Genomic DNA, 71,586 nt, shown 5'->3' with positions numbered 1-71,586 from the left:
GCTATCCAGAAGTCATCACAGTCTCCCCTTAAGAGACTATTCACAAGGTACTATGGCATACTGGACAGTATGTTATCAGACTATAGTAAACCTGAGGCCAGGCCTAATCCAGAGAATGTGAGTTTGGATACCACCAAGACAATCTGAGAAATCAGTTAAGAAATCCGGACATAAAAAACTGGGTATCAGTAAAAGTGACTGAGTTGGTTCCTGAATGCCCTTCAGGGAAGGAAACCTGTCATCCTTACTCTGTCAAGGCCTTTGTGTATAACCCACGCTGACATTTTTTTTCTTCATTCTTTTGCGGGATGTGGGCTTCCCTGGCCAAGCCAGCATTTATTGCCCATCCCTAATTGCCCCTTGAGAAGATGGTGGTGAGCCGCCTTCATGAACTGCTGCAGTCCTGTGGTGTAGGTACACCCACAGTGCTGTTAGGGAGGGAGTTCCAAGATTTTGACCCAGCGACAGTGAAGGACAGCAAGCATTGTAGTTCCAAGTCAGGATGGTGTGTGGCTTGGAGGGGAATTTGCAGGTGATGGTGTTACCATGCGCCTGCTGCCCTTGTCCTTCTAGATGGTAGAGATCGTGGGTTTGGAAGGTGCTGCTGAAGGAGCCTTGGTGAGTTGCTGCTGTGCATCTTGTAGATGGTACACATTGTGCGTCTATGGTGAAGGGAGTGAATGTTTAACGTGGTGGATGTGGTGCTGATCAAGCGGGCTACTTTGTCCTGGATGATGTCGAGCTTCTTGAGTGTTTTGGAGCTGCAAGAAAAAGACAGTAACTAGGGCAATGCAGTGCGGTATTGTTGTTAGGAGAGTCAGCCTGGATTATTGGCTCAGCTCTCTGGAGTTTGAGACCTTTTTGTTTTTAAAATAAATGCTGGACAAAACATTCAAAAACAGATGTTTTCTGTAATGTTTGTTACAAGGCTATGCCCCTTTATTTTTGAAAATATGATTTTTCAACTTTCAACTGACTGGAATTTTTGAAATGAGACAGGACAAATTACTTAAAAATGCAAGGCCACATTCCAAAGCTCAAATTCCATGTCCTGAATACTCCAGGAAGTCATGGGTAATCTGGGCATGACCAAGCTGAAACCCTCAGTATTTTTTTTTATTCATTCATGGGATGTGGGCTTCGCTGGCTAGGCCAGCATTTATTGCCCAACCCTAATTGCCCTTGAGAACATGGTGGTGAGCTGCCTTCTTGAACTGCTGAAGTTCATGTGGTATAAGTACAACCACAGGGCTGTTAGGGAGGGAGTTCCAAGATTTTGACCCAGCAACAGTGAAGGAACGGCCGATATATTTCCAAGTCACTCACCATCCTGACTTGGAGGGGAACTTCCAGATGGTGGTGTTTCCATCTATCTGCTGCCCTTGTCCTTCCAGATGGTAGGGGTTGTGGCTTTGAAGGTGCTGTCTCAGGAACCTTGGTGAATCCTTGCAGTGCATCTTGTAGATGGTACACACTGCTGCTACTGTGCATCGGTGGTGGAGGGAGTGAATGTTTGTGGATGTGGTGCCAATCAAGCGGGCTGCTTTGTCCTGGACAGTGTCAAGCTTCTTGAGTGTTGTTGGAGCTGCCCTCATCCAGGCAAGTGGGGAGTATTCCAACACACTCCTGACTTGTGCCTTGTAGATGGTGGATATGCTTTGGGGAGTCAGGAGATGGGTTACTCGTTGCATGATTCCTAACCTCTGACCTGCTCTTGTAGACATTGTATTTATGTGGCTAGTCCAGTTCAAGTTCTGAAGCACAAGTCTTCAGTACTATTGCTGGAATATTGTCAGGCCTCATAGCCATTGCAGTATCCAGTGCCTTCAGCCATTTCTTGATACCATATGGAGTGAATAGAATTGGCTGAAGACTGGCATATGTGATGCTGGGGACCTCCAGAGGTGGATCATCCACTTGGCACTTCTGGTTGAAGATTGTAGCAAATGCTTCAGCCTTATCTTTTGCACTGATGTGCTGGGCTCCTCCATCATTGAGGATGGAGATAGTTGTGGAGCCTCCTCCTCCAATGAGTTGTTAATTGTCCACCATGACTCATGACTGGATATGGCAGGACTGCTGAGCTTAGACCTGATCCGTTGGTTGTGGGATCGCTTAGCTCTGTCTGTCACTTGCTGCATATGCTGTTTGGCATACAAGTAGTCCTGTGTTGTAGCTTCACTAGATTGAAATCTCATTTTTAGGTATGCCTGGTGCTGCTCCTGAAATGTCCTCCTTCACTCTTCATTGAACCAGGGTTGATCCCCTGGCTTGGTGGTAATGGTAGAGTGGGAGATATGCCAGCCCATGAGGTTACAGATTGTGTTTGAGTACAATTCTGCTGCTGCCGATGGCCCACAGCGCCTCATGGATGCCCAGTCTTGAGTTGCTAGATCTGTTCCAAATCTATCCCATTTAGCATGGAGGTAGTGCCACACAACAAGATTGAGGGTATCCTCAGTGTGAAGGCGGGACTTCGTCTCCACAGTGACTGTGCAGTGGTCGCTCCTACTGATACTGTCATGGACAGATGCATCTGCGGCAGGCAGGTTGGTGAGGATGAGGTCAAGTATGTTTTTCCCTCTTGTTGGTTCCCTCACCACCTGCCACAGACCCAGTATAGCAGCTATGTCATTTAGGACTTGGCCAGCTTGATCAGTAGTGGAGCTACTGAGCCACTCTTGGTGATGGACAATGAAGTTTCCCATCCAGACTACATTCTGCAGCCTTGCTACCCTCAGTGCTTCCTCCAAGTGGTGTTCAACATGGAGGAGTACTGATTCATCATTTGAGGGAGGACAGTACGTGTTAATCAGCAGGAGGTTTCCTTGCCCATGTTTGACCTGATGCCATGAGACTTCATGGGGTCCAGAGACAATGTTGAGGACTCCCAGGGCAACTCCCTCCCAACTGTATACCACTATGCCGCCATCTCTGCTGGGTCTGTGGGTCTCTCCTGCTGGTGGGACAGGACATACCCAGGGATGGTGATATGGTGATGGTGGTGTCTGGGACATTATCTGGAAGATATGATTCTGTGAGGATGACTATGTCAGGCTGTTGCTTGGCTAGTCTGTGAGACAGCTCTCCCAGGTTTGGCACTAGCCCCCAGATGTTAGTAAGGGGGACTTTGCAGGACTTTGCTAGTATCCTCGGGGTAGGGACTATCCCCCTCCAGGAGGACGAATCGACAATAGAGAGGCCAATCAGGTACTTCTCCAAAAAAACTGAACAAACATCAGGAACGCTATTTCACAATAGAAAAGGAAATCCTAGGTTTAAGAATGGCTCTCAAATACTTTGAGACATATGTCCGAAATGGATACAGAGAGACCACAGTCTATACTGGCCACAATCCTTTGGCCTTTGTAGAGAAATTTAAAACTCAGAACGCAAGTTTATTCCTTTGGAGTTTGTTTCTCCAACTATATCACTTAAAAATCACCCCTATTGCAGGAAATTGTATGTGATTGCATATACCCTGTCCAGAATTTCAAGAGGCCCAGCTAGAACTGATGGGATAATCCAGACCAAGGCTGAGAGAATGAATGGAAGTGAATGTGTTTGCCTTTTTGTTTTGTGTTTTTATATCCTATAATGAAATGAGAGTGAATCTCATTTCATTAGTTTTGTGGTGGGGAGGTGTCATGAGGTGATGCCTTTTTATTTTTGAAAATATTAATTTTCAACTTTCAACTGACTGGAAATTTTGCAATTTGGACTGAGACAGAGCAAACTGCTTAAAAATGCAAGGCCACATTCCAAGGTGAAAGAAATCACCCTCAGGGGAGTGTGAAGAGAGAGACATTTCCTATAATCCAGACACCCATTGAAATTCATAACTGTCTGAGGAAGGGACATCAAAAATGCAAACTACTGGATATTGAAACAATGGCTGCCTCAGACAGACACACCCAAAACCTCTTGGAAATACACAATGGATGAAGTATTTCAAAGCAAGGCTGCCCAGCCACTTGAGAGAAATTGCAGGTGGTGTCAAGAAAGTCTTTAGCAGAGGAAATAGGCTGCAGGCTGCTGTCTCTCCCTCTCTGACAAATTTGTCACCCAGTTCCGGAAGTCAACTCCACCAAAAACCTGCCAGCGAACCGAGGTCTTGTAACATCTTCTACATCTGACCACATCCAAGAAACCCAGTTAACCTAAAACGGCTCCAACATTGAAGAAATCTATGCCTCAAGGAAGACCAAAGGACACTTAACCGTATATTCTTTTACCTTTTTTTTATTGGACTCCCCTTATTCCTGATACCTGTGTGTGTCTGTGTGTTTGTGTGAGCCCAAATGACTGCATGAGGGCTGAATGCTTGATATCACATTTTTATTATTTTCATCAGGTTTAGGGGTTAATAAATTTTCTCTTTCCTTGACTCATGAAAACCAATTGTGATTGGTTCCTTATTGCTCACAGATTAAATAGTTAAATACATTATGATTTGGAAAAGGCATATCTTTTTTTTACTCATTCATGGGATGTGGGCTTCGCTGGTTGGACCAGCATTTATTACCCATCCCTAATTGCCCTTGAGAAGGCGGTGGTGAGCTGCCTTCTTGAACTGCTGCAGTCCATGTGGTATAGGTATACCCACAGTGCTGTTAGGAAGGGAGTTCTAGGATTTTGACCCACTGACAGTGAAGGAACGGCCGATATATTTCCAAGTCAGGATGGTGAGTGACTTGGAGGGGAACTTCTAGGTGGTGGTGTTCCCATCTATCTGCTGCCCTTGTCCTTCTAGATGGTAGTGGTCATGGGTTTGGAAGGTGCTGTGCATCTTGTAGATGGTACACACTGCTGCTACTGTGCGGCGGTGGTGGAGGGAGTGAATGTTTGTTTGTGGATGTGGTGCCAATCAAGCGGGGCTCCTTTGTCCTCATAAAAAAGAAAGTTAAACCTTTGCTGTGACCAACCGAAGAGGTTGAGTAGAGGGGAGCCAGTTCAACCCTTCTCACCTGCCTGTAACATGTTCCTTCCCTAATGAGGAGGCTGTACCTTTAAACCAGCGCGTGTCACACGACAATGAGAATTTCATCTAATTAATATCATACAGCATTCTCAAGCTGCAATGCTGAAGCAAGTGCTTCTGAACAAATTTTGCCCACCTCCCTCCTGTACATTCACATACCTTAAGCCTTCAAATTTCGACTCCCCCCATCCCCCAACACCTTTAGCTGCTTCTTAAATGTTGGAGATGGTCTCTGGTTGAAAACAAAATTGACTTTTCTTTTAAAAAGAGGATTTAGGAGCGAGGGCTCTGGTTTTGTTGGTTACTTAACACCCAGTTTGGCCAGTTACTAAGTTACACTTTAACAGTTTGCAAAGATTAGTACAGCTTGGATTGCTAGCACTAACCTAAATCGTAACTCATCACCGAATATTGCGCAACAGTCAAGCAGAGTATGTACAAAATCCTATCTCATTGAACGGATGTGTGAGAGAGAGAGAGAGATGGGAGGAGGAGAGAGAGGGGGGGAGAGAGAGAGAGAAAGAAAGAAAGTTCTTAGACAATGTTTTTTTTCCCAAGAAAGGTCTGGAGATAAGAATCCTTCTGAGTTGTCACAGATCATCGATTCGAATTTGGAGGTATGTCTATATTTCTAGTTGGAGGTTCATATCATGCAATCGGTGAATCATGAATTAAACAGCACAGAAGGAGGCCAATTGGCCCATTGTGTCTCTGCTAACTCTTTGAAAGAATTATCCACCCCCCACTCTCTTTTCCCAATTTTTCCTTTTCATGTATTTACCCAATTCTCTTTTGAAAGCTACTATTGAATCTTCTTCCACTGCACCATCAGGCAGCGCATTCCAGATCACAACAACTCACTGCATAAAAAAATTCTCCTCATCTCGCCCTCTGGTTCTTTTGCTGATTCTCTTCAGTCTGTGTCATTCCCATTATTGACCCTCCTGGCACACGGGAAACAGTTTTATTTACTCTATGAAAACCCTTCATGATTTTAAACACCTCTATTAAACCTCCCCTTAACCTTCTTTCCTCTAAGGAGGACAGTCCCAGTTTCTCCAGTCTCTCTACATAACTGAAGTCCCTCACTCCTGGTATCATTCCAGTAAGTCTTCTCCGCACCCTCTCCAAGGCTTTGACATCCTTCCTAAAGTCTGGTGCCCAGAATTGGACACAATACTCCAGCTGTGGCCTAACCAGTGTTTGATAAAGGTTTAAGTTAACACTCCTGCTTTTGTAGTCACTGTTGGAATATAGGAAACACAGCAGCTAATTTGCACACAGCAAGCTCCCACAAACAGCAATGTGATAAATGAGTGCACAATCTGTTCTAGTAATGTTGACTGAGGGATAATATTGGCCGGGACACAGGGGATACTCAGCTCTTCTTTGAAATAGTGGCTGTCCGATCTCTTATGTCCACCTGAGGTGGCAGACATCTCATCCAAAAGACAGTAGCCCTGACAATGCAGCTCTCCCACAGTACTGCACTGGGAGGGTCAGATTTTTTTGCTTTAAGCCTCTGGAGTGGGACTTGAACACACAACCTTCTGACTCGGAGGCAAGGGAGCTATCCATTGGGTCACAGCTGACACTAGATGCTGCCAAATCAAAATAGCATACATGATGAGATGAAGAGAAAATATGCTGGAATATCTCAGCAGGTCAGACAGCATGCGTAGTGGTCAAAAGGTAGAGTTAAGATTTTGGGGACGAGATCCTTCTGTCAGAGCCCTGCTGAGTGTCGGCAGTGTTTTCTGTTTGTACTGCTAATCCAGGCTATACCTTTGGTGCAATACTGAGGGAATGCTGCATTGTCAGGGGTGTACTCTGGGTGAGAGGTGGTAAAATTGAGCTCCCGTCTCCCTATTCATATAGATGGTAATGCTCCCAGGGCCTGTGTTGGAGGAACAGAAGAAACTTTACTCAGTTTCCTGCTTAACATTTATCCCTAACCAACATCACCAAACAAGAATCACATTGGTTCATCTTATTGCTGCTTGTGGGAACTTGGAGGCAGTGCAGAGAAGGTTCACTAGGTTGATCCTGGATATGGAGGGATTTTCTTATGAGGAGAGGTTGAGTCGATTGTGCCTGTACTCATTGCAGTTTAGGAGAATGAGAGGCGACCTTATTGAAACATATAAGATTCTTAGGGGCTTGACAGGGTAGATGCTGAGAGGTTGTTTCCCCTTGTGGGAGAGTCTAGGACCAGAGGGCATAATCTTAGAGTGAGGGGGTCACATATTTAAAACAGAGATGAGGAGGAATTTCTTCTCTCAGAGGGTAGTCAATCTGTGGAATTCTTTAGTGCAGAGGGCTGTAGAAGCTGCGTCATGAAGTATATTCAAGGCTGAGATAGACAGATTTTTAATCAGGGTTACGGGGAAAAGGCAGGAAAGTGGAGTTGAGGATTATCAGATCAGCCATGTCTCATTGAATGGCTGAGCAGATTTGGTGGGCCAAATGGCCTACTTCTGCTCCTACATCTTATGGTCTAACTTGTTGTGCACACAATGTTATCAATATGCACCCCCATATTATAAATATGTACTGCCCATGTTATCAACATGTACCACCCATATTATCAAGATGTACCACCCATGTTATTAATATGTACCACCCATATTATCAACATGTACTACCCATGTTATCAACATGTACCACCCATGTTAGCAATGTGTACCACCCATATTATCAATATGTACCACCCATATTATCAATATGTACTACCCATGTTATCAACATGTACCACCCATGTTAGCAACTTGTACCTGTCGCATTTAGCTTACACTACCAGGAAATCTGCTGTCATACTCTGTCACGCTCATCTGTCTTGCGCCATCCTCACATATCCACTGTAGCTCATCTGCAGCCACTCATGATGTCCATAGAAACATAGAAATAAAGATAGAAACTAGGAGCAGGAGTAGGCCATTCAGCCCTTCAAACCTGCTCTGCCATTCACTATGATCATGGCTGATCATCCATCTCAACGCCACATTCTTGCTTTCTCTCCATACCCTTTGATGCCCCTAATATCCAAAAATGTATCAATTTCTTACTTGAATATACTTAGTGATCCGGCCTCCATAGCCTTCTGTGGTAGAAAGTTCCACAGGTTGTCCACCCTCTGAGTGAAGAAATTTTCCCTCATCTCAGTCCTAAATGGCCTGCCCCGTATCCTGAGACTGTGGCCCCTGGTTCTAGACTCCCCAACCAGGGGAAATATCCTCCCTGCATCCAGTCTGTCTAGCCCTGTTAGAATTTTATACGTTCCAATCAGATCCCCTCTCATTCTTCGAAACTCCAGTCAATACAGGCCCAGTCAAACCAATCTCTCCTCATACAACAGTCCTGCCAACCCCAGTATCAGCCCAGTGAACATTCGGTGCACTCCCTCTATGGCAAGTATATATTAGGTAGGGAGACCAAAACTGCACGCAGTACTCTAGGTGTGGTCTCACCAAGGCCTTATACAGCTGCAGTAAGACAATCCCACTTCTGAATTCAAATCCTCTTGCAACGAAGTTCAACATACTATTTGCCTTCTTAATTGCTTGCTGTACCTGCCTGTTAACTTTCACTGACTGGTGTACAAAGACACCCAAATCCCTTTGTACATCCACATTTCCTAATATATCACCATTTAAATAATACTCTGCCTTTCTGTTTTTCACACCAAAGCGTACAACTTCACATTTATCCATGTTATACTGCATCTGCCATGTGTTTGCCCACACACACATCTTGTCTAAATCGCCCTGAAGCCTCCTTGCATCTTCCTCACAATCCACAGCCCCACCCAGTTTTGTGTTGTCAGCAAACTTGGAAATATTGCATTTGGTTCCCTCATCCAAGTAATTTATATATATCGTGAATAGTTGGGGCCCCAAGCACTGATCCCTGTGGTACACCACTAGTCACCGCCTGTCATCCCGAAAGAAGACCCATTTATTCCCACTCTCTGTTTCTGATCTGTCAACCAATTTTCAATCTATGCCAGTATATTACCCCCAATCCTATGTGCTTTAACTTTGCCCACTAGCTTCTTATGTGGGACCTTATCAAAAGCCTTCTTGAAATCCATATACACCACATCCGCTGGCTCTTCCTTATCTATTCTACTAGTTACATCCTCAAAAAACTCCAGTAGATTAGTTAAGCATGAATTTCCTTTCATAAACCCATGCTGACTTTGCCTAATCCCATCAATGCTTTCCAAGTGTTCTGTTATCATGTCTTTTATAATAGAATCTAGCATTTTCCCCGCTATGGATGTTAGTCTAACTGATCTGTAATTCTGTTTTTTCTCTCCCTCCTTTTTTAAATAGTGGGGTTACAGTTGCCACCCTCCAATCTGTAGGAACTGCTCCAGAGTCTCTCGAATTTTGGAAGATGCATCCAATATTTCCAGGGCCACTTCCTTTAATACTCTGGGATGTAGATTATCAGGCCCTAGGGATTTTTCAGCCTTTAACCCCATTAATTTCTCTAGCACATTTTTTTTTACTAGTACTGATTTTCTTTAATTCCTCCCTCTCACTAGACCCTTGGCTCCCTAACATTTCTGGGAAATTATCTGTGTCCTCTTTTGTGAAGACAGAGCCAAAATATGTGTTAAATTCTTCTGCCATTTCTTTCTTCCCCATTATAAGTTCCCCTGTTTCTGACTGTAAAGGACCTATACTTGTCTTCGCTAATCTTGCTCTCTTCACATATTTATAAAAGTTTTTACAGTCAGTTTTTATGTTCCCTGCAAGTTTACTCTCATACTCCATTTTCCACTTCATGATTAATCTTTTTGTCCACTTTTTCTAAATTCTAAACTGGTCCCAATCCTCAGGCTTGCTGCTTTTTCTGGCAATTTTATATGTTTCCTGTTTGGATCTAATATCATCCCTAATTTCTTTTACAAGCTATGGTTGAGCCATCTTTCCTGTTTTATTTTTGCGCCAGACAGGAATAAATAATTTTTGTAATCATGCATACGTTCCTTAAATATTAGCCATTGCCTATCCACTGTCAACCCTTTTAGTAAGGTTCCCCAATCCATCATTGTCAACTCGCGCCTCATACCTTCATAGTTCCCTTTATTTGGATTCAGGAACTAAGTTTCGGATTCAACTTCTTCACTCTCCATCCTAACGAGCAATTCTATCACTGTATGGTCGCTCTTCCCCAAGGAACCCTGCACAACAAGATTGTTAATTAATCCTTTCTCATTGCACAATGCCCAGTTTAGGATAACCTGCTCTCTGGTTGGTTCCTCAACGTAATGGTCTAAAAAAATCATCATTTTCACACTCCAGGAAATCTTCCTCCACAGTATTATTGCTAGTTTGGTTTGTCCAATCTATATGTAGATTAAAGTCACCCATGGATTACAGTTGTACCCTTATTGCATGTGTCTCTAATTTCCTGTTTAACGCCTTCCCTTACATCTCCATTACTGTTTGGGGGCCTATAGACAATCTCCACCAACATTTTCTGCCCCTTGGTGTTTCTTATCTCCACCCAAACAGATTCCACATCGTGATGTAGTCATCCAACTATACCTAAGCCGACCCATCTTTCTGCTGCCCTCCAACAGAGATTTCTGCAGCCTTTCACCTCCGATCATACCGACATTTGTGTTTCTGGTTGTCATTTTTTATACTCCTGCAATTTCAAACTAATGGTCTGCATATGGGTTTTTTAGCATACATCTTAGCATCCGCATTTCAAAGGCCTCAATTGTCTTCCACGGATCTTTATTTGTTGTCCCAGTTTCTGGGGCAGTGGATAGAATGTAGCACCTGTTATGACCATAGCCGATGTTAATTGCTGTGCAAACCAAATCCCAGAAGAAAACTTGGCTTACGGGCCATAGCCTTCCTTTTTGTATTCTGAAAATGAGAAGAAGATGTGCTGATCTCAGCAGTAAGAAGTCCAGTAACACTTTTGGGGTTTTAGAAAATTAAAAGTAAAAGTTTTATTAACAAGAATAAAAGAAAACTTAAGCACACCGGATTACAGTTACACAGTTAAAGTTAGTCCTACAACACTTTCCCCCAAAAGACTCCCGACTGGGTCAGACCCACAAGTAAACACCTTCCATGCAACACTCCCTTATAGATATATAACTATAAAAAATCCAGTAATATTACCCAAGGCAAACTGCTGTAGCTTTAATAAAGGCTTACCACATGACCTGTAATTCTCTTTCACTCTGCTGTGGAAAACCAAACTTCAGAATAAAACTAAGATAAAAGCAAAATACTGTGGATGCTGGAAATCTGAAACAACAACAAAAAATGCTGGAAAAACTCAGCAGGTCTAGCAGCATCTGTGGAGAGAGAAGCAGAGTTAATGTTTCAAGTCCATATGGCCCTTCTTCAGAGCTTCAGACCCTTCAAAGTCCAAGGACTTTGACTCCCACTGACCGACCCAGAAACCCATTCTAAGTGGGCCTGACACCAGACATAACTTGGCCTTTTGTTAACCTGTGCCCCCATTTCTCCCCCACGGCCTAACAATCCCCATGAAGGCAAATAGCATGTTGGCCTTTAAGGGGATTGGAGCACAAGAATAAGGAAGTCTTGCTGCAGTTATATGGGGCTTTGACAAGAGCACATCTGGAACATTGTGTGCAGTGTTGGTATCCATATTTAAGAAAGGATATACTTGCACTGGAGGTGACACAGCGAAGGTTCACTGGATTGGTCCCTGGGATAAGGTGAGTTGTTCTCTGATGAGAGGCTGAGTAAACTGGCTTATATTCTTTGGAGTTTAGGAGAATGAGAGGCAACCTCATTGAAAAATACAAAATTCTGAAGGGGTTTGACAGGGTGGACACTAAGAGATTGTTTCCGCTGGTCGGGCAGTCTAAAACACTGAGGCACAGCCTCAGGATAAGGGGGCCAATCATTTTGGACTGTGATGAGGAGAAATTACTTCACTCAAAGGATTGTGAATCTTTGGAGTTCTCTACCTAGAGGGTTGTGGATGCTCCATTGGTGAATATATTTAAGGCTGGGATAGGCAGATCTTTGGGGTCTCAGGAAATGAAGGGATATGGGGAGGGGGCAGGGAAGTAGAGTTGAAGCCCAAGGTCAGTCATGACCGTATTGAATGGCAGAGCAGGTTCGACAGGCAAATTGTCAACTCCTGCTCCTATTTCTAGTGTTCTTATAGGGGGAGGAGCAGCATCTGAAATAAAGAAAGAATTTGTGTTTCTACCATACTTTTCATGACCCCAGAATGTTTCAAGGCAATTTACAACAACAACTTACACTTATAAAGCACCTTTAACATAGTCAAACCACCCAAGGTGCTTCACCGAACCACATAAGGAGTTAGCAAGGCAGGTAAAAGAGGGATATTTTAAGGAGCATCTTAAAGGAGGAGGGAGAGGCAGAGAGGTTTAGGGAGGGAATTCCAGAGCTTAGGGCCCTGGCAGCTGAAGGCACGGCCGCCAATGGTGGAGCGATTAAAATTGGAGGTGTGTCAGGCGACAGAATTGGAGGAGCACAGAGATCTCGGAGAGTTGTAAGGCTGGAGATTAAATAGCAGTGGTGGGGAAATAGAAATTGGGCACTTGCAAGAGGCCAGATTTAAGCACTTTTGAAGCGAAGTCAATTGGTACAAAGTAAGGAAACACGGCAGTCAATTTGCACACAGCAAACTCCCACCAATCTCTCATCTCTGTTCTCTCCTTGTTCCCGTCTAGGTCTGAGAATTCACAACTGGTGGGCGATGCTTACCACAAACAGAAGAGCCTAGAAGATGAATGAAAATGTTACAAGCCCGATGGTTGACAATGGTTCGAGCGAGGAAATACCTCATGGCGCCTCAAACTCCTGTAACAAGGATGAATCGTACAAGTACGTCTTCCTGCCCGTGTGCTACACCTACACCTGCATCCTCAGCTTGGCACTCAACTCCATCATCCTCTGCAGCATTCTCAAACGGCGCAAGGAGTGGAATTGTTCCCTCATCTACATGTTCAACCTCGCCCTGACTGACTTCATGTATGGCCTGTCACTGCCGTTCCTCATTGCCAGCTACATCATGCATGACGCCTGGGTCTTTGGGGACTTTACTTGCCGCCTGGTCCGCTTCCTCTTCTACTTTAACCTTTACTGCAGCATCTTCTTCCTGACCTGCATCAGCTTCCATCGGTACCTGGGCATCTGCCACCCCATGAAGACTATCACCATGGAGACCAAGAAAACCGCCAGGGTGGTCTGCGTGCTGGTGTGGCTGGTGGTCCTGGCCCTCACCTGCCCCATCTTCCATTTTGCCAAGACCGCTGCCTTCAACAATGCCACCAACTGCTGGGATGATGCCCTCGACACCGAGTACCCGCACTACGTGCCCTACGGGATCATCCTTCACTCTGTCGGATTCTTCCTGCCCTTCTCCATCATCGCCTGGTGCTACTCCCGCGTGATAAAGACCATCTTCAAGACCATCAACAACCAGGAGTTCAAGTCTGCTGTCCCAGGCTTAGAAAAGAGGCGCAAGTCCATCAAGACGATTGTAACCATCACCCTCCTCTTTGCCCTCTGCTTCTTCCCGTTCCACGTGACCAAGACCATCTTCTTGATCAACAAGGCCGTCCCCGACGTGGCCTGCGCCACTAAGCGGGTGGTGACCATCTGCTATAAGGTCACCAGGCCCTTGGCCAGCTTCAACGCCTGGCTCAACGCCCTGCTCTACTTTCTTACCAAGGACAAGTGGCCGCAGAACTGCCTGAAGCCCAAGAAGAACACTGACGATTCCAAATCGTCGTGGAACATTTTCAAACCGTTCAACCACTTGACGCCGCCCTCCTGAGCCGAGGCGGCTGTTTGCGTGCGGCGGAGCAGGCATCTGGAAGGGCGACTGGACTGGCACTAGACCAGCGCGAGGCCCCAGGTGGCGAGATCTGCTATTCAGAGGGCGGAGCTTAAGTGCAGAGAGACCTTGGGCATCGCGCTCGGCCCTAGATGCTTGAGTGCCTAAGCTCTGCTCGCAGTCTCCTGCATCCGTTTTTTTGTTGACTTGTTATTTTGACGTGGCCCGCGTCAAAATGCATCAAATATTTTTAAAATACGTGTGAAGATTGACCTCATAGAATTGTCTATCATCCCACCTTCTGATGTTAAAGCTGCTGCAGCTCTTAAGGAAACACTGATGGATGTGGTCATGGAACATCATTGTAACCGAGTCCAGTGAGGGAGTCTGAGCCTTGCATGAGGGTGGGATGGGTGAGTTGAAGGCTCGTGTCAAGTCAAGGGCTGCAGAAATGGCTTGTGACCTCCGATTCCAATCCCCACTGCGGTCCATCCAATGGCATCTCTGCGGGATCATGGCTATAAAAAGGAACCTGCATTTCTATGGCGCCTTACCCAACCTCGGCACGTCCCGAAGCACTTTACAGCTGATGAAGTACTTTTGGAAGCCGTAGCCACTGATGTAATGTCGGAAACGCAGCAGACATTTGCAGCAATCCCCACAAGCAGCAACAGCCAGGTCACATGGTTTTTTTTTAATGTGATGTTGGCTTGAAGGATGAATTGGCCAGGACACTGGGGAGTACTGGCCCTGCCCTTCTTCAAGATAGTGGCTGTGAGACCTTTGACATCCGCCTGAGAGGGCAGATGGGGACCTCTGATTTCATGTCTCATCCAAGAGACAACACCTCCGATAGTGCAGAGCTCCCTCAGTACTGCAATGGGAGTGTCAGCCTGGACTGTGTGTTCAAGTGGTACTTGAACCCACAGCTTTCAGGCTTAGAGGCAAGAGAGTGCTACCCACTGAGCCACACTGACACTGTTAATAGCATTGACTTTTGTATTGGCTGTTTGATCCTGGAAGGCTTATGAATAGAATGCAATGTTGGGTGTTTAGAGTCTCCGTTCAATGTGTTTTTCTCTGGACGTTTATTTCCCAGTTATTGACTATTGCCAAATTGGGCTGGTGAGGTCAAACCACTCCCCAGCCCCAAACCCCCCACCACCCCCCATTTGACACATTGACCGCCATCAACTCCACTTCCATTACTGAAATAGAAACTGGGCAGCAGCTCCATAATATTAGCTGGTCCACTGGCACCCATACAAATCTAAAGCTGGATTGGATGCCGTGGAGGCACAGTCCATTTTGATTTTTGAAATGTTCCCTCCTTGAGGTCCTCATGTGGTGATCAGCCCCTCACTGTCTGTTTGAAGCATTGTAGTCGTTATAACCCTAATGTTATATAAAAAGAGGTCGGAGCTGTTGATGGTTGTCTCAAGTCATTTTGCTGTTCACTGGCATCTTATTTTCTTCCTCTCTCCTCCTGCTGTGTTTGTCCACCATTTGGCCATTGGTTGTGCGCGAGGTGAGTGTTGGCAGGCTGCCCGACATCATGGCTGAACTCCAATCCTCCAGTGATAACAATCAGGGAACACACTGATTCTCTGCACCAGGCACATGTTGCCTGAACTAACTCAGCGGAGACCTGGGCTAGAATGAGGGGTTGCCAACCATCCAGGGAATGGCCTGGAGTCTCCAGGAATTGCAGCTTAATCTCCATCGAAACTGCTGGGAGCAACCCAGGAGAAAAATGGTGTTTAAAGAAAAACTGATTTTTCTTTTTTAATTGGCTGGGCCCTGTAGTGATGGATAATTTGGGTTAGCCAATGGCTAACTTTGTGGGTGGGCAGGTAGGAGGTGGAAGGTCAGGTAATGAAATCTCCAGGAATATGGCCAATCAAAGCTGGCAACACTAGAATGAACCTGTGACCTACCAACTTTGTGTGCCTCAGTGCCATAATGGGTAGTTTGACTGCAGCACTGAAGGAGACAATCCAATCCTCTAAATATACTAAATACCCAAAGAAGGGCCTACTGAGAACTCGGGGGTTTGCTTGGCTAATAGTATCAGACATTGGCCAGAAAAGTCTATGTGTGGGATTGGGAGGGGATCAATGGAAAAGGGGGTCTTGATGCCCAGCGCCGGCTCTCCTTCATAATGGTGACTGTGGGATGTTTTATGTCCACCTGGGACGGCAGATGGGACCACGATTTAATGTCTCAGTCTAAAAGTGGAGACTCTGGCAGTGTAGCACTCCCCCGGTACTGCATTGGAGGCATCAACTTAGGTTTTGTACTTACATCTCTGGAGTGGGACTTGAACCCACAAACCTTCTGATGAAGAGGGGAGAGTGATGCCCACTGTGCCACAGCTGAAATTATCTGGTGGGTGCGGTGAGTGGTAGGGTGCAGTGAGTGGTAGGGTGCAGTGAGTGGTAGGGTGCGGTGAGTGGTAGGGTGCGGTGAGTGGTACGGTTCGGTGGATGGTAGGGTGCGGTGAGTGGTAGGGTGCGGTGGGTGGTAAGGTGCAGTGAGTGGTAGGGTGCGGTGAGTGGTACGGTTCGGTGGGTGGTAGGGTGCGGTGAGCGGTAGGGTGCGGTGGGTGGTAGGGTGCAGTGAGCGGTCGGGTGTGATGAGTGGTAGGGTGTGGTGAGTGGTAGGGTGTGGTGAGTGGTAGGGTGCGGTGAGTGGTAGGGTATGGCAGGAAGCATTGCTTATTGTACCAGCCCTCTGGCACCATCATCTTGTAAACAACTGCCATGAGGGCATGAGAGCGGTTTGGCATTAACCTTCGCTTCCTTCTTGCAGTGAACCATTTGACACTGGCTTATAAGCCTGAACAAGGGAGCTGTTGATGGGACACTGAAGAGGTGCTTTGTCTTGCATTTAATCCATGCTATACTGGAGCCAAAATTGCAAAAGTTGCATAGAATATACAGCACAGAAAGAGGCCATTCAGCCCTAGGGTTGCCAACCTTCCAGGCTTGGCCTGGAGTCTCCAAGAATTGAAGGTCAATCTCCAGGACACTGCTGTGTGTAATCCTGGAGAAAAGTCATCGGGACATGAAAAAGATTGGGCTTTTTTTGTCATTTTCTTTGAATGTTTATCTTTACCAGATATAAAAGTATTTAAAATTGGAAAAAAAGGCTATTTGACTGACAATCAAGCATCATCCAATTGACTAATGGGTCTTTTTTGCTTTCCAATTGGCGTAGGAAGGCAGCGTGTCACAAGGATGGGTGTGTTAGCCGACCAATGGCTGGTGTGTGGGAGGGGTGGGGGCACAAAACGTGATGAAATCTCCAGGAATACATTTAATTACAGTTGGCAACCCTTTTCAGCTCGTCTGGCCCATGCGAGTCTATTTCAACCCCCTCTACATCTCACCATAACCCCCAACCAACAACTTATCCTTCTATTCCTTTCTCCCTCATGTGTTTAGCCAACTTCCCCTTAAACGTATCTATATTATTCACCTCAACCGCTCCTTGTGGTAGTGAGTTCCACATCCTAATGACTTTTAAGCAGCGAGTTGTTGCGATCTGAAAGGGCAGTGGAAGCAGATTCAATAATACTTTCAACAGGGTAAAATACTTGAAAAGGAAAAAAAGATGCAGGGCTGTGGGGAGAGAGCAGAGGGGGAGAGTGGGACTAATTGGATAGCTGTTTCAAAGAGCCAGCACAGGCACGATGGGCTGAATGGCCACCATCCGTGCTGTGTGGTTCTATGATATTTAATATGCTCCTACCCCACGTCACCCTCCTTTCTGAGAGGAACTGTGTAAACATGGTCCAAAGCAAACAATATTATTGAAGTGTCATTGACCTTAAAGACATTCCATTACAAGTTAACATCAGCCAAAGAACGAGGACTTTCTTGATGAACTGTGTTGTCTGAGTTGGATAGGGTCCAAAGGTCAAAGGGCAACATGTTGCTATGGAGACTTGACAAAAGGGAGAAATAAGCATCAGTCACTAAAGCGTCTGTTATTAATTTTTCAAGACAATCCTTCCATGAGAGCAGTTGGAAGCTGCAAATGTAGATCTCCAAGTGTAGACTAAAGATTGTGCAGTAAAATGATTTAATATTAAGATATCAGCTGTTCCTTCATCGTAGCTGGGTCAAAATCCTGAAATTCTCTTCCTAACAGAACTGCGGACCACATGGGCAGTTTGGCTGACAGTCAAGCATCATCCAAGGGTCTTTCTCAAGGTGTTGCCCACTTCCTGTGAATGCATCTTTTAAAAAAATTGCGCTCATTGTTACATAAGATCAGATATGAGACAGGGTTATTCAGCTCATCCTTTTTACTACTTTATCCCTTCCATCCCACTTAGTTGTAGTTTGATAACCTCAATATATTTGCTTCTATTAACTTCCTGAACAGGTTATCACACCAATTGGTTGATTTGTTTCCGACCACCAGCTTCAGAATTTATTTTCCACTCATTTTCATTGATGTTATACTTTCCTGGCTTAATCTGAGTTTAAAAAAAAGAGGAATAGAATTGAAAAGCAGAGAATTATGTTAATCTTCGAAACCTTGGTTAGGCCACGCTTGGGACTTGTGCATAGTTCTGGCCTCCATATTATTTTTAAAAAATGGTTATAGAGGCATTGTAGAAGATGCAAAAAAGATTTACAAGGTTGATTACCAAAACTGAGATGTTATTACAGAATTGTTACAGTGCAGGAGGCCATTTGGCCCATCGTGTCTTTATCAGCTCTTCGATTAAACAACTCACCTCGTTCCATTTCCCCGCCTTCTCTCCGTAACCCTGCACATTCTTCCTTTTCAGTTAACAGTCTAATTCCCTTTTGAATGGTTCAACTGAACCTGCCCCCACCACAGTCTCGGGTACTGCATTCCGTACCCTAACCACACACAGCGTTTATCCTCCTGTCACTTTTTCTTCTTTTACTAATTACTTTAAATCTTTGCCCTCTGATTCTCGATCCTTTCATGAGTGGGAACAGTTTCTCCCACCCTACTCTGTCCAGACCCCTCATGATTTTGAATACCTCTATCAGATCCTTCTTTTCTCCAACGCATTTTTTTTTTTATTCATTCACGGGATGTGGGTTTCGGTGGTTGGGCCAGCATTTATTGCCCATTCCTAGTTGCCTTTGAGAAGGTGGTGGTGAGCTGCCTTCTTGAACCATGTAGTGTAGGTACACCCACAGCGCTGTTAGGGAGGGAGTTCCAGGATTTTGACCCGGCAACAGTGAAGGAATGGCCGATATATTTCCAAGTCAGGATGGTGAATGACTTGGAGGGGAACTTCCAGGTGGTGGTGTTCCCATCTATCTGCTGCCCTTGTCCTTCTAGATGGTAGTGGTCGTGGGTTTGAAAGGTGCTGTTGAAGGAGCCTTGGTGAATTCCTGCATCTTGTAGATGGTACACACACTGCTGCTGCTGTGTGTCGGTGGTGGAGGGAGTGAATGTTTGTAGATATGGTGCCAATCAAGCGGGCTGCCTTGTCCTGGATGGTGTCAAGCTTCTTAAGTATTGTGGGAGCTGCACTCATCCAGGCAAGTGGGGAATATTCCATCACTCCTACTGATACTATATGTTATACGTATCAGAAAGGACTGAACAGACTGGGGCTAGAAAAGAAACGACTGAGTGTTGAGCTGATGGAGACCCACTGGTGGGGCAGACCAAAACGAAGGGGCCAAAGATATAGGATAGTTACTAATAAATCCGATAGGTAATTCAGGAGAAGTTTCTTTATCCAGCGAGTGGTGAGGATGTGGAATGCGCCACCACACGGAGCGGTCGACATGCACATTTAAAGGGAAAGTAGACATGCACACAAGGGAGAAAAGGATTAGAAAGTTTTGTTTATAAAAGGTGAGTTGAAGAAGGGGCAGGAAGGTGTTTGTGTGGATGATATACAGGGATCGCAGTGGTTCAAGAAGGCAGCACACTACCACCTTCTTGAGGGCAATTAGGGATGGGCAATAAATGCTGGCCTAGCCAGCGACACCCACATCCGATAAATGAATAAAAATAAACACACCAGCATGAACCAGTTGGGCCACATGGCCTTTTTCTGTGCTGTAAATCTGATGCTGCTCCACACAAGTTTGTTTCATAATGCTCCGGTAAAGCACCTTGGGATGTTTTATTATGCTAAAAGTGCTATATAAATGCAAGCTGCGGTTCTAGAACATCTCAGGGTGCTTCACAGCAGTGTAACATTTGGCTCTGGACTACAGAAGGAGATATTGGGGACAGGTGACCAAAGGCTGGTCACAGGTGGTCAAAGGGGTCGTTTTTAGGGATCGTCTTGAAGAAGTGAGAGGCGGAGAGGCTTGTGGGAGAGGGGGTGGGAGGGGGCGGGGGGGGGCAGTTCTGAGAGTTTAGGCTTCTGTTGCTGAAGTCAAGCCAACCAACGGTTGGAGCAATTACAATTGGGGATGTACAAGAGGCTAGGATATCGCAGGAGTGCAGAGATTGCCAGGGTTGGAGCACTGGAGGAGGGCGCAGACTTCATGGCTGGGTAGAGGAAGTGGTAGGCCTTTGCTGCACAGAAATAGTAAGTGGATTTAAGAGGCAAATTCCTTGCAAGCCATTCATTAATTTTGCCTTGTGAAGAAGCATTGCTGATAGCTGGCTGTAAAAGTGTAGGTATCCTTTTCAGACGTGAATTTCCAATGGTGCTAGAGATTACCCTGATTGGCCACGACCTTTGTATCTGACGTGCTTAGGAGCAGCATAGGATATTTGTGCACAGAAACAGGCCATTCGGCCCCACTGGTCTCTGTTGGCGTTTTTGCTCAACACGACCTCTTCCCACTGGTCTTCAGAATAACTTAAGAAATCGAAGCAGGTATAGCCCCTTAAACCTGCACCACCACTCAATATAGTCATGGCTGCACCTGTAAGTCAACTCCACTTCCCCGCCCTGATCCCCATTTGATTACTCTTGCATTTAGAAATCCAGCTTAAACATACTTGATGGCTGAGCACCCACAGCCCTCTGGAGTACAGCATTCCGAAGATTCACAACCCTCCGAGTGAAGAAATTTCTCCTCATCTCAGCTCAAAATGGCCGCCCTGTTATCCTGAGACTGTCCCCCCTAGTTCTGGACTCTCCAGCTAGTGGGGAGAACAGTCAGCATCTTCCCCGTCATGGCCTTCTAAGAATTCTATACGTTTCAAAGAGATCACCTGTCATTCTTCTAAACTCCAGAGAATATAGGCCCATTCTACTCAATATCACCTCAAAGTACAACTCACTTATTTCGCCTTAACCTTCTAGTCCTTTCTCTCTCATATACTTATCTAGTTTCCTCTTCAATGTCTGTCTGCCTGACCTGGGTTTACATTGACTGTTCTGTGCCTGAGTTGCAAGAGTGCAGTTTAATCCGTTGTGCTCTAGTTTGCCTTCATAGATCTCAGGCTGTTGGGGCCATTGTAAAATAGGGTTGGCAACCCTCCAGTATAGGCCTGGAATCTCCAAGAATTGAAGATCAATCTCCAGGCCACTGCTATGTGCAACCCTGGAGAAAAATCATCGGGACGTGTTACAAAGGATAGTTTTTTTTATTTTAATTTTCTTTGAACATTTCTCATTACAATATAAAAATATTGAAAATGGTGGGATTGTGGGGGGGGTGGGGGAGGCTGTTTGACTGACAGTCAAGCATCATCCAATTGGGTAATGATTCTTTCTGCTTTCGAGTTGGTGTAGGAAGGCAGTACGTCACAAGAATGGATGTAATGGCTAAAGAATAGGGGCAAGTCATGTGATGAAACCTCTAGGGATACATTTAGTTCACCCTTTTGTAAAACCAGTACAGAAAGCAGCCTCTAGTTAGGGGCTGTGTGCTGGATTAGCAGTGAATTGTCATACATGGCATGTTTTTTTATTTGTCCGTTAGGGAAGGAGAAGCTATTTGGTTGTTTCCTTTATCTTAAGAGGAATAAATAAAACAAATGTCTAATTACTGTAATTATACTGTATTGCATTTGCTACTGTTCAATTATGTGTTTACTGTTCAATAAAGCTGTCTAGTGGTTTACAGCCCAAGCCAGAGTCTGATAAGAGTGTTTATTCTGAAGTATAGGAAGCTATATGGTGGCATGTGACACATCCAGCCATGAATACACGGTTTCCCTCTTAAGCCTCCGGTCTCTGTATATTTACCAAGGTCTGAATTTTGCACCTGTCGGGCCCACGCGATCAGTGGGCCTGGAAGCAGATGTGGAATCCACTCCCGGCTGACACTGGGGAAGAAACATGATTTCATGCTGGCCAATTAACTGACCAGGGTGGGGGTTGGGAAGAGGGCGGGTGCCGAGGCAAGTGAGGAAGCGGGCGGGCAGTTTACAACAAACTCCCTGAAGGCTGACAACTGCTGTGGAGCTGCCTCAGGGAGTTGCAGCCTCGTTCAAAGGATATTTGCACAGAGAAAATGCCACAAATTGTCTTGAGTGCAACTACAAACAACCTACAGCAATACTCCTAACTCCTCAACCTCCAAACATCTTCTGGGAATTTTAACCCGATCTGGATCGAGAATGATGCAAAAACGTGAAGGCCGCCAGGCCGAGTGTAACTGTGCACGGCCACTAAAATTCCCGGTCGATTGGGGTTTAAATTGGCTTAATTGGAACATTAGTTGTCGATGGGTGCACCTCAGACTCCTGTGCACACCCGCTGACCGCGATATGGCATGATGCTCGTCCGGCGTTTTCACACACAATTTCGTACTAGGCTGTGTCGGACACGCATCCGGTCGCAACATATAAAATACTGGCCCACTGTACACATCTGCTGCTTAAACCCCTCATCCACGCCTTTGTTACCTCTAGACCCAGCTACTCCAATGCAGTCCTGGCCGGCCTACCACGTTCTACCCTCCATAAACTTGAGGTCATCCAAGATCCTGCTGCCCATGGCCTAACTCAAGCCAAGTTCCAGTTTCTCTTTCACCCCATGCTCGCTGACTGAATTGGCTCCCGGTTAAGCGACATCTTGATTTTAAAATTCTCTTCCTCGTTTTCAAATCCTTCCATGGCCTCAAACCCCTCCTCCCCATCTCTGTAACCTCGTCCTGCCCCTCAACCCCCCGAGATATCTGTGTTCCTCTAATTCTGGTCTCTTGAGCATCCCCAATTTTAATTGCTCCACCAATGAATGTAGAGTTGAGGTCAAAATCAGAGCAGCCATGACCTTACTGCTCCTAGACTAATACTTGGAATGTGCGTGTTGTCTTCTGAGGAAAGGCTGGGCAGACTAGGTTTGTATCCGCTGGAGTTTAGAAGAGTAAGAGGCGACCTGATTGAAACATATTACTTCCTGGGGGGGACTTGACAGGGTGGATGTGGAGAGGATGTCTCCTCTTGTGGGAGAATCTAGAACTAGGGGTCACTGTTTAAAAATAAGGGGCTGAGCATTTAAGACAGAGGGGAGGAAATTTTCTTTTTCTCTCAGAGGGTCCTGAGTCTTTGGAATGCTCCTCCTCAAAAGGTGGTGGAGGCAGGATCTTTGAATATTTTTAAAGCAATGGTAAATAGATTCTTGATAAGCAAGGGGGTGAAAGGGTACCTAGGCAGGAAAGTGGAGTTGAGGGTAAAATCAGATCAGCCACGATTTTGTTGAATGAGGGAGCAGGCTTGAAGGGCCAATTGGCCTACTCCTGCTCCTAATTCGTATGTTTGGCTCTTGTGCCTTCAGCTGTCTGGAAATCCCTCCCTACACCTCTCTGCCTCTCTACCTCACTTTCTTCCTTTAAGGCTCTCCGTAAAAACCTTTGACCAAGCTTTTGTTCATCTGATCTAATATCTCCTTATGTACCTCGGTGTCATACTTTGTTTACAATGCTTATGTGAAGCACCTTGGGATTTATTACGTTAAAGGTGCTACATAAATACAAGCAGTTGTTGTAGTCTGCGACACAGACCCAGAGGGAATTATCCAGTATAAAACCCAAAGACATAAATAAAATCCATTCTCTGAGTTTTAACTAGGTTTCTGTTGGGTCAATTCCTAATCAGGCTTTCATTGGGACAGAAAGGTCTTCATTTATATAGCTCCTCTCACGAACTCAGGAACTGCCAAGGTGCTTTACAACAACAGCTTGCATTGGTTTAGCACCTGTAGAGTTGTAAAATGTCCAAGGATGCTTCACAGGGACATTAGCCAACAAAATTTGACACCGATATACTTAAGGGGATATTAGTGCAGGGAAGCAAAATCTTCTAAGGAACTAAGGAACATCTTAAAGGAGGGAAAGAGAGAGACGGCGAGGTTTAGGGAGGGAATTCCAGAGCTTAGGGCCCAGGCAGCTGATGGCACTGCAGCCAATGGTGGAGTAATTAAAATTGGGGATGCTCAAGATAGGATTGGAAGAGCACAGGTATCTCGGAGGGTTCTTGGGCTGCAGCAGATTGCAGGGATAGGGAGGGGTCAAAGCCATATAAGAATCTAAAAACAAGGGAGAGAGTCATGAATTCACTGTTATAATGTAGGAAATGGTGTAACTAATTTCCACATAGGAAGCTCCCACAAACAGTATTGAGGTAACTCACTAGATGATTTTTTTTTTCATAATGATGTTGGTCGAGTGATAACTCTATTACTATTCAGTCTACTTCTACCGCCTTTTTCAGGAGGTGAGTAACAGACAGGAGCAAACCACAGATATACAAGTTCAGTGAGGTCCAGAGTTGTTAAGAATGGGTTAGAAGGCTTGCATTAAGCATATAGAAGAGGTAGGCTGGTGGAGGTTTGGGGGGGAGGGAAGATCGTGTAGGCGCATCTGCAATTCAGAATGTTGACACGTCCCTAATGGTGTTGGGTGGGATCAGAAGATGGGAGAGAATGTAAGGGGGGATGGGAGTTCTGGGATGAGATGGAGACCTTGTTGTGGTTCTAGTCTGGGAATGTGTTAAGAGAAACAAGCCCTGCAGCAATGAGAAAACACGAGGTAGCCATCCACATAAACTACAAAGATCATTTATTTCCAAGTCAGTGTATCAACAATCTTTCTTCCCAAGGGCAATTCTATAATGGAACAAGCTGCTAAAGGAAATAGCTACAGACTCTTCACTTAACATTTTCAAGACCCATCTTTAGATTTTTTCCATTTACAAACCTTTCATTATCAAGACTACCATATTGGCAAGTCATGTCTGGTTTAGCTAGCATTAACCATATAAACGTTGGCAGTACACAGAGTATGGAGCAGAAGCATGATGTTGGTAAAACATTTTATTGAGGCGCCCATCTTCCTCTTCACTTGTGGCTCTCCAACTTGGCATCTGAACATGAGGAGGTCATTCAGCCTCTTGAGCCTGTTCCCCCAGTAAATTAAATCATGGCTGCTCTCTCCATCTACCCACTCCGGTTAAAAAAAAATCTATCAATCTTAGTTTTGAAATTTACAATTGTCTTCCAGCTGGAGGAGTGTGTTCCAGATTTCCAGTACTCTTCGTGTGAAGAAGTGCTCCCTGGAATCACCCCTAGACAGCCCAGCTCTGATTCTAAAATAATGACTCCTTATTCTGAACGCCCTCATCCTGACCAGAGGAAGTAGTTTCTCTCTATCTACTCTTATCAAACCCTTTAATCTTTTCTCACATCTCAATTGGATCACGCCTTAACTTTCTATACGCAAGGGAACACAAGCCCAGTCAATGCAACACGATGAAAATGAAGAAAAGAAGTGGCTACCTTCACGGATACATAAAAAAAGTTGCATTTATATAGCACCTTTCACAGCTACCAGATGTCTCAAAGTGCTTTACAGCCAAGGAAGCATTTTTGAGGTGTTGTTGCCAGGGCCAGGGAGAGAAATCATGGACTCTGGTGCTTCTCCTGTTTCCAGGCCCCTAATTCCTACCCCCAACAGCCATCTCCCACCTTTAACCCTCCCCCTCACATCCTTTAGGTGCCCAGAATTGGGAACCATAGTCACAGTGGTGTCAAACTGTTTTATACAGGTTCAGCAAAACATGTTGGCTTTTGTACTCTATGCCTCCATTTAGAAAGACCATCAAAAGCTGAGCTTTCACTGACAATTGCAGTTTTGTCAGGCAATACACACAACTTGGTCATTCATATTATGCAAACATCTCTGTTTCTTTGAACCAGGCCCTATGCAATATCCAGGCACCAACATCCAAAACACTTGAACCTCACAAGCACTATAAACAACAATCCTATGTGCAAACGAGAATACCTTGAACTAACTGTGACATATTGTATTGGCGCATACCTCCTGGTTTTGCTTCCAAGTTTAGGGATGGCAAAACCTTCCAGTAAATTAGCACTGACCAATGTTAACAGAAAAATTACATTTTGCATTGAATGATAAATATTTTTTCATTTTAAATTGAAACTAACCACAGTTATAAATGCCCAGCATGGAGCACATAATGGGACACTGTAGATGCTGGAAATCTGAAATATACACAGAAAATGCTAGAGATGCTCAATAGGCCAAGCGGAGAGAAACAGGATTAATGCTTCAGGTCTACGATATGCTTTAATTCTGACAAAGTGTCATCGACCTCTGTTTCTCTCTGCACAGGTTCAGCCAGACATATGAGCATTTTCAACACTTCCTGTTTCTATTGGAGCAAAATTAACCCCTTTTGCCAGCCCTCCAGAAAGTAATCAGTTTTCTTGTGAGTTTCTCATTCCCCTTCAGCAAGAAACCCAGCAGCAGCTGCCTTAGATCTGGTTTGGCACAACATTAAACATCAATTTCAAAGAAAAAAAGTTAAGGTATGAAGAAAACAAACACGTTGCTGAGCAAAAAAATTAATCAATATCAAGGTGATAAATTTATCATTGAAAAAAATAGTGATTAATGAAGATGGTCATTAAAAAGTGCCAAGCAGCAGAGCTAACTAATAAAACCTTTGTTGTCTTTTCACTTAAGTGAGAGAGCTAGAAAGAGACAAACTAGGGCTCAAGATTCAGTCACCTGGGAAGAGGGAGGAAACCGGGTCCAAGCTCAGAAGTTGGGTTTAACTAACACTGACCTTACGTTCGCCCCTGGTGGTACAGACTCCAAGCTGGCCTTGGTGGGATTCATATGAAAGTGGGGGTCGGAGGCAGGTTGGCTTTCAGCCTGGGTTTTCTTCCTCTCCCCGGCTGGTGTGGGTAGGTTTTCGGGGAGGGAGGAGTGGGGGGATCAGGGGCAAGGTGTGTGTGTGTCCACACGAAGCAGCCTGTGTGTGTGTGTGCGCACACCAAACAGCCTGTGTGTGTGTGTGCGCACACCAAGCAGCCTGTGTGTGTGTGTGTCCACACCAAGCAGCCTGTGTGTGTGTGTGTGTGTGTATCCACACCAAGCAGCCTGTGTGTGTGTGTGTATCCACACCAAGCAGCCTGTGTATGTGTGTGTGTGTGTGTATCCACACCAAGCAGCCTGTGTGTGTGTGTCCACACCAAGCAGCCTGTGTATGTGTGTGTGTGTGTGCGTGGGTGCATGTGTGTGTGTGTCCAGTTCACTCACAGTCTCAGGGTTCTCACTCAATTTCGAGGGAGGGAGGGATTGTCCCCACTACAGGATGTGCATCTCATGTTGTCAAAGTGCCAACACCACAGAGACAAAACCAGAAATAGAGATTCCATCTCCAAGGCCTCATGATCAGTGAATTAGGAAACGGCAGGGGTGTGCCACCACAGCGCCCCAGGTCAGGTCGCAGTGAAAATAAACCCGGGGATACAGAAACACGGCGCACACTTCGAGACCCAGAAGGTCATCGGTTATTTGTCGTGAACCTAACTCATTATATTGATGAGATGGAGCTGAAAGGATTTTATAAAGGATATAGCAATCTTTCTTCATGTTGACACCAAGAGTAGTGGCTGAGCGGGTGGGAAAGGGCCTGGTACAGTGGCCTGGGCCCACACACCATCGAGGGAGGAGGGTCAGGAAGGGCGGGAGAGGTGAGGCACTAGGCGCTTTACCTCTTACAGAATCACAGGCCTTACTCTGCTCCTGCACATTCTTTCCCATTTCTATTTCGAAAAACAAACCATTCAGGAGCTTTCACAGCTTCGTTTGAACTTTGATAGCAATCTTTTGGGTTTCAACAACTGCCCTTGTGCCCAGCCCTGCACATTTGCATATGAACTCTTTTCTCCCAAAATCGTACTGGACTGTCCTGTACACTACTGAAATTCTACTCAGCTTCTCAGTCGCTATGTCTAACGCCTTGGACTTCCAGGCCTATCTCTTGCATGCCAAATACCTGCAGTAGATTCTGTGCCAAATTAAATTGTCATTAGACGCCTAGTAGAAGGATTTGCTGAAACAACCAACTTACAAGAAGGATGATATGTCAAGGTATGGAAAGCACTCAATGGTGATCAGACTTCCAGGTCTCAATTTACCACCTTTTGCTCCACCTAACTGGAAGGACCTTGAAGGCAGACTCGAATTCCATTTATGGCCAACACTGGCAGCCTCGAGCTGCCCAGCCTGTATCCCACCCCCTTGCACCACCGCCGCTCTATTACCCAGTGCCACCCAACTCGACATCTGTTGCCATCAAAACTGGCCAGACACATGGGGGCAGGAGGGGAGGTAGAGGGGGCTGGCTTTAAATCTCAAAATGGCCCTGGGGGCCCAGGAGTTGGTTCCAGTGAGTTGAGGATTTGAAATGGATAATTCAAGCCTGAAGAGGAATCCACTTGCCCGCACTTTACAGGGGAAACAGGTGGGGGAAATGGTGTGAGGGGTACCTGCTTTAAAACAGCTGTCACCAACCCACTTGTGGTCCAGCCAGGTCTGAAGAGTAAGGAAGCAGCAGCACCTCACGATGATGAGGCCCAAACAGGAATCCATGAGGTTAGAAACGAATCTGGTGCGTCCTATTACTCAACCAATTATTGTTGTGGTTCGGAACAACATCAATCATTGGTCAAGTAGCCTGTCATTCGGGATCGTCTATTTGCCGGATTGGCTGCATTGGATACTGACCAACCAGTTTGACAGGTCACTTGGCCAATGAGTCCAGGTTCCCAGAGGCACGGACTCCAGTGATTAGTACTGTCTGCAACCCCTCCCTCAGGCCCTGGTTGTCACTGTTGTCATGTAAAAAGCACAGTAGCCAATTTGCATACAGCAAACTCCTACAAACAGCAATGTGATAAGAAAAAACAAAAACAGAATTACCTGGAAAACTCAGCAGGTCTGGCAGCATCGGCGGAGAAGAAAAGAGTTGACGTTTCGAGTCCTCATGACCCTTAAGGTTCTGATGAATGGTCATACGGACTCAAAACGTCAACTGTATTCCTCTCCGCAGATGCTGTCAGACTTGCTGAGTTTTTCCAGGTATTTTTGTTTTTGTTCTAGATTTCCAGCAACCGCAGTATTTTGCTTTTATTATAGCAATGTGATAATGTTCAGGTAATCTATTTTGTGATGCTGATTGATGGATAAATATTAACCAGGACACCAGGGAGAACTCCCCTACTGTTCTTCAAAATGATGGACATGGGATCTTCTCCATCTACCTTGCAGGACAGACAGGGCCTCAGTTTAACATCTCATCTGGCAGTGCAGCACTCCGTCAATATTGGCACCTGAGCGTCAACCTGGAATTTGTCTTGGAGGAGGACTCACATCCACAACCTTCTGACTCAGAGGCAAGGGTGTGCTACCTAATGGGATGGCTGACAGAAATGATCTGGGGAGGAAAAAGAAATTTGTATGCTTTGGGCAATTATCATTCAACTCGTTGCAACAAAAAGGAAAATAAACTTGTGTCAGTGAGCACAGTCACGACTGAAGCACAAGATTGTGGGTTCAAATCCCACTCCTGCATTTTTGGAGGTGATGTGTTTCGGATGAGATGTTAAACTGAAGGCCACATTAGCCTGCTTGGGTGAATGTAAAAGATCTGATGGGGCCATTTTGAAAAAGCAGAAGGCAGTGGGAAACATTCATCCCTCAACTAACACCATGAAATAAAGGTCATCTGGTCATTATCACTGGGACATGGTGGTGTAGTGATGAAGTCACTGGGCTAGTAATCCAGTGGCCAAGGTAGATTGTTTTGGGGACATGGGTTCGAATCTCAACACGGCAGCTGGTGAAATTTAAACTAAATTAATAAAAAATCTGGAATTGAAAGCTAGACTCAGTAATAGTGTCTGTGAAACTATCATTGATTGTGGTAAAAATCCATTTGTTTCACTAATGTCCTTTAGCGAAGAAAATCTGCTGTCCTTACCTGGTCTTGGCCTAGATGTGACTCCAGAACTGCCCTCTAAAATGGCCTAACAAGCTACCCGGTTCAAGGTTAATTAGGAATGCGGAACGAATGCTGGCCATGCCAGTGATGGCCACATCCCATCAAAGAATAAACCACATCGCTGTTTGTGGGATCTTGCTGTGTGCATATTGGCTGCTGTGTTTCCTACACTACAACAGTGACTGACCACACACCAAAAAGTACTTCATTGGCTATAAAGTGCTTTGACAGGTCCAGTGGTGGTGAAAAGCACGACAGGAATGCAAGCTTTTCTTTCAACTAAATTGGATAGAGTTGGCCTTTCAGGCGGCCATCTTTGATTTTCCCCTCTGCGCCGGTTGGGAGGGGCTTGCCATTGACGTCATCACGCCCCCCCTACGTGCCCCGCCTCATGCGCCTGGTGAGCGACGACACGCCCGTATCCCCGCCCCCTCCCCAGGCCGAACGCGGCGTCCGGTGTGTGACGCAAGGCACGCAATGACGCACGTTGCGCGCGTTGGCGTGGGTCAGGTGCCCTCCGCAGGAATGTGCCGGAACAGCAGGATGGAAACTTAGCAACCGTGCGGCGCCAGCGAGATTTTCGGCGCTTCTTGTCGCCGAAAAAAAATTCTACACCCCTGCTTCCCTTCCCGGTCACATAATTAAGCGGCGAAAAAAATGGATGAAATTCGGAGACGCGACGATTTGATTCCCTGAAGGACTTTTCCGCGTCCTCCCCCCCCCCTCCCTCTCTCGGCTCAGTCTTTGGTTGGGGCCTTTCCGTCGAGGCTTTCGTCGGCTTCGAGTTGGTGCTGGCGGAGGAGGGGGCCGGGTGGCTGCTGTGTCGACGCGGGGCTACGCGAGCCCGAGGCTGTACGGCCTGCAGTTCACGCCTCCCTCCTCTCGATGGCGCAGGAGGAGCGGATGGAGGTGGACCAGTGCGCGTGCGCGGCGGCCGGCGCGGCAATGCCGGCAGGCAGTGGGGGAGGGGCGGTGCTGCGCAGGTCCAACAGCGCCCCTATGATCAGCAACATCAGGTAAATCAACCAGTCAATCAATCAATAACTCTCTTGTCCAGGCTGTTGACTGAACTTAAACCCAAACTGCACTGTTTGAAAAGCTCCTGAACAGTGACTCTCACTTTCAACTCAGTTTGTTTTGAAAGTATTGCAGTACCGGGAATTATATGCAACTGTCAAATAGGACAAGCAGTCAGTGTTGCTACTAGCATTTCAGTAAAGTGTAACAGTTCTGTTCTCGTCTTATGTTTTGTGTTGGTTTAAGATGAAAGTTTGTGTTTTAAGCAAGTGTTCTCATCAGGCATGAATTGCACAAACTAGGGTTTGTTCACCCCTAGAATTTTGAAGCTTAAGGGTGATTTGATCAAAAATTTCAAGATATTAAGGGGAACAGATAGGGTTGATAGAAACTATTTACTCTGGTTGGGAAATCTAGGAGTCGTGAAATTAGGAAATGCTTCTACACACAAAGGGCAGCAGGAGTTCAGAACTCTTCCGCAGAAGGCAATTGTTGCTATATCAATTGTTAGTTTTAAATCGGAATCTGATAGAATTTTGCTATCCGTGGGTGTTAAGGGATGTGGGGCAAAGGATATGGAGTTAGGTCGCAGATCAGCCATGATCTCATTGATGGCGGAACAGGAACGTGGGGCTGGATGGCCACCTCCTGTTCTGAGGCTGATCCAATTTGTAAACTCAGGGGTCAATTACTGGGCAAGTCTTAAAAGCCAAGTGCGAAATGGCTGTCTTTGTTTGGCATCAATTACTAAGATATGAAGTGCAGCGGACATGTCCTGGAGGCACATTTGCGCATAATTAGGCCCCCCCCCTTACATCAAGAAGGTGAGAAGTAACGAATGGTAGTACATCTGGATGTTGAATTCACCTGAAACATACGAGAGTGAAACACCATAATACCGTTGGTCGAAGCTTTTACTCACTGATGGTTGTAGGAATTTGTAATGAGGTTTGTGGAAATGGCGCACAACCATTAAAGACCATTGATCGGATACACGCCCTGTGAATAAATTGAAATAAGGCACTTAATAGAGAATTTGAAGATTTTGCCAGCTACGTCACGGTGGATAGCATTTGCCTGCCTCTGAGTCTGAAGATTGTCGGTTTGAGCTCCACTTCAGAGATTCGAGCACAAAATCCAGGTTTACTCCTCTGGCGGTACTGAGGAAGCGCTGCACTGTTCAAAGTGCCTTCTATCGAATGGGATGTTCAGCCTTGCGAGAAAGATCTTGTGACACAGTTTGAAGGAGTGTAGTTTCCCTCCAACGTTCTGTCCAATGTGTATCATTTCACCAGCATCAGTTAAAACAGATTATCTGGTTATTTATCTGTTTTTGGGAGCTTGCTATGTGCAACAGGGCTGTTGTCTTTCCCTACGTTACAACAGTAACTACACTTCAGAGGTCCTTTGTTGGCTATGAAATATTTTGGGGTGCCATGAGGTGAGGAATTGCACAGTGTAAAGGTAAGTTCACACTTTACTTCCCTCACATGCCCCAGTCAGTAAGGTAGACGTTGTTGGAGGGGAGCTTGTAGATAAATGATGTTTCCATGATACTGCTGAGTTTGGCCTTGTCAATGGTAGCGGTCTAAGGGCTGGGAGAAGTTGTTGAAGTATAAACTTGGTGCTCCTTCAGCATCTCTGAGGAAAATTAATTGAAAATGCCTGACTTGGATTTTAGAAGTTTGTGCAGAGTGCATTCCCACGTGTCTGACAGTACATAGAGAATATGTTGCTACATTTTTACTCCCTGATGGGATGTGGGCATTGTTGGCAAGGCCAGAATTTGTCACCTATCACTAATTGCCCTTGAAATGAGTGGCTTGCATCACCATTTCAGAGGGCAGTTAAGAGTCACCCGCATTGCTATGGGTCTGGAGTCATTTGTAGGCCAGACCAGGTAAGGATGGCAGATTTCCTTCCCTAAATGAAGAACCAGATGGGTTTTTACAACAATCAATGACAGCTTAATGATCACCAATAAAGAGACTAGCTTTATATTCTAGATGGATTAATTGAATTTAAATTCCAGTAGCTGCCGTGGTGGGATTTGAACCCATGTCCCCAGAGCATTAGTCTGGACCTCTGGATTACTAGCCAGTGACATTACCACCGTCTCCCCCTAAAATTTGTTGGGGAGACCGAAACTAGCAGTCGTCAACAGAATTTAGTCACTTAAATAAATAGATGGAATATAATATGGGAAAATGTAAGGTTATGCACTTTGGCAGGAAGAATAGAGGGGCTGAATATTATTTAAATGGAGAAAGACTGCAGAAAACTGCAGCACAGAGGGATTTGGGGGTCCTCTTGTATGAATCACAAGCTAGCATACAATTCAGGTAATAGGGAAGGCAAATGGAATGTTGGCCTTTATTTCAAAGGGAATGGAGTATAAAAATGGGAAGTCTTGCTAAAACTATACAAGGCACTAGTTAGACTGCATCTAGAATACTGTGAACAGTTTTGGTCTCCTTATCCAAGAAAAGATATACTGGCATTAGAGGCAGTCCAGAGAAGATTCTCTATGTTGATCCTGGGTATGAAGAGATTTACTTATGAGGTGAGGTTGGGCCTATACTTCATGGAGTTTAGAAGAAAGAGAGTTTATTGAAACATATAAGATTCTTAGGAGCTTGACAGGGTAGATGCTGAGAGGTTGTTTCCCCTTGTGGGAGAGTCTAGGACCAGAGAGCATAATCTCAGAGTAAGGGGTCACCCATTTAAAACGGAGATGAGGAATTTCTATTCTGAGGGTAGTGAATCTGTGGAATTCTTTACTGCAGAGGGCTGTAGAGGCTGGTCGTTAAGTACATTCAAGACTGAGATGGACAGATTTTTAATCAGTAAGCGAATCAAGGGTTATGGGGAAAAGGCAGGAAAGTGGAGTTGAGGATTATCAGATCAGCCATGATCTCATTGACCGGCAGAGCAGACTCGATGGGCCCGGTGGCCTACTTCTGCTCCTGCGTCTTATGGTTATAGTCTAAATCCGATAGGGAATTCAGGAGAAACTTCTTTACCCAGAGAATGGTGAGAATGTGGAACTCGCTATCACAGGGAGCAGTTGGGATAGATAGCATTTATAAAGGGAAGGCAGAGAAACAGCCGAGGGGGTAAGTTGAAAGTTATGCTGATGGAGTCGATAAAGAGGATTTTGGAGGAAGCTCGTGTGGAGCAAAAGCAGCCGCCTGGACCAGTTGGGCTGAATGGCCTGTTTCTGGGCTCTTATCGCTATGTAATGTAATAGGGAGGGTGGGGAAGCAGTAGTGCTGGCAAAAACTTGGGGTTAGTGATCATTGAAGATGGGGAGATTTTACAGGTCAGCAGTGCAAAGTGCGGGAGGTCGAAAGCAGACCTTGATATGGGGGGAATGCCTTTATTAAAAATAGCCCCAATCTTTCTATTCTGTTTTTGTAATTATATTCCCTCATGCCAGATCAGCAGCCTAAAATCTGTACGTGTGCTCTCTGCATGCCTGTTGCGTTTGTGGTGTGGAGCCGAGATTTGCATAGAGTAGATATAAAATCTCTAACTTCATTTTAAGCATTTCAAGATGTGGAAAGTAAGTGCTCTGGAATGGAAGACTTTCCGTTTCGGGTGCCCAGCATCAGTGCCAAGTCTTCCCAGGACAGGTAGACAGACTGCTGCCGGATCCATTGTGCTTCACTCCCTAGTGTACCAGAATGGCCACGCCACTCGTCGCCACACCATCCATCCTGTGGCTTCCAAGTTAATTTGCCGGTTGGTGTTTCATTAGGGATATTGGTGTTCAGAACAAGGGGACGTATAGAGGTAAGATTAATTTGGAAAGATATAGGAGCAGGAGGAAGTTTTTTTTTTACACATAAATGTGAGACTGTGGAATGTGCGATTAAAATGAGTGATCGAAACAGATACTCTTGTTATGGTTTAAGATTTGAGAAAGGGCAATAAAGTAACAGGATGGGTATGTGAGAATAAACCCCTGGTTGGGTCAAGTGGTTCATTTTCTTCCATTAGGAAATGGATTGAGGAGGCCCAAACTAAGGGGAATCATTATTTCTTCGGCCTAATTACCCTCCTCCATCACTACAATCCTCCGAGATCTCTGCATTCCTCCCACACTGGCCTCTTGTGCCCACACCCCCACCGCTTCCTTCGTTCCACCATTGGCGGCCTTGCCCTAAGCTCCAGAATTTCCTCGCTAAACCCCTCTGCCTCTCTATCCCTCTCTCTGTCTGTACCTTAAAACCGAGCTGTTTGACCAAGATTTTGGTCACTTGTCTTAATATCTTCTGTAGTTTGCTGCCAAATTTTTTCTGATCCTGCATCTGTGAAGTGCCTTGGAACATTAACAGTGCTGTATAAATACAAATCCTTGCTGTTAACTGGATTTGAACCCAGGTCCTAAAGGTGAAAGGTTATTGTCTAACCCACTGTTTGACTATGGCCAATCTGACCTCTACTGGAGGAGCTCTGTGAAAGTACAAGCGTCAGTTGTTTTGACGGCCACGTGAAGATCAGCCAGGCGGCAGAGCTGCTGGAGGGTAGCCAATGGCCTTTGGTGTGAGGGAAAATAACTGTCTATCCTCAGACAGTGTCTCTGTCATTTCTGGACTCGCCATAGCTGGTCACTTCAACTCTTCCTCCCCCCGCCCCCATATAGGCATCGATCTGGCCCTTGCCAAATCCAGGATTGTTGGTGAGCAGTCCGATTGGAAATCGGGCTGATTGCCATCCACTTGGATTCCGATCGGGAGGCATCCGTGCTTGGAACATTCAGTACTGGCTGCGCATGCAGCAGCTGTTACTTTTGATTCTTTCTGTAGAGGAGACGTGGAGCAAAGCCTGTGTTGGCTTTCTGTGTTTTGGAAGGCGCTACCTCTTTCTGGGGTACAGTCCTACAGTAACCAGCGTTTTCTGGCCATTCCTCATGTGTGAGCCTCGACGGTGAGTTTTAATGGGCCATTAACCACAGGCAGCAGCGCAGCCAGCTCCAACTGACGTCCTGCCCTCTTCCTGACCTGGTATTCCAGCGAGGTCATGTGATGGGAATATGAAGCTGGAATCCCATCAAACATTGTGGCCAAGCAGTAATGATCAATACTCAGGCTTGTCTGCACACACCGGGACCAAGCCTAACACCTGCCTGTCTTGCACCTTATGTGGCACTGCAGTTATGAAGCAAACGATATCTAAGTTACGGAGTGCCTCCTCCTGTCAGTAAATAGTAGCAGTCCATGCCAGGAGCATCATTGGCTGAGCACTCCTGCTTCGTGAGTTACATACGGCAGATGGTATGCCTTGTGGAGGCTCAAACATGCAACTTTGCATGTCGAACCTTGACTTGGTGACCCTTTGCGTGTCCAAACTGAGGTGGTCTCAACATGTCTCCTAATTGTGAGACTATACAACAGGTCACGTGTTCTTGAACTGAGGGCGGGGGTGGAATTTAATAGGATTATAGCTTGAAATTGATGCCTGACATTGGCAATGGTGACAACGTGTAGGAATTTTCCAAAGATACGGATTCTCCAATTTTTCTGGAAGAGAATGAAAACCTGACCCACTGAGTTTAGTCTCGGCTGCCATGAGCTTTCTTGGTAAGAGTCCCTCCATGTGGGTGAAATTCATGCCTGAGCTTTGAACAGAGCATAGGTTAGTAGGTGCACAAAATCAGGTGAAATATCCAAAGCAGGTAGTTAAAGTCAGGTAACTGGGAAACATTTACTGTGCATTGTATTCAACTTGTTTCTAATGCCTGTCTCTCCTGTGCATGTGATGTGTCTCAATATTTGTGAGAAAATACAACGAGACTGGTCCAAAACAAGCAAACTATATTTTGGCTTGCGTACGCTAACCCTGTGAAAACAGTAAGGCCCTGTGTGAGTCCTTGGTGAAAGCACTAGCTAATCCCTCTCTCCCTCTCTCTCTCTCTCTCTCTCTCTCTCTGTCTGTCTGTCTGTCTGTCTGTCTCTCTCTCTCTCTCTCTCTCTCTTGATTATTTCTTTCAGCGACTCGTCTCCAGTGTTTCAGCCAACCTTGCTCCGGTGCCGGAGGAGCAGTGCCTCAGTAAACCTCAGCTGCCCAAGCTCGGTATGTAATGCGAGACTTTTTCCCCACCGCTTAACATGGGCTTCAGTTCTGACGTTGTTTTGGGCACCAGGTTGACTTAAATATTTCAGGGCTGGGAATTTCTTTTCTGAACAAATTTGCTGTTTAAACAGTAACGGTGGGTGGGGGGGTGGTGTGGGATTTTTGGTTTAACATTCCCGAGAACCAAAATTACTATCTCCTGAGTAACAAGATGGATTCTGTGATGCTTAAGGTTCATTTTGCAACAACACCAACCTGCATTTATATAGTGCCATTTAAATAGGAAAATGTCTTGAGGCGTTTCGCAGGAATGTTGTCGATACAAAATTTGTCACCGCGCTAGAGAATACGTTAGGACAGGAAACTAAAAGCTTGGTCAGAAGTTTTAAGGAGGGGGTCTTCGATAATCGACTGAGTAGTTCGGTGAATGCCACAGCTTAGGACTTAGCTTACTGAAGGTGAAGAGAGTGGGAGGGGCACTAGGCTTGAGTTGGAGGAATGCAGAGTTCTGTTTTGAGTTGTAGGACTGGAGGAGACTGCAGGGATAGAGGGGCGAGGCCACAGGGAGGTTTTGGACACGAGGATGTGAATTTTACGTCCTCCAGGCCACAGAACAGCGTGTTAACCAGCTGAGTCAAGCTGACGTAATACTCCTGAACTGTTCTGTTCTGTAAACTGAGCTGATTACTTGTTGGAGCTTTGCCATGCATTTTATTGTCTTCAGATATTTTAGGACTTTGTTTAAGCTCTGACATGCATCTGTCGCATTTCCTATGTTATGACAGTGACTACGCTTCAAAAATAAAGTACATCATTGGTTGTAAAGTGCTTTGGGACTTGAGGTCATGAGGTCACAGAAGGTGCCACAGAACTGTAGACCTGTCTTTTGTTCTATCCCACCCCAGTACCAAGCCCTGTCTGCAGCTGATAGCAGCCGCCCAACTTTCTCTTCATCCCTCCCCCTGCCATGTTTTTTAAAGCATGTCCATTACCAAGAGGTGTGCAAAGATCTGTGGAGGCTGAATCTCGGGTTTCACCTTTCCAATCCTTCCCTTTCAGAAAGCACCAGGCTTGGTATCATTCCAGTTGGATAGCCCTATGTGTAGGAGGCCATGACCGTCAGTGTGCCACCCTTGCTTCATAACAGGAATCAGATGGAGGGAGGCAGAAATGTGGTCCAGTACTGAAAAAAAAATATACGTGTTGGCCTAAAATTTTTGAAAACTGTTTGATCTCCTGTGGCACTGCTTCTGGTAAATTGAAGGGTACAGTGTTTTGTAAGGGCTGGAGAATTATTACTTGTCAAGCACCATGTACAATTATTACATTTGGCCTCCATTTTAAAATTCTCACCTCACCTTTGTGTTAAAATCTTCTCCGTGACTTCACCGCCCCCCCCCCCCAAATCACTGTAACCTCCTCCAAGAACTCTGTGCTCCTCCAATTCTAGCCTTCTGAGCGCCCCCCCCCAATTTAAATCGCTCCACTGTTGGCAGCCGTGCCTTCACCTTGCCTGAGCCCTAAGCTCTGGGGTTCCCTCCCTAAATCTCTCTGCCTCTCTCTTCCCCTTTTACAATCTCTTAAAGCTTTTGTTGGATGCCCCGGTGATGTGCCTTGGATGTTTCAAAATGTGCTATGTAATTGCAACTTGTCCGTGCTGAGGTGTAACCCTGCACTTACCCCACCACCACCACCACCCACCGCCCCCCAACATGACCTTGCAGTGGAACAGCCTTCAAATCTTTTACAGAAGCACTAAGCGCTGTCCCGCAAACAGAAAGATTTAAATCCAGGAAATTGGCTGATGCAGATTACCCATGCCCCAATTCCCTGCTGAGAAAAAAACTTTTGATGGTGTCTCATGCTGTCAATGAAAGCTATAGCTGGCATCCCAGGATTTATTCATATGAGTCCCAGGACTATAGGAGCCCTGAGCTTGATAAAATCGAGGCTTTTAGCTTATTTACAATCTGAACTTGACTTTTTAAATGTTTACAGTTATCTTAAGTATTCGGTTATAACTATTTGTTGAGTCAGGACAAAATGGGTGTCTTCTGAAAGTAGTATATCAACAACAACTTTAATTTATATAGCACCTTAAGCATAATAAAACATTCCAAGGTGTTTCACAGAGGCATTATGAAACAAAATATTTTACTGCGCCCCATATGGAGATATTAGGTCAGATGACCAAAAGCTTAGTCCCAAGGAGGTAGGTTTTAAGGAGTGAATTAAAGGAGGCAGAGAGGTTTAGGGAGGGAATTTCAGAGCTTAGAATCAAGCCAGCTGAAAGCGCAGCCAACATTGGTGGAGTGATTAAAATCAACGATGTGCAAGAGGCCAGAGATAGAGGAATACAGAGATCTCGGAGGGTTGTTGGGCTGGGGGAGATTACAGAGCTAGGGAGGATGAGGCCATGGAGGGATTTTTAAACAGGGATGAGAATTTTAAAACAAAGACGTTGCTTGACTGGGAGCCAGTGAAAGTCAGTGAGCCCAGGGGTGATAGGGGAATGGGACTTCCTACGAGTTAAGACACGGGCAGCTGAACTTTGGATGACCTCAAGTTTACGGAATCTAGAAGTATCGAAGGCTTGGATGAGGTGCTCTGGCAACAAACAGTGGAAACTCGTGGTATGTAGCTGACGCACCAAGTTACTTGCCCTATCCATGCTTCTAAGTTGCTTTTCAACTTATCTAAGCTTTCAGTTGACGTGGATATGTAATGGCTGCCTTCTACCTTGGGTGTGCAGTGCAATTTGCAGACCTGACTGGTAATCACATAACACATGGGTCAGTGGTGAAGTAGAAAGGAGATGGGGGTCTTTACATTCAGATATTCCAGTAGGTGCATCCTTATTTAGTCGGGATACCTGGAAAAGTGTTCCAATCAATAGAGGGAAATCGTCTCGATGTCGTCTGGATGACCTGACCAGGGTAAAACAACGTGGAGACTGGGAATTCTTAGCTGCGTCAGGAATGCAGGGAAGGGAGACCACCTGATGTGTGTTTTGATCTGTTCATTTGTGCCTGGGTTTCCTGTTCAAATCCCACTTCACTTCACAGCTGCTCAGCAGAACAGAGATTCCACAGTTTAGCTGGTTACGTAAACTCTAAATATTCAGGTCAATTTCCAATTAGTAACACAATGAGTTAGTTGAATGATGGACTTTGTTTTTGTTCCCCTCCCCTCCTCCAGTCTTTCCCGCTGTCACCATTCCGAACCTTCAGCAGCCGGATTGACCAGATTAGGCAGGTAAGGGTTACCTCATCATGCCTGGTGCCTTAAACTTGGTCGGATGCATTGAGTCAGCGTCTTCCTGTTAAAATCAAGAGATTTCCTTTGCAGACTAGGTGTGAGCGGTAAATGTGCCTTTAGGTCAATTGCTTAACCACATGGCAGTGTCATTGCTACCAGAGTGTACAGCTGTGAAACAGGCCTTTCGGGCCAACTGGTTTGTGCTGATGTTAACCCTGTACACGAGGCTCCTTGCACCCTTCATCGTCTCATCCTATCAGCATATCCTAGTACGGATTTTACTCATGTTCTTAATGATAATAGGTAAGTTATTCTCTTTTAAGACGTATGATAGATCAATATTTCATAACTTTTGTATCCATTGTCCAGTACGGGAAATTTCCTGATTATTCCCTCTGACTTGGAGTGATTAGCAGCTGCATGTAAATGGTTAAAGTTGGCTGGCAGTAAAATGTACATGCTTTATAGCTCTGAAACCTTTTCTCATTTATTGCCATCTGGCCTTATTATGAGAACAGACTAGGAACTCTTCACAACAAATAATTTGTATTAATGCACTTGTTAAGCTTAGGATAAAAAAAAGTTACAACATGAATATTCATTGCTGATCATGACATAACCCTCAAACTGAAGCTAATTATATCAAACACAATAAATAGCCAGTGGATCTTCTGCCACTTAACACAGATACAACCTTACAATGACATACAAATATAAATAGGCATAGGAATAGAGGCCGTTTGGCTCTTTGAGCCCTTTCCACCATTTAATAAGATCTATTTCAATTCTACTTTCTTGCACAATCCATATAACCCCTTGATTTTCTTAGGATCCAAAAATCTATTGACCTCTACTTTGAGTATATTCAATGACTTGGCATTCACAGCTCTCTGGGGTAGAGAATTCTAAAGATTCACAGCCCTCTGAGTGAAGAAATCTCTCATCATCTTGGTCCTAAATGGTTGACCTTTATTCTATGACTGTGGTCCCCAGTTCTAGACTTCTGGCTAGGGGAAACATCCTCCCAGTATCTGCTCTGTCAGGTCCTTTATGAATTCAGTATGTTTCAATGAGATCACCTCTTACTCCAAAGAATATGGATCGATTCTACTCAATCTTTCCTTATAAGACAATCCCCTCTTTCCAGGAATCAATCTAGTGAGCCTTAGTTGTGTCCCCTCTGAGACAGGTGTATCCTTCCTTAAGTAGGAGGACAAATCAGCACACACTACTCCAGGTGTGGTCTTAAGCGTATAGGACTTGGGAGTAGGCCATTCGGCCCTTCTGGCCTGCTGTGCTATTTGGTAAGATTGTGTCTGATCTGATTGTGGCCTCAACTCTACTTTCCTGACTGCTCCCCATAACGTTTGACCCCCTTGTCTATCAAGAATCTATCTAACTTAGCCTTGAATAAATTCAGTGATCCAGCCTTCACTGCTTTCTGGGGAAGAGAATTCCACAGGCTAACGATCTTCTGAGAGAAAAATATTCTCTCCATCTGTCTTAAAAGGGAGACCTATTATTCTTAAACTGTGCCCCCTAGTTCTAGTTTCCCCCATGAGAGGAAACATCCTTCTGGCATCTACCCTGTCAAATCCCCTCAGGATCTTCTATGTTTCAGAACCTTCATTCTTCTAAACTCTAATGGGTATAATTCCAACATGTTCAACCTTTCTTCATAAGATAAGACCTTTATCGCAGGGTGAGTTGGCTGAACCTCTCTGAACTGCTTCTGATGCAATTATATCTTTTAAATAAGGAGACCAAAACTGTACACAGTACCCCAGTTGTAGTCTCACCAAGGCCCTGTACAGCTGCAGCAAAATTTCCTTACTTTTATATTCCATTCTCCTTACCAATAAACGCCAACATTCCATTTGCCTTCCCAACCATTTGCTGTACCTGCATCCTAACTTTTTGTGATTCATGTACCGGGACAGCCAGAACCCTCTGTACCGGAGAGTTCTGCAGTCTCTCTCCATTTAAATAATATGCTGCTTTCTGTTCTTCCTGCCAAGGTGGACAAGTTCACATTTTTCCACATTATACTCCATCTGCCAAATTTTTGCTGACTCACTTAACCTATCTGTGTGCCTTTGTAGATTCTTTACCTCCTTGACAAATTTGTACAGTGTTTCTTTCAGTACCATCTTTAACTTCCTTATTTAGCCACAGGTGATGCATTCTTCTCATAAGAATCAATCTTTCTTACTAGGGTATATTTTTGCTGAGAGTTATCATATATCTCCTTAAAAGTCTGCCACTGCTTCTCTAATGTCCTACCTTTAACCTAGTTTCCCAGTTCACTTTAGCCAACTCTGCCTTCTTACCCTTATAATTACCTTTATTTAGGTTTAAACATTAGTCTTAGACCCACACTTCTCATATTCAAGCTGAACGTGAAATTCTATCATGTTATGATTGCTGTCGTCTAGAGGCTCCTTTACTATGAAGTTATTGATTAATTCTGTTTTATTATTCATTGCCAGGTCTAGAGTGGCCTGTGCCCTTGGTTGGTGCTAGAACATACTGCTCTAAGAAATTGTCACAAACACACCCTATGAACCAATTTTCCAGGCTGCCTTAGCAAAGGTGTTGTGGTCCTATGTAGTCCCACAAAGTCACGACACCTTATCTTTTAAGCATACATACTGACATTTCCTTTCCTCGGTCAACTAGTAGGATAAAGTTTGCAACAGATTCTTCTAGAAAGCCATAAGAGCAACTTTTGCAGATTGCGATAACACCTTGCCTCCTGTAATGTGGTGTAAAATGACAAGGAGAGTTTAATGGAGACTTATTTTGGGGATTCCACACCTTCTTGACTATTCAACCAAATCAGAACACATGCTAGATTACAAGCTGGCGATGCAAATGATTAGTTCACATTTGAGTAGCAGCACTCATTGGAAGGGTCTTTGGCTTAGGCAAGATGGGTGGGTTCAAATGCAATGATGAGTGTTGCTTTTGGACATGTATTAGGTGCAAAAAAATTAACCATTCTTGGATTTGTCCACCATCCTTCCACAAGTAAGATGTCTCCAGTAGCAGAGGCCGTTGCTGGTGACTATGCACAGATGTAAAAGGCAGTTGCGTGTTTTTGTTTCAGGAGGAGAGCATGGATGTGATGAATCGGGAGACTGCACATGAAAGGTAAGATTGGCATTTGGAACTTTCCACTCTCTGCCCACTTCGGTGAAATCCTTGATTTCTGAGGCATCTTTGGTAGTGTCTCAGCTGGAGTTTGCGCTTGCCTCCAGTTCCCCTTTCCAATTTTCATCCTGCACTGCACATCCACTGCCCCCTCCCCCCACCACCTCCACACTTCCATCTGCCTCCACACTTGTGTCGTGCCGGGGTAAGGCTCCTCTGGTCATAGAATGGTGCAACACAGAAATTGGCAGTTCAGCCCATTGCACATGTACCAGCTCTTTGAAATCCACTCCCCAGAGCCCGGCAGTGTCTTCCTTTACAAGTATGTATCCATTTTCCCCTTTTGACAATTCCTGTTGAATCTGCATCCACCGCCCTTTCAGGCAGTGCATTCCAGATCACAACAACTGTGTAAAATAAATTAAATCATCATGAATCTTGCTGAAGTGGCCGTTCTTCAAGTGATGGGCCTTGAGGCATTTAATAGGGAATTGGCTTATCTGAAAAAGAACACAAGAAAAAGGAGCAGGAGTAGATTCTATGGCCCGTTGAGCCTGCTCCACCATTTAATACAATCATGTTTTAAAATTAGGGGTCGCCCTTATAATACAGAGATGAGGAGAAATTTTTTCTCTGAGGGTTGTACGACTTTGGAACACTCTGCCTCAGAAGGTAGTGGAGTGGGTCATTGAATATTTTTTAAGGCAGAGGTTGATAGATTCTTGTTAGGCAAGGGAATCAAAGGTTATTGGGGTTAGATGGGAATGTGGAAGTCGAAACACAAGATCATCAGCCATGAGCTTATTGAATGGCAGAGCATTCTATGGTCTACTCCTGTTCCTATTTCTTACGTTCTATGGCTGATCTTGTGCTTCAGCTCCACTTCCCTGCCCGCTCCCCATATCCCTCATTTCCCTGAGAGACTAAATATATCCAACGATGGAGCACCCGCAACCCTCCGGGGCAGCAAATTCCAAAGTTTCACAACACTTTGAGATGAGGAAAAATTTCTTCATTCAATCGTAAACGATTGGTGCCTCATCCAGAGATTGTGTCCCTGTGTTTTAGATTCCCCAACCAGAGGAAACAATCTCTGTGTCTAACTTACCAAATCCCTTCAGGATCTTGTATCTTTCAATGAGATCACCCATGAGGAAGAACATGCAGCACTACAGGGAACAGGCCAGGGAGTGACACTAGGTAAATTGCTCCTTCAGAGAGCCAGCACAGGCATGATGGGCCAAATGGCCGCGTTTCTGTGCTGGAACCATTCTGTGGTAATGTTTGTAAGGCTGCTTTTGATCTCTGGTTTCCCTAACCTCCGGTCTCTACTGCCGCCCTAGCTCGGTACGAACTGTAATTGAAGCTGAATTCAGTGTGATGTCTGTAATTTTGGCCTTGGAAGGCAGTGCATTTACGGATTGGGAAGTACTGCATATACTTGCCTCCCTGTTTGTCAGGCTGATGGGGCTCCTGTTTATGTTGTACATGGGTCACATCCTCCCTCCTGGTGGTGCTGGTTTCTCCATAGACTCTGCACCTGGCAGCAGCTCCAAACCTGTGTTTCCACCCTGCCCCCACACCACCCCACCCCCACTGTCCTCTGCTCCTCCATGCCCTGATACTTAAACAGCAATTTCCACTCCCAGCACACGCGCCCGTGCACACGCTCCTGCTGTTGACTTATACTTGGAGGGAATCCAGTAGACAGATGTGAGGCGAGAGAAGGGAGTACTGTGGGAGAGCTGCAGTTTAAATATCACAATGATAGGAGTAAAAGCAGATAGGAATGTGCCAGTTCCAGTTGGAAATGGCTGGGAAGACAGTATATTTTAGGACACCGTGGGAGTGGGAATTTTGGTTGATGGAAGTTTTTGAATGTTGATCTTCATTGTGTCTGAGTTTCCGATTAAAATATTTTGCAGAGGAGGGCAGTGGTATTTGACTGTCTTATCCATAGGATGCATTGTGTTGAATTGCTGTCAAATTCTAAGTACCATATGCACACACATTGGTGTTTCTTGGTGCCTTTTATTTTTAACAATGGCTGGAGGGAACAGCCTGATAATGTGTGAAATTCCCTCAAACGTGGCAGCATGTAATTCAGTTCCACTGTTGAGTATGGCAATTATCTTCACCTATTTGAAGATGGGGGAAAAAAACACAAACTGACACGTTTATTCATGAACGCACCTGAAGACATCTGCTTGTTTCTGTAATGAGGTCGGGACTGATTGCTGCACTGATATTGCTTATTGTTCAGGGATGTGATCATATGTCTGGAAGTGCTGCAGACTTGTTCCTCTTCTGGGCTCTGTGAAATAGTTGGCTTGTTCTATAATTTTGGGAATGGGGGGTGGCGGTGGGAGGTGTGGTGGTGGGTGGCAGTGGGAGGTGTGGGGGTGGGCGATGGATTTTAAGGATTGCTACTGCTTTTAAGTTCAGACCAGAATCATGGGGTTTTTTTTCTGTTTGATTGGTGTGTCTGGAAATGTTTACAGTTGAAATTGGACAGCTTTCTAATCCATTATCATGAATAGAAATTGGTGAGATTACTGAGGTTTTCAATTAATTTTAGTGAGTGAAGATGAAATCTGCACTTGTGCTCTCTGTTTAGTTTTGGATTTTTTTTTTTGAACAGTTGCACCTTTACTAAATCTCATTAAATTCCCAGTGTTCATAGCACAAAACCTACCCCTGTTCAGCCTTGATTGGATAGTGTCCATGAATTATGTTTAGCATTGTGATGGAAGCTCTGAAATGCAGCATAAGTTCCTAATCCTGATGCGTTGCTGCTTTAAGCCACTGGTGAGAAGTGGAAAAAGATCAGAGTTTTTCTCATCTGCCTTAAGCAGGCTGTAATGAACCCTGTGTTTATTTGGGGGAGGGAGGGGTCAGGGGTTCATGTTGTTCTGGTGTCTAATTTGTGTTTTTCCCTTTGTTCCATCTCTCTTAAGAGGGATCCACACAGCCATGCAAATGAGCTGCACACGGGAGGATGGTTTTACGCTGGTGAGTATCTCACGCCTGAGCCAGGTTAAGTAACCACTCAGTGATACGCCGACATCTCCAACCAGAGCCCGGGAGAGGGGGGTGCGGACGGTTCCAAACACTGGGGTCCGGCTCGCTGTTTTAAATGGAGTTCTTGTCATCCAAGGTGAGCAGCCAGAGCTCAGGACCTGTCAGAGCAGCTTAAAAAAAATTGGAACTCTCAGGCTGAGAGATCTGAATTGTTGAAGCCGGTCTGCCAGGTCAATTTCACTTGATGTGCTGCTGCTGAGGGTGCACGGGGAGGTGTGTGGGGGGTGGGGGGGTTGGTGGTGGTGATGGGATGGGATGGGGGAGGTTGGGGAAGTTGGGGAGAGGCGGGAGGTTGGGTGAGGAGGTGGTTGGGGGAGGAGTTGGGGGTGTTTGGGAGGGTGGCAGTTTGGGGGTGGGAGAGATTGTTAGAGGGAGGCTTGAGAAAGATTGGTGGCAGTGGGGACACTAATACTTTTCACTTAAAAAGCAAATGATTAATACATAAAACAATGTTTTTGTAGATTTAGAAATGATATGGACAACACATTTTCTTAGAGCTCCAGCACCTCAAAATTTGGCACTGCACCCCTGCTTGGCAACTAATAAAATACAAGAGTTCCAGATTTCCACTCCCCTTTGTGTGAATAATTGCTTCCTGACATCACCCCTGAACAGCCTGGCTCTAATCTTAAGGTTCTGCCCCCTTGTTCTGGACTCCCCCCTTCAGAGGAAATTGTTTCTCTCTATCAACTCTATCAAGTCCATTAACCATCTTAAAAAGCTCAATTAGGTCACCCTTTAATGATCTCTGCCCGAGGGAATACAGCTTTAGTCTCCTCCCCTGTTCTTGCAATTTAACCCTTTAAGCACTCGTATCGTTCTGAAAATGCCCTATACATCCCAGTGAGGATTTACTGAATGCAGCAGATGGCATGAGTACCAGTTAGGAGCAGCCTGTCTATGGGAACAGTTGCTGGGTATGCAGCATATTGAGTTGGTGGGTGTCTCTGGCTGGTCTGAAGTCCTGTTGTAAAGTGATTTATTTTCCTCTTCTCTCACTTGCTCTATCAATCCCCTCCCAAAATAAAACCAGTGCACAGTGTTACTGAGGATAGCAACAGATAGTCGACTGTGTCGATTGAATTGTATAATCAGACTGTAATTTGTCTGAATGATGACGTGGAAATAATCAAACTGCTTACCCGGTGCTAATATCTCTTTTTCAGTGCGACCAGATGGTGACTGCTGAGCAGGACGACCGGATTTTGACTCTGCGGAGGGAGGATATTTTCCCTCTCTCCCCTTCTCCTTCTCCGACGCGGATTGGCAAGGTAAGGCAGGTGGCTTATTTGAGGTTCAAATTTGCAGCATTAAATTTAATCGTGCAAGCAAAGGACTGTGGCGAGTTTGTGGTGTTTTGGGGTTGCAATCAGGAATATGACAGTTCTCCTTGTTTGCAAACTTCACCCATTTTGAGATGCCTGCCAAAAGCCTCTGAATCAGAAGGTTGTGAGTTCAAGTCCCTCTTCATACGTTTGAGCACATCATCCCAGTTGACGCTGCCCCAGCAGTGCTGAGGGAGTGCTGCACTGTCGCAAGAGCTGTCTTCCAGGTGAGATTTTAAACCAAGACACTGTCTGCCTTCTCTTGTAGAAGGATAGCGCTATTTCGAAGAAGAACAGGGGAGTTCTCCCTGGTGTACTGGGCTGTGTTCCCTCTAATTTGTTTTTGTCCTGCGACCTTTAATCTTTTGCATGGCTGCACATGGATATTAACCTAAAGGGGCCAACTTGTGCTTGGCCTCTGCAAGAGCATGTAGGTCACTTAGAAAGGAACATTGGTGCTGGGCCAATATTTATCCCTCAATTGGCATCATGAAAACAGATGATGTGGTTATTATCAAAATTCTATTTGTGGGAGCTTTCTGTATGCAAATTGACTGCTGTGTTTCCTATGTCACAACAATGATTATAATCAAAAGTACGTTGTTGTCCATAAATTGCTTTGGGATGTACTCGGGTGGTGAGAGGGGCCATATAAATGCAAGTCTCTTTCTTTTGAGTAGAGCAGTCATGGATTTGTCTTGACAGACTTGAACCATCCAATTGCACTGTTTAAATCCTCTCGTGAAAACCTGTCAAAGCCACCTTTTTTTTAATGTGAGACATGCTAACTAAGATCTTATTTATTATTCATCTCCAGCTGTCTTCAGCTAATATGCTTCATAAGACTTAAGAGGCCGTTAAGAATCAGCCTTGTAGATTGGGACTGGAGTCACTTCAATGCCGTACTGCGTAACGAATCCTGGCTTGTTTTTACAGCTTGCCATAGTGGGATTTGAATTTGACCTCGAGGCTGCTAAACCAATCCTATAACCATTACATGAAGCATTCTGCTTGATCGGCACCCCATCTACTGCCTTAAATGTTCACTACATCACTGTTGCACCCTTGCCACAGTGTTCACAAGATGCTATACGGCAACTCACTAAGGCTTCGACAGCACTTTCGAAACTTGCGATCTCTACTACCTAGAAGAACAAGGGCAGCGAACCCATGGGAACACCACTACCTGCAAGCTCCTCTCCAAGTCACACACCATCCCGGCTTAGAACTGTATCGTCGCCCCTTCACTGTTGTTGAGTCAAAATCCTGGAACTCCCTCCCTATCTGGGTTCTACACCACATGGACTGCAGTGGTTCAAGAAGGTGACTCACCACCGCCTTTTCAGTCAAGGGCAGTTAGAGATGGGCAATACACTCACCCTATGAATTTAATTTATGGTTGAACTGACCTTGGATTTTGGCGCAGCGAAAGTAAAAGCCAAAATGATATAAGGTTGTTCCTTCTTTAGACCCATCTGTCCGCGCTGTTACTTGTACTCCAGTGAATGGAAATGGCTGTGTGAAATTTTCATTCAGTTGCATTGCAGTCAGTTCTTGCGTTGTGAAAAGCATCTGGCGGCGCAATTACAGATTTTATCCTTCCAGACTTGGAGAGAAGATTATGCGGTTTACAAAGTTGCTCAACATCCTTGTGGTCACAGGCCTGTCACTGCTTGGTGGTGAGGAAGTAATTTGGGGTGATACGTTAAGGAAGAAAGGAAGACTTGCATTTCTGCAATGCCTTTCACAACATCAGGACATCCCCAAGTACTTTACAACCAGTGAAGAACTTTTGAAGTGTTGTCACTGTTGTAATGTAGGAAATGTGACACTTGATTTGTGCATAGTAAGATCCCACAAGCAGCTGCGAGACGATGGACCAGATAATTTTTTTTCCCCGTGAAGTTGGTTGAAGGATTAAAAAAATATTGATGCCAGGAGGCCGGGGAGGCCTTCCCTGCGTCTTCTGAGAGGGGGAGAGTTGCAAAAGAAGCAAATTGGCGCTCTCTGCTATTGGTGCATTTAAAGGAACCTCATGACAGCACTGCCAGTCAGGGTGGCAACTATCTGACCATTCAGTTTCTTCCCCTGTTTACTGAGCTGCCTGTGAAGCCCAGGGCGATTCAAAAACCTCATCATTAAAGACATCAACTTTAATATTCTTCGTTTCAGATCAGTTGTTAAACCGAGGCCCTCTCAGGTGGACATATAAGATCCCACAGCCACTTTTTCAAAGAAGGACAGGGGAGTTCTCTTGCCACCACACAGTGTTGGACTAATATTTATCCCTCACCCAACATCACAAAAACGGATTATCTAGTCATTAGCACATTGTTTGTGGGAACTTGCTGGGTGCAAATTAGCTGCCGGGTGTCCCACTTACAACACTTCAAAAAAGGCTGTAAAGTGCTTTGAGATGTCTAGCGGTCATGAACTTGCTATATAAATGCAAGTCTTTCTTTTTATATTTACTCCCTAATGGGGTGAGAACAGGAATTGATTTGTTGATGGTGTGTGCACATCAGAGCCCTCCCAGAGTGTCTTGGCCCTCTGCTGCTACCCAGTGAAGGCATGCTGGCTTGTGTGTTACGTTTAATGCATTCCCAAATCACCTGCCTATTTGTTTCAGTTGTGTGTAAGCTCGTGTATCTATCTTTTGTTTGGCCACTTTTACTCTGAACCTGATCTCTTTGGGGCACTCAGCCCCACTGGTCACCTTTGTCGAGATTTCCAAAAAATAACATTGGGAACAATCGTCAAATTCTGTTTAATGCCTCATCCAGCACCTCTGCAGGTACAGCACTCTGCATTGGAAGTGTCAGTTTGGATTATGCGCAGAAGCCTCTGGAGTGGGACTTGAACCCATGGCTTTCTGACTTGGGTGAGAGGGAGTGCTACCCATTGAGCCACGACTGATATAAAAGAATGGCTGCTTCTCACGCAGTCGCAGTTTGCAATGTCGCTGTGTCTCTTAGCCGTTCACACTGAGAAACAAGCAGCTGGTGGGTTGCTCTCGCAAGATATTTGCCGCTGTGCCACTTTTAGCAAAGAGGCTGTGTGAGGCAGAGAAATGATGGAACACCCTCTGTGCAAACTGCAGTCTGGCTTTTGTGTAGCTTGAGCTGTCTGACAGGCCATGCATTTGGGATTTCGCCTCATGCTGCAGTGATCTGACTCCTGGGGGACTCGCCAGATGGCCTTACCTGAATCACTTTAAATCATTGACTTCAGGGAATTGTGATTCTGCAGTTGGTATTTGTGGAAAGCATTCAACAGTTGCAATGTTTTATTCACAACTTCTGAAAACATAAAATAATGTGGTATGTGCCATCTGGTGGCCAGAAGTGGGTTTACATCTACAATTTCATTTTAAGAGATCCACTGCTTAAACTATCCCCGTTGACCCTTGATAAACACTTATACCAACAAAAGGTGCTAATAATTAACCATTAAGGGGTCTGGATAGAGATGTGGAGAAACTGTTCCTGTTTGCGGAAGGATTGAGAACCATAGGACACTGCTTGGCAAAAGAAGCAATGGTGACATGAGGAAAAACTTCTTTACACAACGAGTGGTTAAGTTCTGGAATGCAATTCCTGAGCTTGGTGAGGGAAGACTCAATCATGGCTTTTAAAAGAGAATTGGATAATTATCTGAAGAAAATAATTTGCAGGGCTATGGAGAAAAGGTGAAGGAATGGGACAAGGTGAGTTGCTCCTGCAGAGAGCTGGCATGGATACAGTAGGCTGAATGGCCTCCATCTGTGCTGTAACCATTCTATGATTCTATTAAAAGAAATACCAATTATAAAGACACAGCTTAAACCGTATTAAGCATACCAAATATTTCAGAAAGTTCGAACTGCTGTTCACGATTACCTGCCATTAAAAGCCAAAACCCCTTTGAATGGTCTCTTGAACTCTTGCCGCTGTTGCAAACCCTTCTTAATGAGCTCGAAGCCTTCTGACTACTTTTATCGAATTCACAGTGACAGTCTCACTGCATCCTAAACAGTCCCAGGCTGTTGATCTCCCACCCAAGTTGCAGATAAATCGAGTGCTGCGGGGTTAACTGGTGCAGATGGCAATGGGTGGCGGGAGGGGTGCGACAGTTAATTGTTTGTCAGGGGCTAATGAATGCCTTCCTTTTACAGCAGTACTTCTCATCATCCCAGCCGATTCTGATACCCAAAGGTGGCGTCACACCCAATTCCTCTCCAAGTCCCACTCGACGTATTGCAAGGTGAGAGGGATCTCAAGTTTGACGTCCTCGAGTTATAACTTTCTGATTTACGTTGCGGTTTGCTTCCTAACCGTTTTTCAAGTATGATGGTGTCCTGCAGTGTGGACTTGTGTATTGTTATAAAAGAGAAACTCTTTCTCCCTGTCGTAATTATTTGAACATATATTCTAGGAGAAGCTGTTTTCAGTGCTTTTTTCCTCTTCATTCCTCAGAAAAGGGGGTCTACATGTTTTCCACAATGTCTCTGTCATTGGACAACCTCTTGAGACTGGGATGCTAAGCTGTGATACTTTAGCACTGAGCTGCTTGCTCAGTGACCTTGTTTTTCTGAGATTCGTGAAGCTCATTTCAGTCAGTAATGCTGTCTTGTGCACCTAAGCTGGAGTAATGCCATCATACTTCTCTGAGTCTCCCAAGCTGTGAAAATATTCCATTACATAAAGTGTGCCAGAGGTCAACAGGCAATTTTGAAACATATTTTGCAAGCATATGCCCCTTCAATATTTTTGCACCAACCAGTTTTACAGTACCTTAAAATTAGATGCATCGAGTACTGAGGATGGGTTCATCTCCAACTGGGAGCTCTGAATGTCAATCTCTCAATTTCAATATTGGTAGATACCAGTAAATAACCCGTGCCATTTCATCATGCCCCTTGATGAACAGAGGTTTTACTTACCAGTGTGTAGATGAGATCGTTCCTGATCTGTATCTTAACTCCACCTTAAGATACAGACCAGCTGTGATCTAATTGAATGGTGGAACAGGCTCAAGGGGCTGCTGACCACCTCCTGTTCCTAGGAGTGCCTGTTACTGTATCATTTACAGGTATCTGCTTACATGCAGAAAGATGCTTAATCTTAATGCAAGCAATTTCTGTGTTAGATGTTGACATAAAAGTGTGACCAAATATTATGTCAGCACAAAGGGCAATCATACACAAGCTACTTATAGTTTGGTGGTCGGGAGAAGCTGCAGGGATATGATGGCCCAGTTGCGACAGTCCCTCGATTTGAGGACGAAACCTGCTTGGGGTCGCGACTTTCTGCCATGGGTCTTCATGTGACTGAACAGACCGATTCTTGACCTACAGATCTTTGGGCACATGGGGCAGGATGTTCCATGAGTTAGTGGGATACGGAGTGTGGGATTTGCTTCCTTTTCTTCTTTGCTGCCATTCTGCCTCACCTTTAAGACAATGTGACTTAAAACATGATGCAGCTTGATTAATAAGTTGTTACCATTCTGAATGGTTGGTAGCAAACATCTTCCAGTCATTAATGTTAAATCTGCCCCACTTCAAGGAGAGCTTCAGAGTGTCTTTGAAGTGTATTCTTTGTCCTCCCCAGAATGTTGGCCATTTGAGAATTTAGGTACAGCAGCAGTGCCTGTACGGGTATTGTTACAGGGCCCTGCAGTCTTAGAGGCTTCCTTTATTTTCAAACAGTAGTCCTTACTCAATCCAGCCACATCTTCAAACATTTACTAATGCACAAAGCAAGATCAGACAACAGCTCTCTTAGCTCATTTCCCAGCCTTTCGCCATAATTGAGCTCAGTCTCACTTTCTCGGCTTCTCTGTCTTCCTCAAGCTTTTCTCTCCCTCTCCCCCTCGCGCTTCTCTCTCTCTCTCTCCCCCTCGCACTTCTCTCTCTCTCCCCCTCGCGCTTCTCTCTCTCTCCCCCTCGCGCTTCTCTCTCTCTCCCCCTCGCGCCTCTCTCTCTCTCTCTCCCCCTCGCGCTTCTCTCTCTCTCTCTCCCCCTCGCGCTTCTCTCTCTCTCTCTCCCCCTCGCGCTTCTCTCTCTCTCCCCCTCGCGCTTCTCTCTCTCTCCCCCTCGCGCTTCTCTCTCTCTCCCCCTCGCGCTTCTCTCTCTCTCCCCCTCGCGCTTCTCTCTCTCTCCCCCTCGCGCTTCTCTCTCTCTCCCCCTCGCGCTTCTCTCTCTCTCCCCCTCGCGCTTCTCTCTCTCTCCCCCTCGCGCTTCTCTCTCTCTCCCCCTCGCGCTTCTCTCTCTCTCCCCCTCGCGCTTCTCTCTCTCTCCCCCTCGCGCTTCTCTCTCTCCCCCTCGCGCTTCTCTCTCTCCCCCTCGCGCTTCTCTCTCTCTCCCCCTCGCGTTTCTCTCTCTCTCCCCCTCGCGCTTCTCTCTCTCTCCCCCTCGCGCTTCTCTCTCTCTCCCCCTCGCGCTTCTCTCTCTCTCCCCCCGCGCTTCTCTCTCTCTCCCCCTCGCGCTTCTCTCTCTCTCCCCCTCGCGCTTCTCTCTCTCTCCCCCTCGCGCTTCTCTCTCTCTCCCCCTCGCGCTTCTCTCTCTCTCCCCCTCGCGCTTCTCTCTCTCTCCCCCTCGCGCTTCTCTCTCTCTCCCCCTCGCGCTTCTCTCTCTCTCCCCCTCGCGCTTCTCTCTCTCTCCCCCTCGCGCTTCTCTCTCTCCCCCTCGCGCTTCTCTCTCTCTCCCCCTCGCGCTTCTCTCTCTCTCTCCCCCTCGCGCTTCTCTCTCTCTCTCCCCCTCGCGCTTCTCTCTCTCTCCCCCTCGCGCTTCTCTCTCTCTCCCCCTCGCGCTTCTCTCTCTCTCCCCCTCGCGCTTCTCTCTCTCTCTCCCCCTCGCGCTTCTCTCTCTCTCCCCCTCGAGCTTCTCTCTCTCTCCCCCTCGCGCTTCTCTCTCTCTCCCCCTCGCGCTTCTCTCTCTCTCCCCCTCGCGCTTCTCTCTCTCTCCCCCTCGCGCTTCTCTCTCTCTCCCCCTCGCGCTTCTCTCTCTCTCCCCCTCGCGCTTCTCTCTCTCTCCCCCTCGCGCTTCTCTCTCTCTCCCCCTCGCGCTTCTCTCTCTCTCCCCCTCGCGCTTCTCTCTCTCTCTCCCCCTCGCGCTTCTCTCTCTCTCCCCCTCGCGCTTCTCTCTCTCTCCCCCTCGCGCTTCTCTCTCTCTCCCCCTCGCGCTTCTCTCTCTCTCCCCCTCGCGCTTCTCTCTCTCTCCCCCTCGCGCTTGTCTCTCTCTCCCCCTCGCGCTTGTCTCTCTCTCCCCCTCGCGCTTCTCTCTCTCTCCCCCTCGCGCTTCTCTCTCTCTCCCCCTCGCGCTTCTCTCTCTCTCCCCCTCGCGCTTCTCTCTCTCTCCCCCTCGCGCTTCTCTCTCTCTCCCCCTCGCGCTTCTCTCTCTCTCCCCCTCGCGCTTCTCTCTCTCTCCCCCTCGCGCTTCTCTCTCTCTCCCCCTCGCGCTTCTCTCTCTCTCCCCCTCGCGCTTCTCTCTCTCTCCCCCTCGCGCTTCTCTCTCTCTCCCCCTCGCGCTTCTCTCTCTCTCCCCCTCGCGCTTCTCTCTCTCTCCCCCTCGCGCTTCTCTCTCTCTCCCCCTCGCGCTTCTCTCTCTCTCCCCCTCGCGCTTCTCTCTCTCTCCCCCTCGCGCTTCTCTCTCTCTCCCCCTCGCGCTTCTCTCTCTCTCCCCCTCGCGCTTCTCTCTCTCTCCCCCTCGCGCTTCTCTCTCTCTCCCCCTCGCGCTTCTCTCTCTCTCCCCCTCGCGCTTCTCTCTCTCTCCCCCTCGCGCTTCTCTCTCTCTCCCCCTCGCGCTTCTCTCTCTCTCCCCCTCGCGCTTCTCTCTCTCTCCCCCTCGCGCTTCTCTCTCTCTCCCCCTCGCGCTTCTCTCTCTCTCCCCCTCGCGCTTCTCTCTCTCTCCCCCTCGCGCTTCTCTCTCTCTCCCCCTCGCGCTTCTCTCTCTCTCCCCCTCGCGCTTCTCTCTCTCTCCCCCTCGCGCTTCTCTCTCTCTCCCCCTCGCGCTTCTCTCTCTCTCCCCCTCGCGCTTCTCTCTCTCTCCCCCTCGCGCTTCTCTCTCTCTCTCTCCCTCGCGCTTCTCTCTCTCTCTCTCCCTCGCGCTTCTCTCTCTCTCTCTCCCTCGCGCTTCTCTCTCTCTCTCTCCCTCGCGCTTCTCTCTCTCTCTCTCCCTCGCGCTTCTCTCTCTCTCTCTCCCTTTCCCTCGCGCTTCTCTCTCTCTCTCTCTCCCTTTCCCTCGCGCTTCTCTCTCTCTCTCCCTTTCCCTCCCTCATGATTTCTCTGTCTCTCTCTCTCTCTCTCTCTCTCTGCATTAAATTATTTTCCTTATAGAGTTATACAGCACAGAAACAGGCCCATCGTGTCTGTGCTGGCTATCAAGCCCCTATCTATTCTAATCCTGTTTTCCGGCGCTTGGCCCGTAGCCCTGTATGCTATGGCTTTGCAAGTGCTCATCTAAGTAGTTCTCAAATGTTGTGAAGGTTCCCACCTCTACCACCACCTCAGGCAGCGTGTTCAAGTTTCCAACCACCCTCTGGGTGAAATTTGTTTTCCACAAATCCCTCTAAACTTTCTGCCTCTTACTTTAAATCTATGCCCCCTGGTTATTGACACCTCCGCTAAGGGGAAAAGTTTCTTCCTTTCTACCCTATTATGTCCCTCAATTTTGTATACCTCTATCAGGACCCTTCTCAGCTCTTAAGGAAAACAACCCTAGCCTATCCAGCTGAAACACTCCAGCCCAGGCAACATCCTGATGAATCTCCTCTGCACCCCCTCCAGTGCAATCACATCCTTCCTATAGTGTGGCGACCAGAACTGCATACGGTTCTCCAGCTGTGGCCTAACTAGCGCTTTATACGGCTCTGACATAACCTCCCTACTTTTATATTCTACGCCTCAGCTAATAAAGTATCCCATTTGCCTCTTTAGCCACCTTATCTACCTGTGCAGCTGCCTTCAGGGATCTATGGACATGTACACCAAGGTCCCTCTGATCCTCTGTACTTCCTAGGGTCCTACCATTCATCATGTATCCCCTTGCTGTGTTCGTCCTCCCAAAATGCATCACCTCACACTTCCCAGGATTAAATTCCATTCGCCACTGCTCTACCCATCTTATCGCCCATCTATATTGTCCTGTAATCTAAGGCTTTCCTCCTCACTATTTATGACACCATCAATTTTTGTGTCATCTACAAACTTACTGATCATACCTCCTACATTTATGTCTAAATCATTAATGTACACTACAAACAGCAAGGTTCCCAGCACCGATCCCTGCGGTACACCACTCGTCACAGGCTTCCAGTCACAAAAACATCCCTCGACCAACACCCTCTGCCTCCTGCCACTAAGCCAATTTTGGATCCAATTTGCCAAATTGCCCTGGATCCCATGGGCTCTCATCTTCTTGACCATTCTCCCATGTGGGACCTTGTCAAAAGCCTTATTGAAATCCATGTAGACCACATCAACTGCACTGCCCTCGTCTACACAACTAGTCACCTCCTTGAAAAATTCAATAAATTTGTCAGGCCTGATCTCCCCCTGACAAAGCCTTGCTGACTATCCCTGATTAATCCCTGCCTCTCCATGTGGAGATTGATCCTGTCCCTCAGAATTTTTTCCAATAGTTTCCTTACCATTGTTGTTAGGCTTGCTGGCCTGTAATTACCTGGTTTATCCTGCAACTCTTCTTAAATAATGGTACCACATTAGCTGTCCTCCAGTCCTCTGGCACCTCTTCTGTGGCCAGAGACGATTTGAAAATTAGTGTCAGAGCCCCTGCAATCTCTTCCCTTGCCTCACATAGCCTGGGATACATCTCATCTGGGCCTGAGGATTTATCCACTTTTAAGCCTGCTAAAGCCACTAATACCTCCTGCCTTTAAATGCTAATTTGTACAAGATTATCACAGTCCCCCTCCCTGATTTCTACACCTACATCATCCTTCTCCATAGTGAACACAGATGAAAAGTAATCATTCAAAACCTCACCCACGTCCTCCAGCTCCATGCACAGATGGCCACTTTGGTCCCTAATGGGCCCTACTCTTTCCCTGGTTATCCCCTTGCCCTTGCCTTTGGATTTTCCTTTATCTTGCCCCCAAGTGTTTTTTCATGCTCCTCTTCGCTCTCCTAATTACTTTTTTAAGTACCCCCTACATTTTCTATACTTCTCTAGGGTTTCCACTCTTTTCAGCCCTCTGTATTTGCCATAAGCCTCTTTTTTCCCCCTTATCCAATCCTCTATATTTCTTGACATCCAGAGTTCCCTGGACTTGTTGGTCCTACCATTCACCTTTACCCAAACATGTTGGGCCTGAACTTGTACTATTTTCTTTTTGAATGGCTCCCACTGGTCTGATGTACTTCCTTACAGGTAGCTGCTCCCAATCCACTTTGTCCTTCCCCCAATTCAGGACCTTTATTTCCGGTCCATCTTTGTCCCTTTCCATAACTAATTAGCCTTGCTAAAGTCACTTCTTTCTAATCTAGCCTATGTTTCCTCTGCTTTCCAGACTCAGTAGAGTTTTAACTTCTAATTCCATCTTAGCTCCTCTCCCTTCTGAGTTACTTTTCAGGATGGCATCCCCCTACCCCCTCGCCTTCTCTCTGCTCCCCTCTCGCGCTTGCACATGTGCACACACTCTCCTTCTCCCTCTCTCTCCCCTTCTCCCTCTCTCTCTCCCCTTCTCCCTCTCTCTCTCCCCTTCTCCCTCTCTCTCTCCCCTTCTCCTTCTCTCTCTCCTTCTCTCTCTCCTTCTCCCCCTCACTACCTTTAATTTTCCTGAATCTCCCCTTTTTTGTTTCACTGGGCTAAGTCATCTCCTACTTCAGGTGCAATTATCTTAAAAGGGAATGTTCTTAAAGAGTGGGGGTGGGGGGTGATGGTGCGCACACCCTTACTCTAGGACCAGAGCCTTCATTCACTCTGCCTCAATATATAATGTGACTGGGCAATTTTAGCTGCAACAATTGATGGCAGTCCAAACACAGGCGCTTGCCAAAGTTTAACTTTTCTTTGCCTCTACAGCAGGAGAAGTGTCAGCCCGAGTGTTGCATTACGACCCAGTGCCTTGGGACCATTGAAGAGGAAAGGTAAGGAGTCTTCAATAATGCCTCTTCAAAATGCAAGTACAAATTGCGCAATTAATAATAGACATTTAAATTTCAATCTTATACTTTGTGGAAAAGAGAGACATGCTTCCAAAACTTTTCATCTTGCACTCAAAAGGACAAATGGCAAATTTCAAGTAATTCAACAGCTTATACTAAGGGAGAAAAGTGTGATGATTGGTTGGCAGTGACCTGTGCTATAACTATTCTGTGATTCTATAAATGTACACGTTAAAAACAGTATCTAAAGAGTGACCCCAATCCAAAAATATGAGCACAAAGTGCTGGAAACATATCACAGATTTGTCAGTCATTTGTAACAACAAAGGACAGGTTAGCAGTTCAGATGCAATAAAAAGCAGAAAATGCTGGAAAAGCTCAGCAGGTCTGACAGCATCTGTGGATAGAGCAACAGAGTTAACGTTTTGAGTCCGTGTGACCCTTCTTCAGAGCGGAGAAGGTGGCCAGAGGCCTATGCTAATGTGCTTGGGACACAGGTTTAAATCCCACCAGAGCAGCTGGTAAATTTGAATTCAGTGAATAAATACGGAATTGAATGTTAGCCTCAGCAATGGCGACCATGATAACTACCATCCGTTGTCGTAAAAACCCATCTGGTTCACAAATGTCCTTCAGAGGAAGGAAATCTGCCATCCTTACCTCGTCTGGCCTACGTGTGATTCCACACCCATAGCAATGTGGTTGACTCTTAACTGCCCTGTGCAATGGCCACTCAGTGCAAGGGAAATTAGGGATGAGTAACAAATGCTGGCCTTGCAACGATACCCACACCCTATGAAAGAATAAGAAAAAAGTTCAATTGACGTCCATCCATAAAACTACTTGACTGACATTTTCAAACATAAGCAAAATATTATAGGCCTGAAAGGAAAAGCAGAAAATGATGCAGACCTCAGCATGTCAGGCAGCATTCATGGTGAGAGAAACAGTTAACTTTTCATCTGTGGCATTTCATTAGTTCTAATGAAAGGTCATTGCCCTGAAGTATGTTAACCTCTTGTTTCTGTCCCCACACATTCTCTTTCTGACTTGGTGAGTGTTTGCAGCATTTGCTGAATTTTTCAAAACTAATTTCAGTTTTCCCTCTAAATTCTGTTTTGTGCAAAAAAAAAACACACACTATGTGTGTTCCATTTTTAATTTGTAAATAGGCTGGAGATGTTTTCCTTGGAACACGGGTGGCTTAATTGAGGTGAATAACACTTCAAGGAGCCTAAATAGAGTAAACAGGGACCACCTATTTACCTTAGCAGAGGGGTCAAAAAACCAGGGGCCATAGATTTAAAGTAATTGGTAGTAGGATGAAAGGGGAGATGAGGAAACCATTTATCACCCAGTGGGTGGTAGGGACATGGAATTTGCTGCCTGAAAAGGTGGTAGAGACAGGAACCCTCACCACATCAAAGAAGTATTTGAATGCTTACTTGAAGAGCAGGGCTATGGACTCCAGTGCTGGAAGATGGGATTAGGCTGGATAGCTCTTCATTGACCAGCACAGACAGGATGGCCTGAGTGGCCTCCTTTTGCATCACAGATTTTCTATGATTCCTATGTTCATGAATTTGAGAAATAAGGTTGGAGAATAGTATCTAATAATGCCAGTACCATGACTCGTATCCTTTGCCTATGGTATTCCTTGCTATTCCTGATATATTGTAGTCATAAAAGCATAGGCAATAGGAGCAGGAGTAGGCCATTTGGCCCCTTGAATCTGCTCCACCATTCAGGAAGCTCATGGTTGATCTTCTACCTCAACTCCACTTTCCCTCCCTATCCTCAGATCCCTTGATTCCCTTAATGCCCAAAAATCAATTGGATCTGAGTCTTGTATATATGAATTATTGAACAGCCCCATCACAGCCCTCTGGGATAGAGAGTTCCAAATATTCACAATCCTCTAGTGAGGAGATTTCCCCTCATCTCAGTCCTGAATGGCTGTCCCCTTATCCTGAGTCTGTGCCTCCTTGTTCTAAACTCTTCAGCCAGGTGAAACATCCTCCTAGCACCTGCCCTGTTGAGTCCTCTCAGAAGGTTATATATTTCAGTAAGGTCACCCGTTATTCTTCTAACCTCCAGAGTAGATAGGCCCATTCTACTCTATCTCTCCTCGTTGGGCAACCCTCTCATTCCAGGACTCAATTTGGTAAACCTTTGTTGCTCCCCTCCAAGGCAGGTATACCCTTCCTTATGTAAGGAGATCAGTACACACACCATACTGCAGGATAATTGCAGTATGACTCCTTACCCTTATACTTGCAACCCTCCTGCAGTAAAGTCCAACATATCATTTGCTTTCCTAATTGCTTGCTGCACCTGCAGTTAACTTGCTGTAATTCATGTACACTAAAGTCCCTCTGCATACCAACATTTACTAGTCTTTCAGCTTTTAAAAATTGTTGTGTTTTTTAAAGGATCAGTTTGAGTCTGAATTTCCTCTCTGCACTGTAGCATTTGGAGAATTGTGTTCTCATTCAGCTCCTGTCTGCTGTCCCAATGGTTGTACAAGCAATTTAAACAAGTTCAAAAATGTATTAAAATAGTCCTGGAGATGAACTTAGTAAGAATATGTTAATCAACACAGTAAAAATAGCGCAATTGCAGAGCGCAGTTAAAAGTCAATGACACTGCTGTGTGTCTAGAGCCAGACCCGTAAGGACAGCAGATTTCCTTCCCTTAAGGACATTAGTGGACCAGTTGGGATTTTACAAAAATCGATGATTCATGGTCACCTTTACTAAGACTACTTTCAATTCCAGATTTATTAATTAATTGAACTTAAATTCCAGTAGCTGCTGTGGTGAGATTTGAACCGAGTGCTCCAGAGCATTAGTCTGGGCCTCTGGATTACTAGTGGAATGACATTACTACTATGCCACTATTTCCCCATTGAAGGTGGCAACTGGTGTATGAGGATAAACAGTGGAATTTCATCTCTGTGGTTATTAAAACCCTGGCTGATGCTAGCTTTTCTTGAATCCTTATCCTTTCCTCTGTACTTTATATAAGTTGTATGCTTATTTCTATATGCCCATCAGTTTACGTCATTCTGCAATAATGAGCCAGTGGCATCTATCACTGTCCTGCAGTAGATGGAGAAAGTACCACAGTAATGTAGTACTAGGATCAGTGCAGGTCCCAGGGATGAAATTCTAGTGTCTGCCTTCTTATATCACTCATACACCTGTTGTCTTAATTTTCTAGTGCAATTGATGCACTTGAGAACCTTGTGCCTACCGTTCTCTCCCCCCCTGCCTCTCTGCTCTCAGTCCATGGCTTTTGCTTCTTCCTACAGGTGACATGGAAGTGGATTCACCTCCAAAGAAATTATTTGTCAGTGGGGTCCCTGGGATTGGAAATGCTGAGACTACTCTGCTAACGCCGTTGCTTTCGCACAGGTACGTAAAATACAAGCTGCTTTCTTTCAAAGGTGATATAAACTATATCTAAAGTCATGGTATGTTCACACGAGTAGATTCGTCTCTCTTCTCCATCACCCACTACTGACACGTTCAATGATAATTTAAAGACCTATTATTAAACATTCTGTTCTGACTGAGTGTTGACTGTTGCCAAAGTCCATTCCATGTAATTTTCCACTTTCACCAATCCTGGAGGCACTGATTCTTGCTGTTTATTCTCCAGCATTTCATTTGTTACGATCCTGTTAGGGACTAGTAACTTTTTGTTTAAAGTAGACAAGGTTTGAAATCCCAGTTACCCACGAGGAGAATAAAACCACAAGATTCTGAGTTTAAACAAACAAAATAAACTTTACTATACAAAGCCAGAAAAGTAAAACAATCTATTTTATACTCTAACATTCAGAATTAAGATGAGGTGAATGTAAATTAACAGGCAAATCGTGGTTGAACAGAACACATTGCACGTTAAATGGCAGATGCTATGGATTTCTCAGCAATGCACCCAGATACAGTGACCACTGAGAGTCACAAAATCATGTTAAAACTGTCTCCCTTGCTAGGGATTTTAACTCCTCACTTTCGAAGATCTAATCTCTGAATTCCCTCAAAAACTGCTCTGACTTGGACTGCCTCAATGACTGCTCACCTTCCAATGGATCAGTCTCTCCTCCCGAGACTGCATTCCAAGGGATTCAGAAAGCTGCACTCCCGCCTCTAATTACCAGCACGTTTACAACTCTTTTGTAGACGTCTAGCTTCACTCTGCTGTCCCTGGGTTTCTCCAAACTCCAGTTTCCCAGCTGCACCAAGCTATAGATGACTCCCAGGCCTTCTCCTCAGCCTTAACCCTCTCCAATACGGAACCAGCAACCATCCACCTCAGCTCCCCAGGACTTTTCCTAAGCCCCTACTGCACTGAATGGCTCCCAGGGCTTCTCTGTGAACTGGAAACCCCCAGCAAACACAAAGGTAAATTGAAACCTGAGAGCCTTCTTAAGCTCCACCCGTCTCCATGACAATGTAGCCTTTCAGGGTTCTTTGAATGTTTCTAAACTCATTTAACCCTAACTTCCAAAATAAAACATCTCACTGAACTGCACTTTGCAAGCAGTATAAACACCACCTCGCCGGCTAAGTAAGCCCACCTAACAGAAGTGTAACAGGTGAAATACAGGATCTTACCTTTCTAGCTTTTAACCCATTAAGTCAACATGGCCCCCAACTTTGAAGTGTAATAGACTCCAAGCTGCTTTAATTGCATTTAATCCTATTTTCTACAGTTCAGCATTAATCTTCCCAGAACATTACCTCTAAAATATTAACATGAACTATGAACTAGATATTTGTCACATGCACAAATACCTGTTCACATGAGTATAAATAGCAGTGCACGTTACTAACGAGCCTGATCTTGTTCTTGCCTGGTGGCAATAGGGGTCACTGTACAGAGCAGAAATCTTGACTCATTTCCACCTTCTTTCCTGCCTCCTAACCGATTGATTGATCAAAGCCATCACCTGGTGTGAATCATATCCGAGGTCCTTGGGTTGTTACCCCCACTCTGCTGAGTTTGTTGGTCTCGGCTGAACTACAATTGCTTCAGTGCAGGAGCAAGCAAAAATCAGCTGCAGCTCCTGTGTTTTATTTGCTGTCAACATGCGAGGAATTGGATCAGGTATAAGAGTGCTCTTGGTTCCACATACTACATTTAAAGGTGCCATATAAATGTGAGGAGTTGTTGTATCTAACTTCTACCAGCCCTGCAATCCTCTGAGATCTCTATACTCCTCCAATTTTGGTCTTCTATGCATTCCCTGTTTTAAATGCTCCACCACTGGTGGCCATGCTTAGGCCCTATGCTCTGGAAATTCTTCCATCAACTTCACTGCCCCCCTCTGTCCTGTTTACAGTCCTTTAAAATCTACCTCTTTGACCAAGCCTTTGGTCACCCACCCTTATTTAATTTGGTTTAATAACACTTCTATGAAGCCCCTTGGGACAGTTCACTACGTTAAAGGCGCTGTATAAATACAAGTTGTTTTTGTTGTACCTTGGAAAGAATTGATGACTTGAGAAGGAAAATTGGGAGGAAAGCCCAACCAAGAATTTTGAGCTTCTTGCTCCAAAAGTGCAGATGAAATGTTACTAACATCGGCTTTTTCCCTTATATTTTTGTCTGTCTGTTTCAGCCTAGAATGTGTGATCAACAGCCCCCCCCAGACCGTGCCTCCATCAGGGCCTTACGTTGCGACATCACCATCCGCCACTGAGATTGGTTTCACTTCGCCATTCACCTCTGTGGCTCACCCACCTGGAATGTGAACAAAAAAGACAATCACCTATATTCTAAGAGATGGGCTACATAAAGCACTTTGTTAGAGGACACTGTATAATAGCATTCCTAATCAGTATTTTATAGTCAACTGTATAGTTCATTAGTGAGAGAAACTTTTTAAGGATGGTCAGTGAGTAGGGGAACAGAACTCGCTCCTGCCTGTCACTTGGCCTGGAACTGCACAATCCACGGTTGGAGCTAACCTGACTCTTTGCCATTTGGGTTCAGACCTAGTGCCTGCCCACTGTATATACCACTGTATGGATCGCTGTAGAAAAATTAAGTTGTGAGGTTACAAGAGAGTTGAGGAGCTGCTCCTGCCCTGTGTGTGTGTGTATGTGTGTGTATGTGTGTGTGTGTGCACGCACGCCAATAGGGCTGGAGCCTGTGATAAGACAAGGTTGATCAGTGTCAACCATTACAAGTATGACTTGACAGAATGGGATAATGTTCTGCATACATGACAACCAGATATTATGGAAAGCTGCAGATGGGGCCAGTCATTACTCTGATGGCAAGTGAGCTTTACCAGTGGGAGTAAGGGGGCTCCTGTCTCCTATCACCCTTTGAAGTCAGCCATGGTTCTGTCATGAGCTGAGTGCTGCTGGCTGCATTGGCAGGATGTGCAGAATGTAATGACACATAAAGGTGACTTCCACATGCTTCAAGACAGTGATTGGCTTCATGGCTCACTGTTGCTTTATCAGATCCAATTTTTCTGTGAATTTGGTTCCTGGATCATTTAACCAAAAATTTACATATCATTTGGGTTAATCTCTGTGTTTGGACTCTTGTCCTGTTGGAGCTGCATTTAACAAAGGAAAAGAGCAGATTACAAGGGTTGGACATATCACAGTTTATTGGTGGTATTGAGAACCATCATGTGGGCATGCAGTCATTGTATAGGATGCAAATACTTTCATGACATACATTGTGATTCTTTTGCAGTTTCCTCCTACACAATTGGATCCCCAAATATTTTTACATTCAGCTCACAGTGGTTTCCTTGTTGGAACAATATCTTATATCAAACAATCTCTCCCGGAACTAACTTTGTTTATCTCTACCTAACATGACTCTCTTTTTCTGAGGCAGGATCTCTCATTTGCCCAGCAAAGCTTATGGGATCCCTTCCTTAATACAGAAACCACCACCTCTTGTCGTAAAACTGCCTTCTGCTTGGCCCTGACATTATACGGGGTGAATCTGGTGTTGCTGGGTACAAGCTGGGGTGACGGTTCAGTATTACAGTATTATAAATATAGCTGTCTGCATCCAGTGGTTCAGTGCTGACGGTGGGAGCAATTAAAGGCAGGCCATGTGGGGAGAGTGAACTGTTGCCAGATTTGTACGTAAGTGCAGCCCTATTGTTTTTAACTTTGGATGTGGTAATTATGTAACCGAGGTCCAGGAAATTTGGAACATAGCTGACCAAAAACTGCAGTAGAGACTCCTGGAACCAGACAGTTCTGTTCATGTGGAAGGTGCTTGAAACTGGAAATTTAATTCAGTAGGAGAAAGGCAGGATCCTTTTTTAAGTTGAATGTAATATAGAAGGAGATTTAATGCTGAAATAGAGATTGATTGCTTGAGCTTATCAGGATGGATGGAATTTCTTGGTAAGTCATGAGCAAGTGGATCTGTCCGTCTTGTTGAGACCAAATGGTCACTGCCTTGCAAACCTAAAGATAATTGTGTGCAATGTTTTGGGCTGCAGACGTCTGGAAGACCTGTAGCTTTATTTTACTTATTGCTTCTTTTGGAAGGTTAGCTGTTGTGGGTTGCTTCAGCAACTTGTACTATACTGGTCCCATCACTTGCTGTGGGGTTCCAAGCTTGGAGCCACTGAATTTCTGAGGTTGCCAGTCAGATGCCAGGGAGATGACTGACGAGCAGTTGAGAATTTCAATGAACCCCTCTCGACCCACTCACCAGGCTCCCATTCCACCCTCTCTGTAATTTTGTTCTGTAACTAGCTACCTGCTTTTAATAAACCACCATTGCCACTATTTAGAAAGCCGGGAAGTGGATAGTGCTAGTTTAATGTTCGGAGTCCTGGAACTTCGGTTGAGCTTTCATTTTGTTTGTCGACTTTTTCCGGCAGCCCCTCCTGTCTGAGACCATGTGACTGTTGGCCGGTAGGACCTGCGGGACTCTAGACTTAACATCAAGTATTGGCTCGCTTCACTCATTTCGTACCAAAGCCTTTTAAGAGAAAAAACGTGGAGTAGATGAGGCTTTTTTTTTAGAAAGGAAGAACTTGAGGTGTGTGATTGCCTTTGATGCCCCTCTGTGCTTGGTTTCCATTTACTTGCTGTTTAACACTGTACAGCAATTGTGTTATCAGATAGTACTGTGTTATTCCAGTTAACTTGCTGTAACTCAGAAGGGTTAAAAATGATTCTTTCCAATCATTGGTCTAGAGAACCACTCAGTAGGGATGACACAATATATGAAGAAAATAAATTTACGGTCATTGGTGCCAATTTTATATTTTTTATATAATATTTAATTATATATATTATATATATATATATATATATAATATATATATGTATATATACATACAGTGAGAGTTGTCTAACTTCCGGCTATCCAGAGAGATCAGTCTTGTCTATTGTTGACACTCATAACATCATTACAAACAATAAATTCATTGATTGAGGATATGAGTGAGAATTTCAAAGAGGTCCAACAAGTGTTCGCAGCTGGAAACCGTGCAAAGAAACAAGAGAGGCACAACTCGCTTAACACCATGGAGCATGGTAAAGGGTAACTTGGAATGGAATTATTCACAGAGAATTCTGAGAGACTTTACAAAAATGTGGAGATAGGAAAAAGAGAAAAGTGCATTCCTTGGATTGGTACCATTTTGTAAGGAAGACCCAGCTGTCTGAAGTAAGCCTCAGCTGCGATGGTTATAAATGAGTATTCTTCACACGCCTGCGCCGACGACCCCCCCCCCCCCCCCCGCACAATGTGTTAATTGTTTCCTGAGCTTTTTGAAATGGGGCTTAAGGTGATCATGCAAATTATTAAACACACACGTTGCTAAAGTGTTTATGCTGCGACTTAACAGTTTTTTTGAGTTGCTGGCTGTCAAATCAAATTGACCTTTTTTCCTGATTCAACTCCAAAAGCCCAGGTGGCTAAAAAATAGTTTGTTTGACTGAAGTGTGTGTGTGTGTGTGTGTGTGTCCCTTAGCAACAATCTTTAAGGAAAAAGTGTTTCTACAGCATTCAAAAAATCAGGTACACTGTTACCACATAATATATGATAATTTTAGTAAAATACTAATCTAACCCTTGCACTCAAGTGTAGCCTTTAGATGAATTAGAGCTAAAGGCCAGGAGAACAATTGGACTAAGGCGCATTTTAAAGTCAGACGTCTATCCTCACATTTATGTTTCCATTATAAATTGTTCGTCCACATTTAATAACCGCCCATTTAAACTTGTTATTCGGTAATAACACCCCCCTGCCAGTAGTAATGACTTTTTTTTTTCTTTATTCTTTCATGGGATGTAGGCATCGCTGGCAAGGCCAGCATTTGTTGCTCATACTTAATCGCCCTGGAACTGAGTAGTTTACTAGGCCATTTCAGAGGGCAGTTCATGTGGATTTGGAGTCACATGTAGGACAGCCCAGGTAAGGTTAGCAGATTTCCTTCCCTCAAGGACATTAGTGAACCAGATGGATTTTTATAACAATCGATGATAATTCATGGTCACAAATACTGAGGCTGGATTTATATTCCAGATTGCGACGAGTGGGGTGCAGGTATAATTAAAGTCTGATATGTTTAACACTGGGAGTTGCCATTAGAATTGGGTTTATAGATTTATAATGGGATGGATAGTTGATTGGGATGTATGTTTTAGAACCCTTTTCTTAGCTCTGTGGGATTGAAGTTCAGGTACAGCCCACCTGCACTAGGCATGGTTGAAAATCTGTTTGGTCACCTTACCCAAGTTACCAGTGGGTGGAAGTCGAGAGCAGAGTAGCTTTGTTTGTTGGTGGCATGCTTCATCAAAGCATTAGATTTATTCAGAGACCAAAATGAGTTGTAAGGAGCAGGACAAAAAGAAAATCACGGGGATTTACAAGGTATCTTGTACTTTTCTGATTTACAGATTGTCCATTTCAAACTAACCATCATAAACTGTAGCACAGAAGGAGGCCATTCATCCCATGATGTCTGCATTGGCTCTCTGCAAGAACAATTCAGCTAGTGCTGCTCCCCTGCCGTTTCCCTGTAACCCTGTAAATTTTCCCTCTTTGGGTAAGGATCCAAATGAAATATGATTGGGATTTTTTTTTTAAGATCCTTTGCGAGTTCTCCAAAATAGTATTTTGTGAGGATTGTCGGGTACACTGGCTATTTGAAAATAAAATCTTTTAAAGCTGAAGAAATCATTTCAATAAGCTTGAGCATCTGATGATGCATCATGAACAGCCATGTTCCTTCTGGAGTTTACTTGATTGTCTCAGGGAGGTAGGGAAGATTTATTTCCTCAATTGGTTAGTTTTTTTGTCATAACTAACTAATAGGAAAAGCAATACGGGGGGCTAAATGGTCTTCCCATATGCTTATGTGAAATAAGTGGAATAATTTATTGGTGACAATAGCTACATCTAAAACAAGACCCTCTTCAGAACAATCTGACAGACAGTTCTCAGTGAAGAATTTGTGAAATATGTTGAAATGTAGGTGAGTACTCCACTTCATTGCCTCCATATGTGTTTCTTTTCCCCCAACTTCATTCAGTACAGTGACAGGGAAAATTATGGGTCTTAGCCCTTAAACAGCCTGACTAGCAGTGGGCACAGTGAAATGTTTTTTTTTCCCTTAACAAGTGGAAATGAATATGAGAGAGATAAGTCAGCACTTTGGAGCGACTGGCCAACAGGTTCTTCAGTTGCAGTGTACTGAATAATCCTGCATGGCTTTCTCTTGTGGAGCTTTTACAGTGCAATGAGTTAAGTAGCACTTATTCTTTACAAAAATCCAAGGACCAATAATGATATGCAAGTTGATGTGGTCTTTTGTACATAGCTCTGATTTGCTCAGTATGTTAGGTGATCTCTTTGCTTGGAAAGCCAATCATTGGCATTGTGTCTAAGGGACCCAGGTGGTGACATGGGGTACCCAAGTTCCAAATTTCCATGGTACAGCCTGTTCTGGTTGAGTCCCATTCCAATTAAGTGGATGGGATTCATGTCTTTGAAGATTTTAGATTTGGCATGTGGCCATGCATCTAACATCAATAGCTAATGCAGTGAGCATGATTGGGGAGTTCTGGAGTTTTATTCTGCGTTTGCATAGTTCTGATAACCATTTGGAAAACAGATTAATTTATTGGATAAGGGTGTTACCTGCTGTAAGTATGGCACCTCATAGACCAGATTGAGTTAGCAGTCAAGTTGGCTTCAGCATCCTTAGTCTATAAAATGCTCATATGTGGACAGCAGATAAGAACAGGACCTGCTTTGGGTGTGATGTACAAGTGTGGGCAAATAGCCTAGCAATACCCATTTACTTCATAGGAAAAATGGGCACCAGGGGTGCGGTGCTGGTTGGCATCCAGTGCCTATGGAACTGCACTGCAGCTGTAATCGCCAGCTGCTAGAGATTAAACAAGAAAAAATAACATTTTTCTTTTGGGGGTTGGAATATAGGGAGTGCTAAAACAATTGTGGCATTACATCAGCAATCCACAGTACGTGTGTTGACATTTGTAATCCAGTCATGCACAGGTAAAGGCACAAGTAACACCTTCATTTGAAAATATTTCTTCAACCTCACTACTACACAGGACATCATCTATCCTGTGCCCAGCTGCACCAGTGTAAAGTCTCTGCAATGTTACTTGTTGTCAAAGATTCTTTGATTTTGCAATTTCATCACTGCACGATATAATGGATCAGAATATGCTCTGGCTTCATGTGTGTAATGGCATGGCATGGATCATAGGGCACTCTCTATTTGGCATGCACAGAACCACACACTTTTGTGAATGGGGGACCGCAACCTGGGATGGTGTGTTTTGTAAATTGGGAATACAGTGTTTTTGCATTGTTCTGTTTGTGTGGCTCTGTTGAGAATGCCACAGCTCATCTGTAAAAAGCAGTGAACGTGATATGTTTATACATACAAATTAAATAATGAAACATTAAATATACCTAGTCTTTTTCAGATGAAAATCGTAAAAGGGCAGGATATCAATTTTATGGGTCTTTAAATCTAAGAAGCAGCAGTTAAATAACCTGTTTTCCTAAAAATAATTGATCTTCTGACTACATTGACAAGACTATAAAAGAAAAAAAAACTTGCATTCTCAGGATGCCTCAAAACGCTTTATAGCCAATGAAGTAATTTTGAAGTGTAGTCACTGTTAAAGAATTTGTCCTACGCCAGTATATGTATGTTAGTTAGCTTTTCAATTCAAAATATCACCATTTTCAGCACTGCATTCTGGCATAACTAGGACTCTTGAGCATTGCCATCCTATAATCTCCTTCATTGAATCTGTGTACCTTTAATGCTTTGATTTGTTCGTTAAATTGATGGCCGTATACCCTGGAGAGTTACAGTCTTCTGGATTGGAATTCTGGAATTGCCTCCCTAAATCTCTCTTCACCCCCCCCCCCCCCCCCCACCCACCCAAAATGCCTGTGTTTCTCTTAAAACACTTCAGAAAACCTACTTATGACTAAGCTTTTCAGTTGTCATGATATCTCCTTATCTGGCTTGA

At 45.2% G+C, this 71,586-nt stretch overlaps 2 protein-coding genes across 4 annotated transcripts; both read left to right on the top strand.

Annotated features, from left to right (window-relative positions):
* Positions 1-12,748: 12,748 nt before the first annotated feature.
* si:dkey-6n21.13 (P2Y purinoceptor 3) lies at positions 12,749-13,801 on the top strand. The gene has a single exon (XM_041178761.1). It carries the CDS (start codon positions 12,749-12,751, stop codon positions 13,799-13,801), a length of 1,053 nt encoding a protein of 350 aa, XP_041034695.1.
* A 16,735-nt stretch (positions 13,802-30,536) lies between these two features.
* LOC121272286 (P2R1A-PPP2R2A-interacting phosphatase regulator 1-like) lies at positions 30,537-71,009 on the top strand. 3 transcript variants are annotated; one of them, XM_041178854.1, is made up of 10 exons: positions 30,537-31,050; positions 37,048-37,129; positions 40,328-40,384; positions 43,497-43,540; positions 46,498-46,552; positions 47,788-47,892; positions 52,103-52,188; positions 58,970-59,034; positions 62,366-62,468; positions 64,685-71,009. In XM_041178854.1, exons 1-10 carry the CDS (start codon positions 30,920-30,922, stop codon positions 64,815-64,817), a joined length of 861 nt encoding a protein of 286 aa, XP_041034788.1. In that variant the 5' UTR covers positions 30,537-30,919; the 3' UTR covers positions 64,818-71,009. The 3 variants fall into 3 exon arrangements, with proteins under 3 accessions (XP_041034788.1, XP_041034787.1, XP_041034789.1); XM_041178853.1 differs by having other exon boundaries at positions 52,100-52,188; XM_041178855.1 differs by lacking the exon at positions 40,328-40,384 and having other exon boundaries at positions 52,100-52,188.
* The last annotated feature ends 577 nt before the right edge of the window (positions 71,010-71,586 follow it).

This window comes from Carcharodon carcharias, chromosome 33, assembly GCF_017639515.1.
Source record: "Carcharodon carcharias isolate sCarCar2 chromosome 33, sCarCar2.pri, whole genome shotgun sequence".
Taxonomy (NCBI): Eukaryota; Metazoa; Chordata; class Chondrichthyes; order Lamniformes; family Lamnidae; genus Carcharodon; species Carcharodon carcharias.
This window is presented reverse-complemented; position numbering and strand designations above follow the sequence as displayed.

What these genes read in the sequence shown, in the direction of transcription:
- si:dkey-6n21.13 (XM_041178761.1), top strand. Translation starts at nt 12,749, where the DNA reads ATGAATGAAAATGTTACAAGCCCGATGGTTGACAATGGTTCGAGCGAG.
- LOC121272286 (XM_041178853.1), top strand. Translation starts at nt 30,920, where the DNA reads ATGGCGCAGGAGGAGCGGATGGAGGTGGACCAGTGCGCGTGCGCGGCG. An exon ending in CGGGAGACTGCACATGAAAG is followed by an intron (nt 43,541 to 46,497) that starts GTAAGATTGGCA and finishes ATCTCTCTTAAG; the next exon opens with AGGGATCCACACAGCCATGC. An exon ending in ACGCCGTTGCTTTCGCACAG is followed by an intron (nt 62,469 to 64,684) that starts GTACGTAAAATA and finishes TGTCTGTTTCAG; the next exon opens with CCTAGAATGTGTGATCAACA.